The 72,089-nt window shown below is 36.0% G+C and overlaps 1 protein-coding gene across 1 annotated transcript; it reads left to right on the top strand.

Annotated features, from left to right (window-relative positions):
* Nucleotides 1–35,309: 35,309 nt before the first annotated feature.
* On the top strand, nucleotides 35,310–70,845 carry LOC124358521 (aldo-keto reductase family 1 member C1-like). The gene is made up of 8 exons (XM_046810818.1): nucleotides 35,310–35,330; nucleotides 38,042–38,300; nucleotides 41,339–41,538; nucleotides 50,746–50,973; nucleotides 66,461–66,664; nucleotides 67,879–68,117; nucleotides 69,977–70,133; nucleotides 70,682–70,845. The coding sequence occupies exons 1-8, from the start codon at nucleotides 35,310–35,312 to the stop codon at nucleotides 70,799–70,801; spliced, it is 1,428 nt and encodes a 475-aa protein (XP_046666774.1). The 3' UTR covers nucleotides 70,802–70,845.
* The last annotated feature ends 1,244 nt before the right edge of the window (nucleotides 70,846–72,089 follow it).

Below are 72,089 nucleotides of genomic sequence, written 5' to 3'. Positions count from 1 at the left end.
CTAGGTTTAGGTTTTGATAAGCTGTAAAAACATTTTTGGTGATGACATCTCTTACGGTTGTGGAAATATCCGACATATGAGTTGATCAGTTCGTAAATGAGTCTTGTCCACTTTCCAAAACTTTTGGTAAACGAAAAAAAACCGTTTAACACATTCACTGCTGAAAAAAATATAATTGACAATAGAAATGGCTAAAAATTAAAGTGAGCGATAACTTACCCATATGACTCCTTTGGATCATCAATGATGTTAAAACTGGTTTCCGGTCAGAAATAGCTCCGTATAGTGACGTCACAGTTGGCGGCACGGTTCCGTGCCGCGCGCCAGGAGCACAACACTAGTTCACACCACTGTCACAGTAGTTACGCTCTTGCTCATTCTAATGTTAGTTTGCAGTTTACATAACCTCTAAATAATTTATTCTAATGTATAATAAATTTATATGCAGCACTAATTATAATATATTTACAACCCTCCCAAAAACTGATGATTTCTTAGTTCTTGTGAAATTCGTCAAAGCAACGAATTGGGCAAAATGCAGGCTGCCCTGGGCACCCACTGCAGAGATAGGAGGTGCGCTTATTCAATCCCTCTTTTGCACATACTCTGCACCTTTTTCGTTTCCTGTCTCCCTTCAGGTCACGTTCTTCGTTTTGAACGAGGCGGTGCAGAGGGTTCCTCGGAAGAGTTCGGGGAGGTTGTGCTGGCTTTGGGGGCAAAAGAGAATCTACTAATTTATCTCTGAATTCCAAAAATGGCATCTTTCTTGCACCGGAATTCATGTTCACAAAGAACATGCAATTTACCATAGCCATTTGAAGGAAGTGAACAAATATTTTTTTATACCATCTAATGGTCTTCCGTTCTATTGGGTAGTACGACATTAGTTGGTCTGCTCTGTCCACCCCCTTCATATGAGCATTGTAGTGGACTACAGGTTTAGGCTTCTGTTTTTCGATGCCTCTTCTATTTTCCATGGTCACCATTTCATTTTCAAATTGGGTTGAGATGTATAGAACATCTCGTTCATCCCTCCATTTCCCCACAAGAATGCCATTTCCGTATTGGCAGGTGGTTTCGCCTTTTTTCAATTTTGCTGCTACGACAGTTCGTGGGTTGAACTTCCGATCAACTCGAAGGGTACCCGTGCAATATGTTTTGTTGGCAAGGAGTTTGCTTGCTAGTGTCACGCTGTTATAAAAGTTGTCCATGTAAAGTGCATGGCCTTTGTTCAAAAAGTCTCTCATCAAGTGTAGAACAACATTTCCTGCATGTCCTTCCCTCCCAAATCGTCCATCTTACCCGAGTACACCATAAATCTAACAATTAAACCCTCAGGTTCACAAAGGGAGTAGGGTAAGGTAAGGCAATTTCGCAATAAAACCTAAAAAGTTGGCTTTTATACAAGAAATATTTATTTAAAAACTACAAAACGTATGTAATACAAAAAAACACATATTAGTTTAAAATTTCCTTTAGTTTTAAATTTATTGCATTATATATGTATATATAAAAGCTGTTTTTCTTAAGTCTTTCAAGGTAAGGTAACTTTGCATTAGTACAGGTAATTCCGCAATAGTGGGTAGGTAATTTCGCAACATTGTACAAATAGGCATACCTGATGTTAATCCGAGTCCTCACTTCCATAAAACGGCTCACAAGCGTCACACATATAAATTAGCTCCTTTGTAGGATTTTTCTGGCACTTTTCGTGATAGGGGAACTTACAAAATGAACACTGTAACCACTGAGCACCATTCTTCTTCTTCACGTCCTCCGAGAACAGCATACACCACACTTCCAATCATCATCAGGCTTGGCAGGCCTATCTTTAGGAGTGCCGGGTTTTGGTTGATCCATTTTATCTCTTTCAGGTGGGTTTAGACACTTCGCAGAAGAGTCTCGTGGCTCTTTTTGGGGGGTTTTCTTTCTTTTTATGGCGCCCTTCGTAGCCATATCTCCAACTTCAGATGTTGTTTGTTTTGGCGCGTGAGGAACTTCAAGCAGATCTTCTACACCATGCAGTTGTTCTTCAGAGGGGTCCTTTGGAGAAAGGGTAGACAGTGTTTGTTCAAGATCACAAGGTAGGCCTGACTTCCTAACACGAGTAGCAGGTGAAGATGGACCATAGCGATCAGTGAGCCTGCTTGGTGCCAATGCTTCTGCAGGAAGAACGTTGGGGTTATAAGGACAAGCCCAAGCTTTCTTGAATGAGTGTATGATATTCAGAGGAGTGAAACTTTCCAGAAATGCAGGAGTAAAGAGCTCGTGGAAATGGGAACGACTGGGCATGTTGTTTGGGTTCAGTAACATGTGATTGTTCAACAATTTAGCCCAGACACTTTTCAGAGACTTGTAAACTCCTACATCAAGGGGTTGAAATAAATGACTCGTGTGTGCTGGGAATGTCATAAGGTAGATTTCATTTTGCTTTGCAAGTTCTATGACTTCAGGCCCAACATGCGAGCCATGAGAGTCCATCAGTAAGACAACAGGTCTTGCTGGACAGATAGCACCAATGAAGAATTTAAACCATTCTAGGTAAAGTTCTGAATTTATCCAACCTTTTGGGGATAGCCTAATAAGTGAGTTAGGAAGACTGTTTTCTCTGAGTTGGTCACTCCATCTTATCCCTTTAAAAATCACCATTGGTGGGATGAAACTTCCATCAGCGCAAACACAACACAATACTGTTTGAAGCTGTCCCCACTCTGCGTATAAACATATTTTTTCCCAACTCGACACACTATTTTATTCGGTTTTTACAACATATGTGCGTCCTGTTTCATCTACATTCCAGATCCTATTTGGCTGGTTTTTTATTCCCAGTTGAGACAAAAGTTTTGTCTAATTTTTGAAAATAATCTTGCACCATCACTGGATTTGCCATGCTTGCTCTGTACCTTGATAAGTTTTCGGGTGTCCGAAGACACAGATTATAGCGTTCTTTAAATTTTGACCACCACCATTTGCTGGCCGTCTTTTTCTCTGTGTTAAAAAAGTGTGATCTGCCTATTTTGTCTGAAAGGTCATAAGCCAGTTTTCTAATTTGAAGCACTGTAAGGCCAAAACCCAATTCCTGCATTTCAACAATAAAGTTAAAAACACGCAACTCAATATCTGAGGGCAAGGCGAATGGTCTGCCCATTTTGAGAACATGAGCATGATCTAAATCGTCATTTCTGACTAAAAAGTCTTTTAATGTATTATAAGGAACCCCAGAGTCCTTGCTTGCTTTGTACAGGGTTACTTCACCTGCCTTCACTTTCTTCGCCGCACTTACTATATCAGATATTTCATAATTTCTATAAGTCTTACGTTTGCTTAGCTCTTTGTCTTTAGGTTTAACCATTTTTAATCAAGAGTAAACTGAAATAATATGAATAATGATGTTCACGAAACACAGTATTAATCAGGTTAGGTAATTTCGCAGTGAAAAATAAAGAGTAAGATAAAGGTAAGGTAATTTCGCAATAGCCTACATTTGATTTTTTAAATATGCATAATAATATAACATTACTTATGCGTCTGTATATCGATTTTATCAGGCAAAATAGCAACAAACTTTCTTAGGAAAAAATAAATTACCTATACAGTAACAGGAACGTGTAAAATTATAGTGATTTTGCTAACAAAAACATCCTAGGTTCTAAGGTTATAGCTTATTTATTTTTAAGGTTAGAATTATCAAACTACTATTAAATGAAACTGTGTTTCATGAACAACATGTACCACACCAGAACTTCTACCACACACACGTATTATATAAACTAAATCCACCAAACAACTATATACTCGTAAAACAGCACAACACTCTAAAGGAATTGTCAGACATAACCTTTAACTTTGTTTACAACACGAACTAGAAAGCAGAACCGGCGAAACATGTGTTTCTTCAAAAGTAGACATCTTTCGCTACCTAGAGGCAAATGTATGAACTAATAACTTTACAGGCAAGTCTGTAATAAGAGGAACATAAAATAATGCGAAGTTACCTATACTGCGAATTTACCTTACCTTACCCTACAATTTGACTCCATACTTATGTCTCTTGCCTTTCACGTATTGCCTGAACTGCAGTCGTCCCCTCCACAAAATCATGGCTTCGTCAAGGGACATTTCTTTAGACGGATAATAAATAGACCTCATTTTATCATTGAACAACTGAATGATGGACCGAATTTTGTAAAGCCGATCAGCAGGAGCCTCAGCATCTGGATGTACGCGACGGAAACACAAACATCTCAAAATTAATTGAAATCTATCCCTACTCATGTATTCACGGAAGAATTGGAGATTGTATTTTCTGTCGGTCTTCCAGTAGTCCTGGATCCTGTTTATCCGAATCGTTCCCATGTGAATTAGTATGCCAATGAAAATCCTCAATTGGATGGTCTGATACCAAAGTGAACCAACTCCATATTTTTAATTTTTCAGTACGAACAATAATAGATTTTCAATGTTTGATGCTAAATAGCACTTTGAAATTGAAAAACATATTGTTGTTTTGTGATAATCTGAAAAGTTACACTAATTGTATCTTCATAATTACTGAAAAAAATTAATATAAAACTCAGCAAGGGATGAAAATATTTTTTCAAAATTTTTTTGTACTGACATGGTTCAGTCTGGTTCATGAAACTTACCATTGCACCCTGGGTGCTTCAGTGAACCAATATTTATATGTAAAATAAGTTACTTAAAATATTTTTCTTTCATCTTTAAAATTACTGAATTGTATCTAAAATGTTCTAAGGTGGATTTTACTTCTAAATTAGGGAGGAATAATAAGTTCATTACTGATTTTTCATTCTGATTTTATTATTTAAAAAGTGAGAAGACCAAACAAACACAGTATTACAAAATTAAAAACAGGTCAAATTTAATAAAACTTATAGATTATCAACCAATTCTTCATCGTTGATTTCACTGGTAGTTATTTCCTGTTTCTGGAACAAGTCTTCATAAAATCCATGGTGAATCGGTGGCACAAGTTCTAACATTGATTTTAAGTCAGCCTTTTTTTTCAGAAGAAAGAGGTTTGCCGTTAGGATTCTTTGTGACTAAAGGAAGATGGTGAAGAGGAACTTGAGTCTTACTGGGTTCAGACCTCTTGGTTTCAAGGGTTTTTGATTTCTTTTTTTGGAGCCGTTTACTGAGACTGATTGAGTGGTACTCAACATCACTATTGTGTGTGTACTTATAATACATGACATAAGGATGACTTTGTCTTACACATAAACTTCTGATCTTTAACCATTCAACTTTCTCTCCGTCACACTCTTTTCTGTTTGTAAGAGCTGCGCAAACTTGATCAGTAGTTATCAAATCTGTTTCCTTTATAGTAATGACTTCAAATGCTTGCTTCTTTGACCTACATCCCTTTATTATTTCAGCAAGCTGTTGTGGGACATAAATGTATTCGTGTCTTCTCATGCTTTTTTCTATGTGACCAAAATCCGTGTCGTTTGGCAAAAAACTGTGGCCTGGTATGGGAAATTTTTGCTCAATTTCTTTAATGTTGTTTAAAGGGTTTTGCACTAGTCGCATGAGTAGGGATACCATTTTGAAATTCCTATTCTGGCCACCACATGAGTCGCACCACAACACAATCTTTTCTTTTGTAGGATGGTCAGAAATGTATTTCAAAAGGCAGGATCCAATTTCATCTGGTCCCCTTCCTCCTTGACATTCATTCCAAAGGTGCATTGTTCCTTTTGACGAGGCACAGTCATGAACGCCTAAATTATAAACGGACAATTGCCTCTTATAATATGCTATTCCTGTAGGAACCTTTGGCAATGAGAATGTCTTCTGTAAATCAAAAGTTAAAACGGTGCATTCGCCGTTTTTAGCAAATTGCATGTCCCGCTTCATTTCATCTCTTGCTGCATTTACTTTTCTATGGTGAAGCTCAGTATTGGCCAACACTTGATTGAGTTTCAATTTTTTTTCTGCAGAGTCTAGTTCACTCTCAATCGCTTTCTTCTGGACATTATATGAATCGCACACTTTACAGGTGTCCTTATGAGGTGTCTTAAAACCTAAATTGAAGTCTTTGTAAAAGATTTTTTCATACATTGACTGAGACACAGTCTGATCTTTAACATTATCAGCTTCCATTTTTTGGGCATATAACCTATACATTAGACTTAAATTTAATTCAGCCCCTAAATACTTTTTGTTTGGATTATCTTTGCGACTGTAATGGCTAGTGTAGGCAGGAAAAGATGATATATGATTTTTAACAGAGTTAATTCGTTCATCTGATAGTTTGTTATGAGGCGTATGTTTACCTCTTTTGTCTACAACCTCACCACGACTAACTTTCATCAGTGAGCGATGAATCTTCGCGCTATCTATTTTAAGTGTTTTTATAAACATACTTTTACAAATCCTGACATCAATATTTTGACATGGCAAATAATAGTAACGAGAGAATTCTCTCTTTGAATCATCAGAACCCTTTTTTTCAAAAGCATTTCGAACTTTAACAGACCTACCAATAATAGCAGTCTGTGTATCAAATGACCCTGAATTCCAAAAGAGATCAAAAAACTTTTTCCTTTCATCAATATTAACTTTTTCAGCGCATTTCATTCTACATTTACAGTCAAACGGTTCAAATATTTTACTTGCAACAGGATTACCACTAGTACTCTCATAAGCTTTTCCTGAGTTTCGATTTATCTTTCTAATATTTTTTTTCCACTTAGCTGGATCTCCGTAGTTTCTCTTTCTTCTCTTCTTCTCGGGTGGGTTTTCTTCTGTTGCTACGAGTGTTTCCTGTCTCATTTCTGATCCATCTGCCCCAACATCTTTTCCATCCTTCTTCTTCTTCTTCTTCTTCCTTTTTTGCTTAGAACCACATGGGACATCATCTGCAACATTAATGCCAATATAAAGCATGTACAAAGCCAACAATATAAAATAGTCCTATTTTATTAAAGTATGGTGGTAAAAGGATTACTGTAGTAATAATGTACCAATATATACACACACAAAAAACAAAATAAGGTTTGTTTTATTAAAAAAATGAATTAATTAATCTATTATCATTGTCTATAAGCTTTATAAAAATCCAGGGGCAAACAAACAATCAGCATTTTTACAATCTCGTCTGCCAGAATGAACTAACATCATTTAAATATCTGAACACTGTATGCCAGAGTGAACTAACTCCAAAATCCCAGTTATGACAACAGATAGTATATCGTGCATTGCAGATATCTGTTAACAACACTATTGAAAGGCTACAACATTAATATGTTACAAAAAACACAACCACAACAGCTGATATTATGGAGGGAATAGTTAGTTCACTTTGGCATAAGATGAAATGCTAATGTACACTAACCTATTGCATATAATTGAAATGACCTTAGATAATTAGTAAATGTGAAATATTACCTTCACTACTATCTTCAGCATGTTGAGGTGGGATGCACTCGTCGCCAGAATCTTCAAATAAGTCGGATAAACTGGAGTTTAACTCACTATTTATTAAAGAAGAGGATGCACCATGAACCAACTCTAATGCGTCAGCCATGTTTTTCAGGAGTTAGTTCAGTCTGCCACACAAACAAAATCAAAATTCCCCGTATGGTAAAACAGAAAAATAAAATTTCCCTCACAAACTCAGCTGTTTAATATGGTTCTCTCTGGCATGTGAATGTATTGTATTTTATAAAGTAAGAAATGACAATACCGGAAAAAACATTGAAATTGGAGTTGGTTCAGTTTGGCATCAGACCATCCAATTCTGGAACTGTCAGCGGTTTCCACCTGTGGATGCGAGATCCTGGCATGATTGTAGGGCCAAAGAAAACTTCTAAAGCGTAGTCATTGGTGAATCTGCAGATATTTTCCAAGAAAACAAGATCAATGAAAAAATTGAACCAATCAATCGGTTCGTTATTGCCTGGAACAGGTATCAATAGTTTTGTTATCCCCTGTATAAGGAATATCCCTCATTCCAGCTGCAGATACATTACTCCAAGCAGCAGGATCAAAATCAAAGTCATCTTCGGCATCAGAAGAGTCAATGTCGGTATTATCAGTTGAATCGTCATCACTGAGTGGATCGTCACTATTGTACTCATCATTCGCGTTAGCCATTTTTTAAATAAACTAAAAGAACACAACAGTAAACACACACCACAATGTCACGCATGCGAGGCGCCGACGTATATTCAACACGCTGCTTGCAATAAGTACCGTACCGAAACCGTGCCACGCGCCAGGAACAAACCAACGCACTAGTGAGGTTATGTGTGATACTACAACAGAGCGCAAAACAATCCTACCACTTACGACGCAAGCTAGGCTTGCACTGAAGTGATTTGTTCTGGGCCGCATGGCGGCACGGTTCCGCGCCAAGCGCCCCTGGCGTGGAACGGGCGCGGCACGGATCCGTGCCGCCCGCACTGAATGTGTTAATACGTTAGCTACCACGCCGACCCGATCGGGTCGGCACAGTTTGTCGCGGCTGGTAAATCGATCTGTGACGTTTATCAGTGGTCGTTAGCGACTATGTTAAGAGTCATACTATAAGAAAACAATAGTATAAATGTTATAGAATATTAGTTTTGTAAATAAAAAATTTGTATTCTACATAAATACTGTCGGATAATAGACGATATTTTGCCGAACGATTGTCGGCACATATAATTTTTTTTAGTTTGTACCCTCAAATTTGAACCCAATTGTAATATTTTTTGCGGAACGTAATAAATATAAAACTGTATATGTGTCAGAATATTTTTTAATGTTACATGTTATACGTTAAAAACTAATTTCACAAAGATCCTTCCTATTTATGTAAGTTCTTAAAACACTCTTTACAAAGAAATGGTTTTGCAGGACATTTTTCACAAAATGTAGTAATCTTCTTGAGATTCTTGGTTGCTTTTTGGTCTCCAGTTCGTGAAGCTCTGGCATAACAAATTTTGCAGTTTTTCCGGGCTCTCCTCTTGTTCTTCCCCTCGCCTACAAATATTGCCGTTTCGGACAAGTGGTGATGTCCAACTTTTTTGACTGGCTCGAGTTGTCCATTTTGCAACCCACAAAAAAAAACAACCAACCACCAGTGTGGTTGTTTGTGCATACACAATTTTCTCCCTGAAGGTCGTAATGGAGTAGAGATGTTTGTTTTTACTTTGAGAGTTGACCCCCGCAGCATCCTTGTAGGCGAGCCAGGCATTGACGACCGCTGTACCCAGCAGGAACTCTTCTGCGACTTTATGATACCATCGCATAGATTTTCAGATGGCTGTGCTATACGATGACATCTGGTCAAACATCAATTCCCATCTTCGCCTTGTTGTATTCGACGACCACAAGAGGTTAGAGAATGGGTTCACCCTGTCTGGTTTTTTTCCTAGTGTCAACATAATCAGCAGAATGTTTGGTTGACATCATTTTCACTTCTCTTTTATCAAACTATTTGGTGTAAACAATACCACTTGGGCGTTCAAGACAGCTCATTTGACCCTTCTTCATATACAACTGGTCATTGTAATTACCAGGAATGGTTTTTTTTTGTGAGGGAACCAGGACCTGTTGCTGATTACACTTCCGACGAGGTGAGTGTTCCTTGCTAAAAGCATGTGGGCAAGATCGACAGAGGTGTAAAAATTATCGACATACAGGGTATGCCCTTTATCTAGATAATCTCTCATGAGATCCATGACCACTGATGCCGCTAATGTCAGGTTATCTTCAGTTTCTGTCCCGGCGCCCATGTAAACTTTCATCTTGAATGTGTAGCCAGTAGTGTCACATATTTTGAATACCTTAATCCCGTACTTGTGGGTTTTATTGGGTAGGTCAATCACTACATCTTCACCGGGAGTTTTCTTCATCTTGAAAGAGTCGTTTAGACGATCGATAAGTGGAGATATTTTACCTAGACGGTCATCTTGTCTTACGATCAAGTTATCATTAAAATGACAGAATCTTAAAAGCAATTGAAAGCGGTTTCTGCTCATTACTTTACCAGCAACAGAATTATTATACAGCAAGTTTTTCGACCAGTAGTCAGTCAGCCGTGGCATTGGCACTAGCCCCATCCATAATAAAAGGGCGAGAGATTTTTTCATTTCATTTGGATTAGTAGGCCGCCACTTGCGGAGTCTGCTACTACGATTCAATCTCAGTGTACCCTGTATTATATGGGAACCCTGTCGTCCTTATACCGTACATGTTAAAAGTATTAACTTTAGGTACAATTTAAAAGAAAACTATCTCATTTACAGCATTGAAACTTTGTATGCCTTTTTTTAATGCTTTTTAAAGTATAGTTAACCTATTTTAAACTTAATTACAAAAAAAAAATATTAGTAATGATTTTTTTTTAATATACCAAAAAACACACAATTTTTTTACAAAAAATATTTTTTTAAAGGACTTAAAAGCAAATTATCTTAAATAAAATAGGTTAAGTCTTTTGATAATGACTTAAATAAAATACACAAAAAAATCATGCAGATAGCTTAAAAGGTTTAGTAGAAAAGTGTACCTTCGTGTCAGAATGTGTGATTTTTCAGGAGAGCTCAAGAACTGTACGGTACTCCTTGCAGCCACGCTAAAACATTCCAGGATCATACTTTTTACTTTCTTCTTCCTCCTTGTCTTCTCTTTTTCTCTTTAGGTTTCTTTTCTGCTTTCTTTTCTTCTTAGTAACATCCAAAGCTGCTTTGTTGGCATCTAAAACTCGGTTCTTGTCGATTTGCTTCAGGCCTACAACGCAGTTGCTTCCGGCATCACCACACAGCTTTTGCAACACTTCCACTTTGCCAAGAGCACCACTGTTGAATGTTATAATTGAACCCAACACTCCAATTTTTAAGGTATTGAGCCCAACAAAAGCATTTTTTGGAATTCTGGTCCAGATTACGTTGTTGAAGGACTCGTTAGGGTTCTGTGTTCGGCCGTGCAGGCATTTTCTGAGTAGGTTAGTGTCCGACAGGTCTTGGTAAATAGTAGTAGTAAATTGTAGGTTCTAGGACAGAATGTTATCTCTCTGCGGGGGTCCTTATCAGTGATAACCTCTGACCTTTTCCGCATTCCTATGATAAACACGCGCTAGATAACCCCGACACAATTAAAAATCAATTAGATAAGGCTTATCAAAGATAACCTTCGACTTTTTCCGGTTTGGCACGCGCCAGATAACCTTGAGCTCAATTAAAAAGCATTTTGATACGTCTTTATCGGAGATTAGCACGCGCCACTATTGTTTACGTTTCGTATCGCGGTCTACTGACCTCAGGTTTCACGGACGTTACTGACGTCAGTGATGTTATTGTTTACACTTGTCAACAAGAAGAACATTTTGTGTGACATGCTAGGGTACGATTATTTAATGTTATAATAGAAAAACTGGAGAAATTCGACCTGTTCAGAGTGGATTCGTATCGTCTACCAAGTGGACTGTCGGAGATTCTAAATGGTACAAGGCTTAAACATTTCAAACCACTTCACGTAATAGCAGTGAACCGACTCAGAACTCTCAAGTTTCATCTAGTGAGGAAAATACTCGCGTTGTGATTCAATATCATTATTATTATTATGAACGCGTGGGTAACGATCCGTTTGTATAAAAAACAAAGAGTTTGTGGATACTCGATTCATGAACATTGATGATATCACTTTTAATGAACTGAGATATTGTCAGTACCCAAATTTAATATACTAGACATTGAGTTTGAAGTGAAAGCAACGACAGTTAACGATCATGTGCCTCCTAATCCTCTAGATGAGGGGTATAAAAATGTGTGCGTAAAAACTTTAAATATGAATGTACCAAATAGCAATTACAAGCGTGAACGGTATCTCGTTAAAGATTTTTCAGAATTTACTGTTTTTGTTGTGCAATTCGATTGTGTTCGTAGTTAGGCTATGACTCATTGTCGATAATAATGTGCTTATTAATCATATTTAGTTGTTATAAATGGAAAACTTCACAATGGTATTTATTATTATAATTTGCTCCATCATGGTGATATTAAGTGCAACATACGCACTCTTCCTTCATGTTGTTTGTGTTGTTTATAGTCAACATAATTTTACATCTCAACATTGGATTAATGGGAGCACACATATAGCTCACGCAATACCAAACAAAACAAAAATAAATTTATACTATTCGCCACAATCATCTGATCAACCGTTTTCTAAGCTTGAATTATTTAAATATTACACATGAGAAAAGTGGTGAATTTCATAAAGATGAACCCACTGGAGCAACACTTTCGTTTGAAGATGACAGTGAATACGATTTAAATGATTTATATGGTGGAGAAGGAATGAACTCCTCTGAAGAGATCCTAACATCAGAAGACAATTACACTTATTACAATTCGAATTCGGAAAATAATTGTTGTCAACAATTTGATGAATGTTTAGAAATTAATGAATCTTTTAAAAAAGACATTGAAGACTATATTACGAGGATACAACAGTTAAATGGTGTAATTATAAGGTTGAACGCGACGATACATGTATTAGAGCATGATGCTCAAGTAAGGAATATAGATTTGTATGAATTAAAATCCGGAAGATCAAGATGTAAATACTATCGAAAGAGAAATATGAATAGATATCATCGCAATGGTTGAACATGAAACTATGCATTATATCTTATTAGAAACCTTTGAACCACATATTATGACGTAATTTTAAAATATAGATATTTATATCGTGTTTTGTATTTCTTGCATATCATTCTGTGACCTGGCTCTGAATTGAACGGATAAAAATGGAGTTTATTATAGATTTTCAAGGTTTTAAAAATGTTTCCAACGAGTTTATAGTGAAAGAACTAGCTCTTATATCTACAGATGCACAAGTATATGAACTTCATCTGTTTCAACCGCCATGTGATTTTGATGAACTTCCTCATAAACTTCAAAAACAAGTAATTTGGTTAGAAAGAAAATATCATGGACTGTTTTGGGGATCAGGTTGTAGAGAATACAATGAACTGAAGGATATATTTAAAAATTTGAATTTAAATGGTAACGTTTACGTGAAAGGAAATGAAAAACAGAAGTTTATCACTAATTTACTATCAGATTTTGATGTAAATGTTGTGAATTTAGAAGATCTCGGTTGTCCGTGTTTAGCAACTTTAAGATCTTATTTCTTACAGCCATCCTTGATGAAAGAATGTAATTTCAATCATACCTTTCACAACTGTGCTTATGTTAATGTTCATGTTTTGTTAAATTGGTTGAAAAACCAAAAATTGGTGGAGGAAAGAGTTGAAAAAGTAAATTTGGCTATTAAAGAGTGTTACTATAAAGGATACAAGAACATGAAAGTGGAAACTAGTCAAGTGTCTTCCAAAAGAGTTTATTGTAAACCACTCTGAGGACGTGGAAAACGTGTATGATAAGCTTCCGGATAAAATGAAATATGATGTGGATATTTTATTAAGTATGAAGTGTACGGAACATTATCCAGATAATACAAATACTCCGAAGAGAAGGCATTGCAATTATTGTCTAACCAAGAAGGTTTGCATCATCATCCGTACAAAGTTCATAGATAAATGAACTCTATTGTGAAATAATTGACAGTATTGGCTTGTCGGTCTTATTGTAAACAATGATGACAGAAAACGGCTACGATGAGTGCTGCAGAATGTTCAATTTCAGTAAAAAGGATTTAATAACGTCAGGATTTTACCGATCAAAATGTTTTGAATATATTGTTTGCTGTGGATGCGGGTGGCAGTCAGATAACTCAAGTCTCACCATAAGACATGTAAATTTTATACATAAAATCAACAATCCTGACTGTGAAATGAGCAAGTTTATAAAAGAAGATTATAGTAATTATGATAAATATAAGAAATCTGTTTTGGAAACAGAAGAAATGATGAGAGAAACTTTCATGTGTTGGCCTAAATCTTACCCTTCTGTGGAGAAAAATGGTACAAACAGGATTATTCTACACTGGAGATGGTGATGCAACTACGTGTATCAGCTGTGGCGTTACACTGGATCACTGGTCACCTCAAGATGATCCGCAAGAAGAACACAAGAAAGGTTCACCATTTTGTAAACTTGTTAAATAAGTGTAAAATAAATAGTATTTATGTGTAATATATTTCGTTATTATTTTCACTTTTGTTATACACCTCATGATGAATACATTAAGCGTAAGAGCAGGTATAGCAAGAGAATTGCATAAACAAGCACGTAGGAATTTTCATACTCGTCATGTTGAACTTAAGGGTATTAATGATCTGTATCAAGCTGATTTGGTGGAAATGATTCCATTTCAAAAACAAAATAAGGGTTTTAAATATATAATGACAATCATTAATTGTTTCAGTAAATTTGCGATTGCTATACCGTTGAAGTCTAAAATGGGAATTGAAATTGAGAAAGCTCTAAAACCAATATTATTAAAATATCCTATGCAACATTTTCAGACTGACCAAGGAACTGAATGGTTCAATTCTAGAGTTAAATCATTGTTAAATAAGTATAACATAAATCATTATCATACATTCTCAGATAAAAAAGCTGTAATCGTTGAAAGGTTTAACCGCACACTGAAAAGTAAAAATGTGGAGAGCGTTTAGTGAACAAGGTAGTTACCGCTGGCTCGGTTTATTACCAAAGCTTGTAAACGTATATAACAATACTGTTCACAGAACTATAGGAGTCAAACCTGTTGATGTAACAAATCTAAATGAGAGAGATATTTTATTAAGGATTGTTAAAACCCGTTAAAACCCCTCAGTTAAAACAAAGATTCAAAGTTGGTGATCCAGTTAGAGTAAGCAAAAAATCTAAAGTGTTTACTAAAGGTTATTTTCCTCAATGGAGCAATGAAATATATACTGTATATAAAGTACAGTTAACGAAACCTATTACATATAATATTAAGAGATGATAAAGGAAATGTCATTAAAGGAGGATTCTATCAAGAGGAACTAAGCAAAACCAATTACAAAGACACGTATTTAGTAGAAAAGATTGTTAGGAAAAAAAGGTGATAAAGTTTTAGTGCGTTGGTTAGGATTTGATAAATCACATGACAGTTGGATTGATAAAGTAGATCTTCTATAATGAAGTTTGAAAAACAAAAAAATAATTTTTCTGTTATAAATTTAGATATGATAATAAAGGAGAAGAATTCAGAATACAAAAAACATCATGGTAAATTATTACCTAATTCTATAAGATGTATAATTTGCGGTCCTTCCAACTGCGGAAAAACGAACTTAATGTTAAATTTATTATTTTCTCCGCAAGGTCTGTTTTTGAGAATATTTATATATTCTCGAAATCATTGTATCAATCAAAGTATGAGTTTTTGGAATGTGTGTTAAAAAAACTTCCTGAGATTGGATACTTTTCGTTTTCAGACAACGATGAAGTCCCACACCCAAGTGAAGTGAAACCGAATTCCGTAATGATTTTTGATGATGTAGCTTGTGGTAAACAAACTAATATAAAAAATTACTTCTCCATGGGAAGACATAATGATGTTGATACGTTTTATGTTTGTCAACCCCCATCATCCCCCATAAAAAATGTCAGCTCTTTAGGTTTAGTCGTTCTCTTGGAATAACCCATTTTGTACCTGAAAACAAGGAAAAATCAAATTTGCCGTAAATCGCTCGTAAAGTTGAGCTCAACATTATGTTGTAAGTATTATGTTATAACTAGATGATATCTGCTTCTTAAGTTTTTTATATGTTTGTAGGCCTATATATAAACAAGTTTTACATGTGTCTAAGTATATGTACATATCATACATATATATATATATATATATATATATATATATATATATATATATATATATATATATGCTTATCAAATTCAATGCTTTATGAGCCAAAAGACCGTTTCGTGATATTCTAAAATGTAGGCCTACCTTTTAAAATTCTCCAGCTCCATAAGATACACCTTCTTTTTCTAATACTCTTTCTTCAGCCTGCATCATTGCAATCCTTTTCTTTTTTCTTATAATCTTGATATTTTTTCTCTTTTCTAATTTTTGAAAGACTTAATCTCTTTGCATCAAAACTCTTCGCAATTTTTGCTGGGTTACTTCCAGGGCTAGAATTAAGTCTCATTGTTTTATGGATTTCTTGCAACGATTTCAAATATCCAGTGTTGTAATTACAAATCCCTTCACTGATTCTCATTTCTAAATTACTTTTACTAACAAAGGTTGTCTTAGGACATTTTGACCAGAGTAGGCCGTGCAACGCCTCATTGGCGTTTTGAGTTTTGCCATCGACACATCTTGCCAATAAGGTATCAGAAGCGAACCTGTTATATATACATTTTATTTGAGCAACCGCATCTTGTCTTAGAGGTGTTGATATAGCTTCAGCATGGGGTTCAGGGAGGACGTTCTTTGACACAGATCTTTGATAAAAACACCAGGAATCTTCTCCCACAGGACATAAATCATGATTTGGATTGGTATCTGTGGACTGGCAATGCTCAAGAGTTGCGTAAATTGCTCTCTTCATGTTTTCCACACTTCCAATATTATTGTGGATAGCATTTCGATAATAGCCAGTGAGTTTATTGATTGTGCTGTCTTTTAGGCTACCAAACTTCTTACCGCCTAGTGGATTGCCAGATTTTGTGCTATTTTTCACAGCATTTCTAAGGGCAGTCCCTAGCCTCTTAGCCCTAGAAGTGGCGCGCAAACGTACTGTAGTGGCACAGTGTTTTAGGGTAACCGGTAAGGTATTTTTCTAAAGCTTGGTTTTACTGCAACGAATGGTCCAAATGTAACATATTATACATCATTTTTCTCACAAAAGAACAGAGAAACATCTTTTGGTAATTTTATTTTATTTAACATTATTTTTTTTTTTTTTTTTCAAAAAGTATGTGAAGTTTTTGGTTTTTTAAAATTTTTTTACTCCAAATTCCGTTTTGTACCTAATTTTGAGTTTATAAAACAAAGATTTCAAAATACCCATTTGACTCGAAATTTTATGCTGATTTCAGAAATATATAGTTTATATGGCTTAAACGTGATATATTTACATATTTTTACGAAAATTCATAAAATTGTACAAATTCAGTTTTTTGTGTCCAGAGAAAGTGGCAAAAAAATAATAAATCTGTATGTATTCAAGACCATGAAACTACATCTAATAATTTCTAAAGTCTAGAAATTAACTTCAGAAACAAAATAAAAAATATTTATTACAACTTACCAGTATTTACAATATTTACAAGTGTAGTCCAACAGTTTTATTCTGAATCGCTGTTGGTTGCCTTCCTCTTCTTACCAACTACTGTTGGTCTATAGAAGTGTTCTAGAAGGTGGTAACAATTCTGATGGACCCCGCAGTTGCAGCCTGGACAAAAATAGCTGGTCCTTTTCTTTATTTTGTGTTTTTCATTACACACAGCACACAACCGATTATTTTTGTTGGGGAGTAAAGTGAGTTCGTGCACTGGACCGACTACATCACCACCCGCTCCTGGGATTGGTAACTGTCCTTGAGTTTCATTAGGAGCTGCACTCAATTCCTCTATTATGCTGACTATAAAATCTCTTCGAGACATGGGCTGATCACTATTACTTTTGTACAGTATATATGCATTATGCAAAGACATATCAAGGAAGTTTGAGAAAATATTCTTCCAATACCTTCTAGTTGGTCTACTGCAGGTGGCATGGTAGATACTTTTATCCTTTACGTCAACACCTCCCATAAAGGAATTGTATTTGGCAATTAGAACAGGTTTCTCCACTTCAGTACCTCTTTTACTCCTCACAACTGCATTCTCTGCATGTACAGCGGTAGACAAACAATAGACTGGCTTACTAGATTTTTTTCTCTCTAAAGCCTACAAGTAGGCAAACATTTTTCCTAAAATAAACAATTTCTTTTGGTTGTAAATTTTTGTTGATTAAAGATTTTGACAGTCCTTTAGAATTTTTCCTAATCGTTCCTGTGAGGTATGTGTTTCTTTCAAAGAGTTTTTCTGCTAGGGGAATTTTAGTGTACCAGTTATCCGTAAATAAGTGGTATCCTTTGTCCAGTAGATCAGATTGTTCTAAAAGGTAGATAACTACCCTCTGTGCCAATGGATCAGTGCCGTCTGATAAAAATTCATGCCCACAATACAATTCAGAATGAATCATGTAGCTAGTCCTGCTATCACATACCTCAAATTTTTTCAAACCAAATCTGCAGTGCCTTTTGTTTGGCATATATTGTAAATAAACCATTCTGTTTTTTCATGCCTATTAGACTTTCGTCTATACAAATGTTTTGGGAAGGTACAAAGTACTTTTTGAAAATTATGGTTAAGTTCGTCAATGTAAGGTCTGACTTTGTGCCATGGGTCATGACCGGGTTGTCCTTTTTGAGGATTTTCTGTAGAATTGAGATGAAGCATTGCATTTATCATTTGAAATCGTCTGAGAGACATTACTTTTTGGAAAAATGGTAAATGTTGGCTTGAGTTGGTATCCCAGTAATGAACAATATTGTTACGGAATGATAACCCCATATTGATCACTACAGAAATGTATTTTTTTATTTCACTCACAGTTACAGGTACCCATTTATTTACCCTACTATGCGTTTTCAATTTGCCTTCATTCCTAGCCTTATCAATAGAATTTTGAGCATAAATATTTGTTTCTCGAGATATCAGTCTCCAGATTGTTTGCTTGAAGAATAGATACAGGTACATTATTGGTGGTGAGTTTCTTGCAGGACAATTTCTAGGTCCAGTATTAGATTCCCTAACCAAAAAGGGTATTTCTTTTACAGGTTCAGGGGGGAAGACAGACACCCATACAGAGTCAAAAGGATCAGTAACTTGGGGATCAGGTCTGGAACTAGGCCCAGAAATGTCAAACAGGTTGGGAGATTCAGGCCTAGGCCTAGAGTTGAGGTTAGGCCTACATGGAGCTTGCGGCACATTTTCCAAATGTTGTTCAAGGTTCCACTCATCAATTTCATCAGCATTGGGCACATAATCATCGTCTGATGAGCTATCAGATAAGCTATCACTAAAGTTACCTTCCCTTGTAATGTCGAAATCAGAATCCTGTCCTTCATCATCACTTGACATAGGCTCACCCACTAACTCCCTCAAATCACTTGAACGATCTTTATAGTTTGTGGAAGACATATTTTTCACTAATACGGAAAAAAAAGGTTACTAAATACACTGAAATAATATAATATTATCACTACTGAACCTAAATAACACAAGTAAACAAACGCTACGTGACTGCACAAAGACACGACACGACGTCAACATAGCAACCAGCCACCAGCTGTCTTCATTCCAGCTGTCAGTATTTCACAACACATAGAGGAAAATAAAAGTGCAATACAACTTAAAAACTCGATATTAGAGAAGTTTGGTTCTTCCTCTGTGCAACCATATAAGTTTTATCACGATCGGATAATATTTACGACTTCAAACGTTACGTAATATGAAAGCATGTTAATGCGCCGTATATACGGCATTGGCGTCTGACGACGGCCTAATGCGCCACTTCTAGGGTTAACAACATGGTTGATACACTCTACCTTCTCAATTTCTTTATCTTCATACAGATTCAAGGAATTGAGGTGACATTATTGAGTTCTTGTTTTGTCCCCCTGCTCCGTCAGCAACCACACGTACTGTACTAATACCGGTGAAGTCTGTTTGGGTAAGCCGATGGTTAACTGCTGACGCTATCTCATTGAACCTTTGCTGCATTCGTCCTCCGTCCAAGAGTAAACAAAGGTGTTGTGGCTATTTTGCTTTGCTTTTGAAGTCCCCATACATTTTGTAAAATTATAAATGTAAAATTGTCTACTATAATAAGCGGATTGATCCGGTACCTTTGGAAGGGGCATATTTTTTTTGGCAGTCAAAGGTGTATGTGATTTCACCTTCCTTTTCATTCCTTAGAATATCATAAAAATGCATTGGATCTCAGTTTGTGGATACGCAGCTCAGTAATTTTTTGTTGCTTGTTAATATGGTTTGTACAGACCTTAATTTCTTCCTTTAACTGTAAGCACTTCGAGCATGCATCAGTGGCAGGAGTGCCAAAGCTTACATTGTAATCATTACAAAATATATTACGAAAATAATTGTATTTGACCTGTAATGAGAGAGGCTGTTGTGAGTTATAGAGTCTCCATAACTTTTTGATTGACAAGTCGATTCTTAGGTACTGCCTTTTTGATTTCTCCCTACAATAATGGGATTCAACTGTCACAAGTTTTTCTATAAACTTCTTTACCTCGGCCTTTTTACCAGTAAAGGCTTTTGAGCGAGTATCCCCACCTCGTTTTTCTGCTGGTTGTAGGCCAGTTTCAAAATGCAATTTACATATTCTCTGTACTTTTGTTTTAGAGACATCCAAAATACCTATGAAAAGTTTTTGGCAAACACGTACTATCTGCCTGCCGGTTTTCTTGCCTAAAACTCGGCATAAAATATTTAATATGCACGTTTTTTGGTGGACCATCTTTTCTTGGCCGGTTTGCGCTTTGGCTTATCAACCTCAGTATGCTTTAGTCAAAATGCATCCTGAACAAGCTTTTGTCTCGAAGAATAGAAGTTCATATGGAATCTTCTAACATCTTGCATGTTTATTTTGTAGCAGTTTAAAACCATGCTTACCTCTCTTGGAGTACCCGCATTCTGGACTTTGGTGGAGCTGAAAGAGTGTATCTGAAACCAAACAAACCTCTTAGTAAACTTTCTAGTGGTATATTTTATTTTCATTGTATGTTTTTAAATTGAATATCGAAATAATTTAAACAGTGAACGGAAGTTATAGTATTATTTAACACAATATTTCATGTAACAAAAAGTTAGGTTATACAGTTGTACTCATATTATGGAGTGAGTGAGATTACTACAACTTATCTCCTTTCTTTCAGTTGGTTTTTCCTCCAAGTTGCTGATTGTCGTTGTCGTTTTCTGCCTCTTCCCTCTTCGGCTGGTAATAAATGAAGTAATAAATGAATCACTAATTATTGCCACTTGTTCCATCTCATAAATAGATGATGTTAATCAGCGTAGACTTATTCGCAAAGTAAACAAGAAGAGCCAAAAATGGGAGGTTTTCAGCATCAGATTTTTTAATACTCAAGCAGCAAGCTAGCCAACGCGTGAAAAATAATTCTTACTAAGAATTAAACACGTTATGTACCGTAATAAAGTCAAACAACCGGTCTTATTCAGTGCAATCAGGAAAAATATTAAAGTCACAACTGTGTCCATGGGACAAGACTTCGTTTGAAACGTCTATGTGGATAAAATGGACATGACTTACTTTGAAAAAAGTTGTTCATGGACAAGACTCATCTTGGAAATAACCACAAAATTATACCCTTATTATTACTGGGACAGGATTTTATTTGGAAAAAATCTGTTAACCAATCAAAGAAGCTTAAAATTCTGAATCCAAAGCCATTAAAATGTCATTTTCGATTTTTTGTGGACAAGACTCATTTTGGAACTGGCCAACTCATATTAGTTAAAAAAACTTAGTTTACGGGAAACGGCCAAAAACTAACAGAAAGCGTAATAAGAGTATTAACTTACATTTTAATATTTCCAGCACTGTAGGAAGGGTTGTCTTGGTCTTCCCCCTGCTGAAATAAGTCCTCAATCTTCCTTTTAATCAAAGTTCTTGATTGCCTCATTCAAACCCCCAAAGAGCTTTATCAGCCTTGCGGATGCGCTCTTCATCAAGGCGTTTCATGGCTTTCGCCAGGATTACCCCAGGACTAATACCTAACTCTTTCATAATTTTCAGTTTGGAGAAGTAACCATCATTATAAGAGAGGACAGCTTCATAAACCCCGAATTTCAATGTATCAATAGCTACAAATGTTCTCTTTGGTAGACGGGCCCATATGACGTTGTTTAGCGACTCGGGGTTTTGGGGCTTCCGGTTCAAGCACTGTTTTAGCAACTCAGGATCTGACAGGGCTTGGAAAATAGGCTTAATTTCTAGCATAATGGCTTCTGGAAGATGAAAGTGCTGTGAGTGGTCATATGGACCACTCGCATAGGGGGTTCGGCTCGTCCTATCCTTTCCATGTTAAAAAGCACAAACTTAGGAACACACAACTCCAAAACCATTAGAGGTAATAAGCTAATTTTTTTAAAATTTTGATCCTTATCCTTATACCTAACATTTAAGTGATGGGTTTTTGAATTAAATGAAAATAACACATTTTTTAATTTAAAACAAAAAAATGTTGAAAAAAACATTCAAATTAAAATTTATTTTTAATAAAAAAATATATTCTAGTATAAATAATGAATATCCCATCATTCATATTGTTCATTGTAGTGTAAATAACAAAACAAAAACCAAAATCAATGCAATAACTCAAGTAGTTCAGGAGAAAATTGTTCCTAAGTGTAAAAAATCTGTTTTTTTTATTTATTTTTTTTTTAAATCGCTAGTAAACATCATTTAACCACAGTGACATAAGTAATCCTACCTTAGTGCATGCCTGGTCCATATGAAGGGTTGTCTGGATCTTCCTGCTCTTCATACATGTCCTCTAGTCTTTTCTTAGCAATCTCTCGATGTTTCTGGCACTTTTTCTCGATTTCCAACATATCTTTCTCAGAGTTTTTAATCCGGGTCAAGTCAAAGTTCTTCATTGTGTTTATGCACATTGGGCCATGGGAAATACCAAATTTACTCAGGATTTTACACTTTGTGATATTGCCATCATTGAAGGTAGCAATGGCTTCATAAATTCCCAAGTCAAGTGTGTTCTTCATCACAAAGGTCGATTTCGGTAACCGGTTCCAAATTATGCTGTTCAGGCTCTCGCAAGGATTTTGTGTTCCACCATGGAGGCACTTCCGCAACAAATGTTCTTGAGATAAATCTCTAAAATTGGGCTTTATCTCTGCCATAACTGTAGGAGGAAGGTGAGTGTGGTCACTATGTTTGTAGTCAGTACCCAAAGATTCACATTTTTTAAATTTACACCATGTGTCAGTGTCTTTTTGGGCACAAACCATGTGCTGGTTCTTGGTCAGTGCTTGCAAGATGAAAATAGGTAGCCCAAATAGCTCTTTTCATATTTACTAAACTATCTGTGTTTCTTAGAATGGCCAGACCATAGTAAGTCTGAATCTCATCAATAATAACTGTAGTCAAACGACCACGACCGCCAATTCTTTTACCGTCTGAAAGTTTGGTGTTTCCTTGTTTTTCTTTTAACTTCCTAAGACGAGTGCCCATTCTTTTTCTAACATGCCCTATGCACTCCAATTTTTCTACTGGGCACTCTAGGCCATATGGATTTTCAATGGTTGGAAAAGCCGCACTGTCCCCGTCTCCAAGGTAGTACCGATACTTGACGCCCCTTGTGGCCTGTGACTGCCGAAACATGTCAACTACTACTCCTGCTACTTACATCCCACCACTTGTACCTGTGTAGTTTGCTTGACAGCTAGGCTCATGCTGTTCCCGAAGTCTATTTTTTACATCTACAAAATTTGCTAAAAATTCTAACATCAATAACCTTGCCCGTGTTTGCTGCGAGAGCCGTAACTGCGCCATTTAGGGAACTGTGTCCGCGTCGCTGCCATGTACCGTCAAAAATCCCTGTTATCTGGTCATCACCATCATTTTTATGACTGCCACAGCTGCTGCCTGTGTCATAGACTCCTCACAAACATCTTTTGCTGCTTCAGATAACAGTTTATTGTACCTCCTAAAAGTGGGAGGTTTGTGTAAGTTCATAACTGAAAACACAGTATTGGCGGCTCGTTCTGCTTTACCGATGCACCGAAATGCATACACTGTCCGTAAATTAATTTCTGATAATGTTTTAGGCCTATTACCTAATGTGTCACTATTTCTGTTTGAAACAGAAAACCCACAATTACTACATATAACAGTTATTTGCACACTTACGCCTATACGGTTACTTGTGTTGATAGCTAGCCTACCTTTGCATTTCACACAGATAGCTATGTTTGAAAGTAGTATTTCTATTTGTTGCAGGTTAACTATGTCATTGTATGATTTATTTACATCATTACTATATTGTTCATATTTATCTAAACTAGGCCCCACTTTGTCAAGAGATGAGCTTTGTTTGTGTACAATAATATTAGGACTAAGTCTAGGTGTAGGTGTTCTACTATTTCTGTTGGCTAGGCACTCATTTACCTCAGAAGTTGGTTTTGATTTCTTCCAATTAGGAATACCACAAAATACGTTCTTTCCGTTTTTTAGTTGAAAAACGAGGCATGATTTTACTCTAATAACTAAACAAATTCTTGGTAACAATTCCTTTTACACAAAACTCACTTTACAACACTTCAAAACAACAAATAAAGTATCAACCAATAACCAATACAACAACAAAACAGACAGCAGAATAAAACAGGCGAAACTGGACTGAAGGTAACCAGTGTTGCCAACAGCAACAACAAACAATATAACCTAAAATAGTAGGTGTGTATTATATAAAGTGTGTTCAAGAGCACAATCAAGGTTGCTAACCAACGGTACCAGTAAAAAATGCATGTGCTTCCACAAACTAAAATATCAATAAAACCACTAATACTCATCCTATTTAAATGAAATTTGTGTTAAATTAAAGGTAAAGAGTTGTAGAAAACAATTCACAAATAAATTTCTTTTAATTTTTTTGCTAAATTTGAGCCGAACCCCCTTTTAAGTTTCATTACTAAGTACACATTTGTTGTACTTAAACCTTGTATCTTCGGTTTTAGGGCACAACTGGTGAGTAGGCTTTTCATTCGAGGACTGAATGTGGAAGTACGAAGCTCACACTGCTTGTTTCATACCATCCAGATTGTGAGGATTTCTCCTGATAGCCGATCCGTAAAAAATTTCTATTTTTTGAATAGCTGCTGCTGTTAGCCTATTTTTACCAGACAAAAATTTGCCATCCGCTAATTTGACTTTCTTTTTTTCCGCTGTAAGTTTCCGCAGTCTCGTACCCATTCTCTTTTGTACGTGGCCAACGCATTCTAGCTTGCTAATTACCACATCTTGGCCATAAGGATCAGAGTCACATACAGATTTGTAGGCATTTGTATCACCGTCACCTAAATACTCAGTGTAGCGAACGTTGTACTGAGGAAGCGATCTTTCGAATAGCTTTATTGCCCCTTCTACCTCCATCCCACCACTTGTTCCTTGGTAGTTAGCCTTACATTCTACAGTGTGCTCATTCTTATGTTTATTAGGGCACTGGCAGTACTTGGACATGGAGTATTTATCAACCACCTTGCCTGTATCAACCGATGTCATTGAAACCAAGCCATTCATCTCTTTTGCCAAGAGCCATCTATAGCGACACACAGATCCCTAACGTTTTCATTTATTTCAACGGCATCTTCAACTGCAGTTCTCATTGATGTCTTACATAGTTCTTCAGCTTTTTTGTGATAGCAACTGCTCATGTTTCTTTATTTTTGTTGGCGGAGCAGGTAAGTTCATAATACCGCAAAGCGACTGGGCCGCGGTATACCCTTTACCAATCACTCTGAGACCATATACTAACCTCAAATTTAGGTCAAAGTACGTTTGAGCTTTGCCATCATCACTAGTAGTAGTAATTATGTCACAATTAGGAAAGGTCTTATTTACATCACATTGTTCACATGCAAAAACAAATTCAGAAGCTAGGTCGTCTTCCGCAGTCTTCTTAATAAAGCTAAGCGTTCCATGACAAGATTTACAGACTGCAACCTCATCTAGAGCACTTTTTAGTTGAGCTATGTCAACTATTTCATATTCTAGGATATCATTTGTGCTGTATTTACCTAAGTTGGGCTGTAGCTTGGATTTAGAGGCCTTTGATTCTGTGGTGACTGGATCAGTTACTTCAGTAGGCGTAGGCGTAGGCCTAGGCTTAGTCTTACCAACATTCTTCCTGACTTTGAAATCCGAATAGCGGGAACCACTTTTCTTTTGGTTACCCATAACTAATACAAAATAAAACAGTAATATTCACTAAACCAATTCACAAATAAACAATGTGCACTAACACAAAATATAAAATAACTCAAACTAGGTAACTCAGATTACTGTATTATTCACTTTCAACACAACTGACAACAAGCAGAAGCATAACCACAAAAGTAAACACAAGTTAGTAAACAGGCAGTGTTGCCAGCTGTATAAAGCATAAACATATTCTGCAGAGACTTTGTTATTATAAGAAGTTCCTGTGACAAAAAGTCGTAAGAGTTGGCAAAATCCACGCTGAGATATCGTGCAGTACTTGTTTAAAAAAATTTTAAGTTGGGTTATAAATTTATTAGTACCATGTGTTATAGATCATTGGATTTAGAAACTCAAAAAATAATAATCAACAAAAAAAACAAAAATCGAAAAAAAATAAATTCGAGTTAGACTGCCCTTAAGTCCAATTACACAATGAAAAACACTTAGCCTAGTCCTATATATAGTTTTTAGAAAACTAGCTTGAAAAAAAATTAACACTTGTGAAATGATAAACAATATGGGTGAAGTCCCTTCTTACATGTTTTACAAGAAAAGTAGCCTTCTTCCTTTTTCCTCCTGCCTGGGTACATTTTTGCTACATACAGAGCAATTAAGTTCTTTTTTATTTGGCAGTTTATCTAAAAACATTGTCCAATCGCCATCACCACCACCGTTACTAGCTTAAGGGGTGATGTACGCCCATAAGCCCGTAATGTTAAACATATGCTTATATATAACCCATTATCTCAGAAAGTATCAGAGTTATAAAATTGAAATTTTTACCATAAAATAAACATAGTACAGTGCTTACAAAAAGTTTAGGGACAGGGTTGAAAAAGCGAAACTTTTACTATAACATTGTTTGTATTGTTACAAAAATTATGAAATTACATTGGTTATGTAAAAAAACTAATACAATTAGACTTAATAGTCAATTGGGAGTCCTTTAGCCTTGTAGCAAGCATTAACACGACTTGGCATAGAGTTAATCAATTTCCGGCAATCTTCTTTAGTGAACTGGCGCCAGATGCTGTTAATCATAAACTCGAGCTCGTCCTTGTTAGATGGCTTTTGTTTTGCCAGGCGGTTAGCCATCACATTTCATAGGTTCTCTATGGGGTTTAAGTCGGGGCTACGGGCAGGATATGGCAGGACTTCAATATCGTGTTGATGAAACCAGTTCATTGTGAAGCGGGACTTGTGGCACGGGGCATTGTCCTGTTGGAATAAGAAATTTTTCCCCAACAATCTGTTAGCAGACGGAAGCATTACTTCTTCCAAAATGGAGCAGTATTTCTGGCTATTAATACTGCCATCCACCATCAAAAGTTCACCTGGGCCTTCAGACGTGATGCAGCCCCACACCATTACAGAATCGCCACCCTGTTGCACAGCAGGAGCAACGCATGAAGGCAAACATTTTTCTGTTTTTGAACGCCTGACACGAATTTTTCGCCCTGGAAACAGTTCGAATCTGCTTTCATCAGAGAAAATAACCCTCTGCCAAGCTTCTTTTAGCCAACCTCGGCGTTCTTTGCACCAAATCTTGCGTCGTTTTTTGTGCCAAAGGGTTGAGCAAAGGCTTGCGAATAGCAAAACAATGATTGCCTACCCTTTTAACCCAGTCGATTTGAGACAGATGCAGTGCCTATGTCGTATGAAAGGTCTTCTTTCTTCATTAGACTTAATAAATCACTAACACTCACTCATCTGTTGTTGCGTGATATTTTTACGAGCTTACGGTCTTGGGGTTCCGTAGTTTTTCCGAGGGCGTCCACTCCTAGGAGCTTGAAGAACGGTACCACTTTCATTAAAACGTTTCACTGTGTTCTCAACACACGTTTTTAGAGACGCTTAATGCACTTCCTATTGCTCGGTAGGTCATTTCGGTCTTGTGCATACCAATTCTTTGCAATTTCTTATTAACATCAACACTTGATCGCCCCATGAATCACTAAAAGAAGTTCAAAAATTTTGAGGAAAAAAGTAAGATTATGAACAAGAGTTAAGCAAACACCAAAACAATGACAGCTGTGCGGTATTGGCTGTTTTCTCTCAGCCAGGAAACGAGAAATATAGCGGTAACCAACCGCTACGCTCTAACCCCCTCCGTTTAGAAGTTGCACTGTATCAAATATAGCGAATTTTCGGTTTGAAATTTTAAAAAACAAAAGTAAGTTTCACCGGTTGTCAAATGAGTACAGAATTTTTGTAAATAATTCGAAATGAATTTTTAAAATATATGATGTTATACGGAATTTGTAAATTAACTATGAACGTAATCGGACATTAGTATTTCTTATCATAAATATTTTTGTCTTAAAAAACAGGGGTTTCCTAAAAATGTTTTGGAGGGCTAATTTGTTTATATTCCAGTCAATTTTCCAGTAAGTTTAGGGACAAGAACATAAAGATTGTTTTTGAGGGGTATCTTTAAACTTTTTGTAAGCACTGTATTCTAAAGACACCCTACTAATTTCATTGAATTCCATTAACCCTCCGAGCGTCCATCATATTTCCCTAAACGTCCACCTTTTTTATAGGTTTTTGCAGTCTTTTTTTGCATAATTCATAAAAAATCTTAAGAATGGTTTAAATATAGAGTATTATACATCATTTTTCTCGTAAAGACTTACAGAATATGATTATATAAAAATTAAAATTAAAAAAAAATTTTTTTTTGCAACAGCCTATGAAAGGGAAAAAATATTTTAGAAAATATTTTTATAATATAATAAAAGTATCCACATGTTATTGTTATATTACCTCTAGAAACAATTTCATAATAGGCAAATTATACCAAATTTAGTCATGAACACATAAATATACAGGGTTATAGGGTTTCTGTGAATATATTCATAATGTTATACAAACTTACATGGATATGCACAAATTTGAATTTTTGCCTATTTGGTGTTGCTAAGTAGCACAACAATAAAAATTATTTTCATGCAGTTAAATGCTTTTGTTATTTACCTTTTTTGAAGTTGAACGAGTTTTTTACAACACAAAACTATAACACACACACACACACACACACACACGAAAAAAAAACACTTATTATTTACATTATATACAAAAAAACTGTTCACAGTTTTATTCATTGTCGTCTTGTCCATCTGGGTGCTGCCTTTTTATCCCTGTAAGGGAAACTTCTGAAGTGCTTCATTTTGCTGAAGCACTTGGGATGAACCCCACAATTGCATGCTTCACACCACCAATAGCTGCGTTTTTTACAAACAGGACATACCCTTTGATTGTTCCCTGGTAGGTGTGCCAGTGCATGTTCTACTGATGTTGGAGCAGGCTGAGGGGCTACTTCTTCTGGTGCTGTTCTTGTGAGTTCATCAATTAGAACCATCACAAATTTTCTTCTGGGCATAGGCTTGTCTGTATTTTTTGAATATAAGATGAAGGAGTCGAAAATTGCCATGTCAAGGAGATTATAAAAAATTTTTTCCAATAGCGAGTGGTGGTCCGCGAGCATGATATGTGATAGATGGATTTATCTTTCATGTCCACTCCACCCATGTATAAATTATATTGCTGTATCATGTATGGCTTTACAGCCTCATGGTGACTTTTTTTGCTTTGAACTCGTAGATCTTGGGCATGACAAGCTGTTGACAAAAGGTATACTGGTTTTCGGGTTATTTTTTGTTTGTACCCTACTGCTAACACAGGCCCTCTTCTAAAATAAACACTCTGTTGTTCACCTAATTTAGTTGACAAGACACTCTTTGACAAATCTTTGGTCCTCTTATTCACAGTTCCAGTAAGGTAAGTGTCCTTCTCAAACAAGGATTCAGCGAGTGGAAGCTTTGTATATAAAAAATTGTCTGTGAAGAGGTGGTAAAATTTGTTTAGAAGCCTTGTTTGTGTCATTAATTCCATTATAACTTTCTGAGTAAATGGATCATTGCCGTCTTGGAGAAAGTCTTTACCACTATATAATGCCATGTGCAAGATATATCCAGTCTCACTGTCACATATTTCAAATTTTTTAATCCCAAATCTGGCGTGTCTTTTATTTGGCATGTACTGTATGAATACCGATCGATTTTTCATACCTATCATACTTTCATCTATCGATAGGTTTTTGATAGGGAACAAAATATGTTTTGAAGGCATGATTAATTGAGTCCATGAACTCTCGAACCTTGACCCAGGGGTCGTACCCTGGTTCTCCCTTTTTTAGAGTGTTTGCCGAAGTCAGATGGAGAAATGACGAAATGAGACAAAAACGATTGTAAGACATTGTCTGTCCAAACCAGGGAATGTATTGGTTGCTAAGGGTTGCCCAATAATCTTTTACATTTTTGTTTCCGGATCATTCCCATATTAATAACTATGGCAATGAACCGCTTCATCTCAGCTATTGAAACATCAACCCATCGCTTGCATCTAGATGTTGGTTTTCATTTTACCTCCAGTTCTTTTTTCATCCAATTTTTTTGAAGCATACAAATTAGTTTCATTACATAGCAAAAACCAGATTGCTTGGGTAAAAAATAAAGAGAAGTATGCCAAAGGTGAACTATTTCTTGGAGGACAGTTTTTGATCCCCGGATTCCTCACACGAAATTTTGATGGCAGATCGACTGGGTTTTCAGAACCTGGGTATACTCGAACCCACACTGGCCCAGGAGGTGCAGGATGAACTGGGATCTCAGGACGATAATCATTGTCGGATTCGTTCCCAGCTGGGCTAGAGCCGGACCTAGGCCTTTCGCTTTCCTCATTACTAGAATCCAAATCTGATGCATTTGGCTCATAATCGTCATCTGAGCCAGATGAATAGTCACATAGGTCATTATCTATATCTGAATTACCTTCCGATACATCTCCTAGGGATATTTGATCATCGTCTAGGTTATTTTCGTCTATGGATGTAGTAGGGACTGCCTCAACTTCAGAATTATCAAATTCACTTACATCGGTCAATGATAAGATTTCTCTAATGTCACTTGATCTGCACGGGTCACCCATTGTTTACAGTTAGTACACTAAACTCACACAAATAAAGAGAAAACTATTCACAACACAAAATACTATTCGCAAAATGCTCAATCACTCATCGGTGTGCAAAACAACAACACACTGAAGAATCACGCGAGCCGCGTCCCGCCCGAAATAACAGCTGGTATAACCACGTACACTAGCATCTGGTACAGACCAAGAGGTATACAAAGACCACTAAATGTAAAAAACAACTCACGGGCTTTCGTTATATGTAAATTTAGAACAATATTACGCCAATAATAGCGCGGGGTGCAATTAATTTGATCGGCAAGTGCCCGTCGACTTAAAATAAGACGGCGACGTTTAGAGAAAGGTGCCGTCGACTTAAAACAAGTCGGCCGACGCTCGGAGGGTTAACTTTTTGGCATTATTTTTATTTTTTTTAATATTTGTAAAAATTAAAACAGACGAGAAGACGTTTGGATAATGAATCTGAACATGCGTCACGTAACAGAGCATCTACTGACGGTGCCAGTCAATCTCGTTGGAAATAGAAACACGTTTTGGTCACTTACGAGGAAACAATCAATTCCATGACCGGAGAGATTATCGGAAGAACTCTCTCCCAAAAGCCAGTTAGACAGCGCCTTGTCTTCCATATAGACAAGACCATTCTACAACAGTATGCCGAGCGCCAGTTAGAGGTCTTGGAATACAACATTAACGAACGTTTTACTAAAGATATTCAAATTTTTGAGAAGATAAAGAACTTGAAAGATCGTACTTTAACTATAGTTTACAAAACCTCTTTACAGAACGCCGATATGAAACGTATCGGAAACGAAGTAAAGAAAAGTAACAAATTAAAGTACGTAAAGAGCATTTTCTCTGGAGCTTTCTAATCGCTATGAAGACTTTAACTGTATTTCATGTTACTTCTCCTCATCCCTTGAAGATAAAGAAGAGTTTTGTGACCTTCTTACTATTTTCTAAGCTTTGGAAACCGTTATTAAAGAGCCTTTAGATGTTAAAGACGTCAATTCTATTGCCCACAAAGCAATAAATTCGCAGCTTCGTCTAGACATTTCCATGGGTCTTTACAAAAAGATTGTAATAGGCCTCGAAAGTTCTAAAACCTTTTTCACTGTTTCTTTGAACAAACACGATTATGAATTCAGAGAATGGATGGAGATGTGTTACAACACTGTAAATCCTTTGACGAAGACTTTCGTGGTACAAAGATTCAAAAGTGCTCTTTCCTTTGCGATATCTGTGAAAAGAAAAGCTTCCATACTCAAGAAAAATCTGAAGAAAAGAGGAAAAACTGTGTCCTTTGCCAGCCGAGAGGGGTTTCCCACTTGGTCTTTTACAGAAAACGGAAGTTTGGTCAAAATTTAATTGTACAACATTAGGCGATTATTCAGATTTATATTTACGCACAGATGTACTTTTACTAGCAGATGTTTTTGAAAAGTTTAGAACCATATGTTGCAATAATTACGATTTAGATCCCGCTAAAAATGTAATAACCTTATCATGTTATGTTTTTATTAAATAAATTATTTCTATGTAACCATTTACTATTGTTTTTTTATTTGTATTTCCTATTTGTAATCCCAGGATAAAATAACAACATCAATATTTATTAAAAAATTTCATTTATTTTTACATAATCTTTTTTACAATTCCTGATAATGGTGGTATACTGTTTATTAATTATTTTTATTTTATATTTTAGAAAATGGATCCTCAAACAATTTATCTAACTCAGCGATTTGAAGACAAACCGCCATCAGTCGCTGCTTCTAAGTAACTACATAAACTGCTAACTTCTACTTTTACTGTACCGAACACACACCATCAACAACAAGGACATCAGACTCCCACTACTTCAAATCCTGGTACGTCAACATCGATTGTAGGGTTTTTAACTTTAACTCAAATCATTGAAAATCTTTGGATGATAGGGTTCAGAAATTTAGCTACATGGCAACAATTAGTAACTGAGCTTCAAAGATCACAAGAAATATATATAATATGAATCCTATTGCTGTACAATTACTTTACATTTTTTCAAAACTTATGTGATGTACTTTCTAAGCATTAGAAAGATGTCTGGTGATCTTTCTCAAGACAAACAAATGTACTAAATGTTACAAGAACAGCCTTGTTATGAATTTTTTCTGAAGTTGTTGAAAAAAAAATATGACCGTTTATCTCAGGACACCGGTACTATATGTTACAACAACAGCCTTGTTATGAACTGTTATTAATTTTTTCTGAAGTGTAATTGTCCATATCAATGTTTTGGTTCAATAAATATGCATTCAATACTCAAGCACTTATGGTTTGCCCATTATTTGCTATCCTGACGTATTAAAGTACACCCCAGCCGTGCTTAACCATTCTGAAGAACTTTGAAACGTCAGCGCACCACCTGACTCGAGATGCACGACGGATTTGTAATCATGGACAGGTCTACGTTCTCAGTAAAAACACATATTCAACAACGTGGCTTCGGAGTACTTGACCGCTTTCAAGACGAAAGTCCTCAACGATATACTCGATAAAATCCCTTCGATGATTTCGTCGAAAGAAAGCGATGATGTTTTGACCGTTTATCTCAGGACACCGGTAGAAGAATGTCACTGCAGGTTAAACAGACGCAGTCGCAAAGAAATAATAGGAATCGACTTGGGATATCTTACAAAGATTCACGAGCTACACGAACAACACATCTACGATAAAGCGTACGGCAGGTTGTTGGTAGTCGACAGTTTTGATATACACGATTTCAAGCAAACATTGACCGAGTTTGTGGATTCGAGTGGCCGTAAAACGTCAACGCAACCTGGTGAATCTCATTTACGACATCTGTAGGAGTGGTACCACTCACGTCATGGACGTAAGGTCAAACGATGACTGAGAATAATGATCTACTGGCTGTGTAACTGTGAAACTATATGTTTTTCAACGTTCAGGCCGAACAAGAGTTTTTTATTACTTCTTTAACACTATATTGCTGAGTTGGTGTAAATTTGTACACTGTCTCCGACAGTCCTCATTACAGACCGATTTCATCTCGGTAATCACCTCAAGCGCGAGTCCTCGACAGTTTCAGGTCCGACTTCTGTACGATCACCTTTACCGGAAAACATAGAATCCAGAAAACGGCGGTTGCACCGGTCGTGTTAGACCACGTGTATATATACCTGGTGAAATCTCATTTACGACATCTGTAGGAGTGGGTACCACTCACGTCATGGGACGTAAGGTCAAACGATGACTGAGATTAATGATCGACTGGTTGTGTAACTGTGAAAACTATATATATTTCAACGTTCAGAGCGAACAAGAGTTTTTTTTTAGTTCTTTAACACTATATTGAGTTGGGTGAATTTGTACACTATCTCCGACAGTCCTCAATACAGTCCGATTTCATCTCGGTAATCACCTCAAGCGCGAGTCCTCGACAGTTCAGGTCCGACTTCTGTACGATCACCTTTACCGGAAAACATAGAATCCAGAAAACGGCGGTTGCACCGGTCGCGTAGACCACGTGTATATATATATATATATATATATATTATATATATATATATTTGCTGACAAGTCGTTAGATGATAAGGAAGACGATGGAAGACCACAGACGAGGAAGACGTTTGGATAATGAATCTGAACATGCGTCACGTAACAGAGCATCTACTGACGGTGCCAGTCAATCTCGTTGGAAATAGAATCACGTTTTGGTCACTTACGAGGAAACAATCAATTCCATGACCGGAGAGATTATCGGAAGAACTCTCTCCCAAAAGCCAGTTAGACAGCGCCTTTGTCTTCCATATAGACAAGACCATTCTACAACAGTATGCCGAACGTAATATCCATCGCAGAGTACCAAGCGTGACTGACTTTGTTTAACAGTCGTACCTTATATAAAGCCAACGGTGGGGAGTTTAAAACAAGCGGGGGGAATGGATCGGGATCCCGTTTACTCTTACTTTCTACGGCCTCGAGGAATACTAAACGAGGGCATGAGTTACGAATAGGAATCGGGTATCCGAAGGTAACCCCTACCCCACTACTTTCATAGTATAATTATTGTATTTCCCGACTGGTTGGTTTCCCCACTATACGCCACCAGGACTATATAAAGGGTGGGTCAACACGCCAACCGTCAGTTGTTGGTAGACAGAGTGAAGTGTAGACCTTTAAGCTTACCATGCCCCGTTGTAACTACCAAAGTTTTGCGAGGTCAGGTCGGGTTATTAGGGTTTCGTTGCCTCTCAGTAAGCTCGGTGGTTTCTTAGAGTGTGTGACGGAGAAAAACGTGATGGCACTTACAAGAAATCAACATGCGGGACATCTTCAACCAGGTATGTACCAATAAATATACTCATTTAAATACAACTTTCGTTACATATTGAATCTCTAAAAACATACTAGGATAGTATGTATTTTTTAATCCTGTGATTACACACGGATGAAAATTATAAAAAATACCTAGCCTTAATCTTATTCAATTTTATTACTACTAAATGAATAAAATAAAACTATTGAAAAAGTAAAACTCTGTACTTTACATTGAAAATAATGAAAATAATGATTTATTCCAATAATAGAATACACATGGTTAACACAACTTAAAAAACTCTGGAATGACTGACCACTTTTACAAGTAATGTTGATCAGTTAAAACAAAAATATAAAAACAAAGTTACTTCTTGAGTCCAGGTCTAATGTTCATGTTTGCTGCCAGTTAAGCCGCACTCTGTGGCGTCTGTCCAGACTTAGCTGACTCTAATTCCATAAGTTAAGACTTATACAAAAACTAACTAAAAACTACAGTATACAAATTATGCATTACTCATATTACAAAATATGAAGGGACAGCTAATTATACTAAAAACAAACAAGTTCTTAAAATATTATTTACATTAAAAAGAATAAAAATAAATAGTTAAGCATTTAGGCTAACATCTGTTTTCAAAAACGTAATATCGTGATGACTAAACAACCAAAATTTTACTTTCAGACTAAAATACTTTTATATTATTAGTTTCTTTAATATGGTGAGGTAATCTATTAAAAATGATGATCCACTATATATAAAAGAATGTTTAAAAAATGATGTATTTACTTTATCATTCTGAAATTTCTTCTATTTAATACTTCTAGTTGCATATAAAAGATCAGTCGTTCCGGTATTCCCCACTCCGTAAATAAAATAACCTTAGAACCTTAAATACGTAAAGATGTTGAATAGGCAGTATTTTTAAATCTACATACAATGGAAAAGAACTGTCTCTCTTTTTCTTACCTAGTATTATTCGTAGAAAGTGATTTTGAACAACCTTTAATTTGTATATTAAATACTTAATATGTCCCTCCCCAACAAACTAATCCATATTGCATTCTAGAATCAATTAAAGCAAAATATAAAGATCTTAATAGGTCTGTGGAGCAAAAATCTTTCAAAAAGGTAGAATTTCCTAATCGATGATTTTAATTTTGACAAAATTTCTTTAATATGTGACTCCCAATTTAGTTTTTCGTCTAATGTTACTCCTAGATATTTGAAAGTCGGCACTTTAGTGATGTCATCGCAACAACAATTTACAATTAAACCAATCCTTATCGTGATATTTTAAATCTGTTACCAAATCAAATCCCTTACAGGCGAAATTGACATATTTTGTCTTATTAACATTAATGAACATTTTATTTATTGAACACCATTTTCTAAGTGACCTCAAATCGTCAGTCATGCCATTAGATAAAGGTTTTCGATATTTTTACTTGAATAGAAAAGAGGCGTGCCCCTTGAATGGCTTAGCTCATTCCTAAGCCACAGATCCCAAGTTGTCCAAATTTCAAATCAACTGTCCAGGCCAATAAAACTGAAATATGATGTCCCACAGGGATCCATACTCAGTCCTGTGCTTTTCCTGCTTTATGTCAACGACATAGGATCAATCACTTCGGCATGGAAAACTAGTGCAGTATGCTGATGATACGACTCTCTGTTTCAGTGGGAAATCCAGCGAAGTTTTGGAACAACAGGCTTTTGTTGACATCAACAACTGTGTCCAACACTTCAACAGCCTCAATCTCACAGCAAACTCATCAAAATCAAATGTTTTGAATTTTTCTTTGCGTGTGGTGGAAAACCTTAGTGGAACCCGCAGTTTTCTTGGGGGACTCCACACTAGACGAAGTCTGCTCTTCAAAATTCCTGGGAATACACTTTGATAGAGGGTTCACCTAGAATGATCATATTGGACCACGTTTGTGCGCGAAAATTTCCTCAGGAATTTTCGTTCTGAGGTCTTTAGCAAAATACTGCCCGAGTCAGGTACTGATAACGGCGTATTACGGCTTGATTTATCCCCATCTGTCCTACGGTCTGGTTCTGTGGGGAGCGTGTGCAAACACTCACTTCATGAGAGTTTTCAGACTTCAAAAAAAAATCGATTCGAATCATCGCAAAAATCAATTACAGAGAGTCGTGCAGGCCGGTTTTCAAGAAATTTGCAGCTGTTTGACGTTGCCGTGTCTCTACATTTTAGAAAACAACCATGTTTTGTATGTACAAAATGTGCCTTAAACCAGAGGCCGGGACATACACATGTATGAGAGACACGAGGCAGAGAAAACTACCGTACGGGAAGACACAGAACGGTAGTTTGTGAAATACTTGCCTTCGCAAGCAGGTGTTAATTTCCTCAATAGATTGCCCAACTCTATAAAAACTACCCCAACGCCCAAGGCGTTCAAAGCTCGTCTTAAACGCCTTTTGGTGTCGCATGCATTTTAAAATGCAGATGAGTTTTTTTAATTCGACTGGGAGACCACACAATTGGAATGACTGACTCCAATGTTTGAAGTGGGTTTCATTGGCCAGGAATGAAAGATGCGTGATTGTAAAACTGTATGTTTGAATGAGGTAATGTGGTATGAATGTTTAAAATTTTTGAATATACTCGTACAATATTGACGTTTGCTATGCAAACTCATACATGTTGTCCTTACAATAAAAGAATTTGATTTGATTTGATTTGAACACCAGCTTCTGTTCCACGTATAGGTCCCGCAGTGCCGCCTGAACGTACGCGAACCCGCCGACCTTCTGTTGTCCACCTTCGCCGTAGTACGCGCCGGCTCCGGCGGTCACTCGAGTTACCCAGTTCGTCCGACAAGTTCATGTGATAACGAGCGAGTTCGGCCTCGACCACTTGAGCAGCGATTGACTCCTCGGATAACGGGTCGGGGTGGCGATCTGACAACCGTCTCGAGACGTCGCGCAAACGCGCTGTCCAACGAACCATCAGACGAGTTGAACAACGGTAGGAAAGATCGCCGAGTCCGGTCCTTGTTCAACGCGTCCATGTGTTGTAACATCGAGTTTTTTATCGCAACGATGTGCTCCTGATCGCAGAAGTGCGCGGCGAAATTAGGATTTCTCGATGTCGGGAAACCAGAATACGCGTAGTTTGCCATCGCCACCGCGAACCGACCATCCAATCCACCATGGCGTCGAAATTATGCTCGCTTTCGCCCTTGTACTTGCTGAATATACGTCCGTAGTTTCACTTTTACGCGTCTATATTGCCGCCTAGTTTTTTTCGCAGGAAAGCGATTAGCGCTCTCACATAACGTAGACGCGAACATACGGTCCTTGTCGGACCGGCGCGGTCGCCACCAAGAACACGGCGTCGTAAAAGTCACAGTGTCAGTGTGTCTTCAAATACCTGTCTCCCGTCATCGGAATATTCCATTATCCGAGACGTTTCTCTTCACAGTTCTCAAGGTCTAACACACCTCTCTCCTGATCCGATTCGTCCGCGCATTCTTCGTTCCGTGAGCGAATGACCGACGCCCTTTTGCTCGTATTTTCCTTCTTGGGTTTTTTCGAAAAAAAGGCTATTTTACAGGAATTTTTTAGCTCTTTTAACTCCTTTCCAACAAAAAGGCCTCTGTAAAATGAAAGCTTCTCGGTCAACAACTTGTTCTCTCCGTTCTTTATTATCTCTCCAAAGCTAAAAAAGTCTTCTATCTTCCCCAAAATCAGAGAAAGAGTAGTCCAAAAGATACTTTAAGAACATCTCGTTTTTTTCTTCCTTCCTAATAAACTCTTTCATTCTTTTGTAGCTTTTCTCTTGGTTTTGAGACATTCTACAAGAGACGAAAGGGGTATTTAAGAGGGGAGTCCCTTGATAGATTAGAGAAGGAAGGTCCTTCTCTGATTGCTCAAAAAAAGAAATCTTTTTATAGAATCCACTTTTGGCTATCTCTATTCCTTGTTTACTCAAGTATCTCTCAAAGACTTTTGTACCGTCTTTAATAATCAACCGTTTTTTCTTCAATCTCTTGTCTAGTAAGAATCTCAAAAAAGCTCTTTCAACGTTGTTACCGTATTGTTTATTGGAAATTTATTGGTAATTTAAAAGGAAATAAGGCTTCTTGGAATTTTCGGAAAAGTATTTCTCGATTTCCATTACTCGTTTCCCACTCTTATTTCCAAAGAGATTGTGAGCTTCGTCTACCAAAACAACACTATTTTCTAACACTTTAGGATCCTCTATTACTTCAAAAAACTGGTTCTTTGAAAGAAAGCGGATATTGAAGCCCTTGTAGTCATCGTACACTATCAAAAGTCTTTAGGAAGGTCATTTGATTCTCCCAGGCTATTTTGATATTTACTACTTGGAAGGACTATAAAAACTTTTAACCCTTCTTTACACGCGAAAAGTGAGAAAAGGAGGCCTATAATCGTCTTTCCTGACCCCATTTTGTGGAATAGAAGAACATTTTGACCGTTTTCTATAATCTCTCCATAAAAGAAAGGTCTAAAGAAGCTAATTGGTGAGGCAAGAGACGGTTCTCTTGCTTCTCTGAATAGATCTCAGAAAAGACGTTGTAAACTAGTTTGTTCATTATTAAAGTGAAAAGAAGAAAGGGTCTCTTCTAAAAACCTTTCTTTAAATCACAAAATTTTAAAATAAAAAATACTGAAATAAAACTTTTTATCTGTTAAAAATTGTGAAACAAGAAAAAAGAAATTTTTCCTAAAGATAATAAAAAACTGTGATGAAAACAAAGATGGTAGAACAGGGGAATAATACTCTAAGATATCCTAGGTGAAAACACACGACGCCAGGACCGTCTTAGATAAAAGTATTGATTTCGACCATGTGCGCTGGAAGTAGAGGCAAGGCCTGGCACATTTTGTATACTCTTCTGGCAGCAGGGTTTTGGCGTAGCAGCTGTACGTGAACCAGAGTCCGCGCTTTCTTGTTCATGCTCTGTAAGAACAAGCACAATGCCGTACTACTTTTTCATCTGCATCTCGATATCTAATTTATATTTGAATTTATTTCCCCTTATAATACTAAGGTATTAGTAGAGAATACGTCTCGTCCAGTCATTTATCCTGGCGCGTGGAGAGTTTGTGTTTGACTTTCTGTTGTTAGCCAAACAAGTTAGTTTCATCAAGTATGTAATTCAAAATATCATAATTGAAAAAGAGGTTCAAGTATTCAATGGGCAAGCTTTCTACGGCATGAATACAGCTAGGTAAAAACAGTTACTGGGCTTCAACTGATAAATAGGAATAGTTTCTGGGCCTGCATCATTACGTGTAAACATCAACCCATAAAAGGTCACTAGCGGTCACGATTTCGTACATTTCCAGTCCCACGAACACAAGTAGGCCTAGGCCTAGGTTCACTAGGTTGAAGTTCGTTTTCACTTTCGTCACTAGATGATGAAGAACCAACGTTGTTGTAGCAAGTCCATCGTCTTCGTCAGAACTGGAAGAAAGAATATGTGCTGCACTAGAACACGATGCGTTTCATCCACATCGGTAATAAAGTCTTCGAAGTCCGAATCGTCTGGATTAGCCATAACTCTTGTATTGGCTCACAATAATACATAAAATATAACCGGTACACAACAACAGTTCGATTTACACGTACAAACAACGAACTGAGAGAGGTTAGACAACACAAAACACAAGTCAGCAGGACAGCTGTTTTGCGCGGCGAGAATCGCCGTCTGTGGCGCCAATCGATCCACTCGAGACAGACCGCGGGAGAAACAAAGCCGACTGGAGTCGGCCGAGCTCGCAAAAAATCTCCAGCGATCATGTATACGAATACCAAACATTGCAGTCAAGCCATACACGCGATATGACTCATTTCTGAACAACCGCTACATAAATATAATTAAAAACTACGCGATCGCGGCTTTCCCCGTTACGGCGTTTGGAGCAAAGTTAACGATCGCGCGATATGCCGTCTACGGCGTGGGAAGGGTTTAAAATTACAGGACATCTTAACTGAGTCGTTTGTTAATACGATAATTTTCATGTTTAACTTACCAGTAATCCGCACACGACACGTGCACCCACATAGTGAGGAACACCGAGAGATTTTGGAGGACGCCCGCGTGCTGGGCGTAGTTCACAATATGGGTTATACCCTGCCTCGACCATGTGCGCTGGAAGTAGAGGCAAGGACCCCTGGCACATTTTGTATACTCTTCTGGCAACAGGGTTTTGGTTGTTCCCTCGCCGTAGCAACTGTACGTGACCCAGAGTCCGCGCTTTCTTGTTCATGCTCTGGAAGAACAAGCACAATGCCGTACTACTTTTTCATCTGCATCTGGATATTTCATCTATATTTGAATTTATTTCCCTTATAATACTATAGGTATTAGTAGATCCACACGTCTCGTTTTCAATTTTGTTTTTTCAGTTTATGACATTGATGCCATACATATTATATGATAATATTAAGTTTCGATAATTTCAATTGTATAGTTGTTATTTTTTAGAACAATAATGATTTTAGTATTAAGAATGTAGATTAACTTGCAGTTCTATGGCTATTGTGGCTAAGATCTTTTAAAACACATATACACATATAAAATACCGTAAATTTTAAATATCCTGTACGAGTCACTTCCTCTGAGATTTGTAGATGTACTACCTTAATTTTTTTACTTCGAATAGTAGTTAGATAGTACTTAGCCTGAACCAAGCTTGGGTTCGGGCGCTTGAATCTATGGAGATTGACAGCCCTTCCATTTCAGGGCGATTGAATGCCTCTCCCATCATATAACATATCGGGGCCCTCTCCCAAAGTTATCATTTTAACAGCTAAAAAATAAGTGCCCGGCTTTGCAGATTCGCTTAAAGCACTCTTCCTTTATTTGTAACTTCGGCTAGTCCCAATGGTATCTCTCACTGAGTCGGAGAAGTAAGGCTCTCCAGCCGTTCCAGGCACCGCCACGCAAATCGAATTCGTCTTCTTCTTCTTGTGTCAAATATCCACTCTCGGATTCTGATTCTGAGTCCGGAATCTAAAACTTCCCAACCGCTACTAACACTACCCCAGGAGACTGTTGAAGAGGTGGATGAGGACGATCTCGAAAGGGGACACGTTGGTGGTGATGGAGTCGACAACAGGTCAATAACACGTAAATACAAAGAATAAGCAGCAATAATTACTGATATCATCTTAACCGAGTCGGCGCGAACACAGTACTGAGTGAGAAGACCCCACAATTATGACCACCAGCAACTGCATGTGGTCACCACATGTGGCGGTGCATCTCCTGAATAGATGCACTATCTAACTATAGACTCCAGAGCCGGGGTGACGAGGAGGTTGGTCTAAACACTGTGGAAACAAACTTTTTCCTTCGGTCTCTATGAGATTTGACCATGTAAGGTGGAAAGGACTCACGCATGTAGATGTGTGAAACCTTCACTGGACGGGTATTTCGAGGGACCACCACCCCTTAAAAGTGCTCCGGTAGATCTAGATGTGGGGAATTATTATTATTATTGTACATGTGTTTGAACGTCAGTAATGTTCCAAAAGCATTGTTTCAGCCCGCAGTCGTATCTCGACTCGCAGTCTCCAGAATATGCAAAGAGTTTTGTCCATGGACACGTATTTAAGACCCTGTTGAATCCACACCTTCCCCAAGCTCTGCGGTGTAAAAACTGCATCCTAATCGTCCTCAGCTACTACTTCCACGAGGGAAATAAAGTAATTCAAACCGTTGAGCTTTTAAAAATTCTAATATCATCTCCTGTAACGCTATCCAGTACTTCACTATCGGTCATGTTCCGTACCTGAATTGAAGGTGTACATGTGATGAAGGGTATTTCAGCGTTGGATGGGGTTGTATGGGTATTTCCGTTCGACTTGTTTACAGTCTATATGCTGAATTGTGAACAACCGAATCGGCAATAGTAGGGGGATAAATCGGAGGCATGAACTAGCGTCTTTTGGAGCATGCCACAGTTTACTCACAACGGTGGAGGGGCTGTAGAATTTAGGAGGTTAAATATAAAAGTCCTGCCGCATTCTTCTCATTTTCAAAATGGAGAGACGTCAAGCAATAGCTAACGAGCTACATAGGCCAGTTCGCCGTAATTTCAGGAGACGAAGTGTCACTCTGAAAGGTAAGGACGATCTTTACCAGGCGGAATCTCGTGGAGATGATACCGTACGCCGGTGAAAACAAGGGGATGAAGTATATACTGACAATGATAAAACTGTCTGACAAAATTCGCAATAGTTTGTACCGTTATGTTGGGATAAATAATTAAAATTTTTTGTTTCCTTGGAAAATTGCTTTATTCATTTTATTTGCTTTATCTATGAAATGTTAATAAAAACGTCACACCAAGGACGATCTTTACCAGGCGGATCTCGTGGGGATGATACCGTACGCCGGTGAAACAAGGGGGTGAAGTATATACTGACAATTGATAAACTGTCTGACAAAAATTCGCAATATTTGTACCGTTATGTTGGGATAAATAATTAAAATTGTTGTTTCCTTGGAAAAATTGCTATTATTCATTTTATTTGCTTTATCTATGAAATGTAATTAAAACGTCACACCAAGAGCCTTGATGCATTTTAAAGTATAAGTACATGTAAATGTTATCTTACTATAAAAAGTATCTGAAAGAAGGGCAGGTAGTCCCTATCGTATATCTCTGACCCTTTGAGTGGACATGTAAAGTTCCATAATGATTTTTATGATAATCATCAGTATAATTGTTTTATTATATACACAAATCATTGATAGTTTTTATAAAGACGCGTTTTAATCACAATTTTATCACGTGTATATACGTAAGTAAAAAGCTTCATGTGAAGCGTGCTGTATGGAGCTCCATATTGTAAGTACGCGCTAGTTCTCAACTCTTACTGTGTATGCTGGCCAGATCCTGTGTTATCTTCGGGGAGCAATAAATAACCCTGCGGACGGGATGTGCTCACCCTTACTCATGATTTATCTTCATATATTGTGTAAACGATGGTACCCTTCAGTTGTTCGCAAGGTGGTCGCAGCACTTGGAAGAATAAATTGCTTGGCCATAGTGGCTCCCTGGCTCATTGAAGAGACGCCATTCCTTTCTGTTTACAAAGGAGTACAAAATATGTTTTGACATTTTTTTGCAGAAAAAAAAAGAAAACACTTGGGGTTGTCATGAGTGACTGGAATAAAGAAAATAACAACCTAGTGTCGTTTTTTTTTGTACAGTATAGATATTTTTTAATAATAGACCTGCACTGAATGGGGGGTGGGGGGGGGGGGGGGTGGGGGGGGGGGGGGGTGGGGGGGGGGGGGGGTGGGGGGGGGGGGGGGTGGGGGGGGGGGGGGGTGGGGGGGGGGGGGTTCATGGAAAAGAATAAGTAAATTTAATTGTGTTTTTGCCTTAGCACTGCTCGCTCATAGAATCAGGTGTATTTTATAGTTTATTAAGTTGCACACTACAATCAGTGAAATTTCATAACATTTTTCGGAATGCAAAAAGTATTTTATAGTTTCTTACGTTACACACTACAATCAGTGAAATATCATCACATTTCATGGAAAAGAATAAGTAAATTTAATTGTGTTTTTGCCTTAGCACTGCTCGCTCATAGAATCAGGTGTATTTTATAGTTTATTAAGTTGCACACTACAATCAGTGAAATTTCATAACATTTTTCGGAATGCAAAAAGTATTTTATAGTTTCTTACGTTACACACTACAATCAGTGAAATATCATCACATTTCATGGAAAAGAATAAGTAAATTTAATTGTGTTTTTGCCTTAGCACTGCTCGCTCATAGAATCAGGTGTATTTTATAGTTTATTAAGTTGCACACTACAATCAGTGAAATTTCATAACATATTTCGGAATGCAAAAAGTATTTTATAGTTTCTTACGTTACACACTACAATCAGTGAAATATCATCACATTTCATGGAAAAGAATAAGTAAATTTAATTGTGTTTTTGCCTTAGCACTGCTCGCTCATAGAATCAGGTGTATTTTATAGTTTATTAAGTTGCACACTACAATCAGTGAAATTTCATAACATTTTTCGGAATGCAAAAAGTATTTTATAGTTTCTTACGTTACACACTACAATCAGTGAAATATCATCACATTTCATGGAAAAGAATAAGTAAATTTAATTGTGTTTTTGCCTTAGCACTGCTCGCTCATAGAATCAGGTGTATTTTATAGTTTATTTAAGTTGCACACTACAATCAGTGAAATTTCATAACATTTCTTGGTATGTAAAAAATAAGTAAATTTAATTGTGTTTTTGTTTTAGCACTGCTCGCTCATAGCATCATTTGTATTTTATAGTTTCCTAAGATATACACTACAATCAGTGAAATATCATAACATTTCTTGGAATGTAAAAAATAAGTAAATTTAATTGCGTTTTTTCTTTTGAAAGAAGATTTTAAGCTTTATTCAATTTTAAGTTTATTATTATATTATGCCATTTGTTTAAAATTTGTTTTACGTATTACCCGGAAGGAGTTCAGTCTATCTCTCTTGTACTTGATAACATTTGAAGACCTCAGGGGAAGAACTTGGTAAGTCACATCTCGGTAATTTTTCAGGAGAGCATTTTTTAACTTTAAAAGTCATAAAACATTAAAAATATTGATATATTTAATTTTTGAACTATTTATTTAACAGCTTTATGTAGTTGTATGTTCTTATTTCACCTATAACTGTAATTTGTTATTGATATATCCTAATTATTTAACTTTTACCAAATCACGTCCTGGACTTATCAAGTTTTTCCCCTTTAACTTAGATTTTCACTTTAGTATAGGTATGTAAATAAGTAAAGCCATTGTGTTTTTTAATTATTTTTAATTTAAATGAGGATTAAACTAATATCATTGAAATGTATGTATTAGAATATTAAACTGTAGGCTACAATTAATATTATCTTCAAGTTTTGTGAGGTAGGCTGTCAAAGTACGCTTTAGCTTCCGGCCCACAAAACTGCTTCAGTGCTTTTATGTCGTTGAACTTCTCTTCAGATATTGGTAAAAGCCCTAAAAACACATTCATAAATAACACGGTTATCTGAGGATAAACGCTTGTGTGTATCTATAAAATTGTTGTTATCCTAATGGTTAGTCTAGATCGAGTATGGATTCAAAAAATCATACAAATGCAGAACAACAAGATATTTGCTGGATAATACGTCATAATCATTGTCACGTAACTATCTTAAAATATTATTAATATCTCTTACCTTCATACGATATTTCTGGAAGAGGAAACTCTCCATTAGTAAGGTTGTTAATGAGTCGAGCCATTCGTTTCCTTTTCTCCTCTAGATCAAAGATTTCAGCTTGTTTTTTTGTTAAAGGAAACTGAAGTTTCGCTTTCCTTTTCTTTTGAACGGGGGGTTTCAATGGAACTTCTTCCCAAGCCCCATTGAAATTATTACGAATTTTGATCAGAACTGTGTGAGTTTCATCAATCAATAGTTCTCTCATCGGCCTAGTTGCAAAGGAAAGAGATTTTTCATAGATTAAATCCAAATGATTCGTCCAACCTTTGATTATGTCTGGTATTTTCTCAACATTTATCACTTCAAATGGATATGGTTTTTACTCTTGCACATTCCAGTTCATGGCACCAGTCTGCTGGAATTTCACACCTCACTCTTTTGTTTATTAGAGCAGTATTCTTATCGCATTCTAGATAAGAACGTCCCCGTATTGGGTGAGTAAACTTAATAGAAGTCAATCTCTTCACAGTATGAACTAGATAGTGACAAAGCCTGATTACAACATTGTTTTTATTTTGCCCACCACATGAGTCGCAAAATATGTCCAATTCTCTAACTGATGGGTGGAGAAAATTTAAGACAAAATGAGAAAGGAATGAACAAACTTCATCTGCTCCTTTGTTACCCACTGTTTCTGGATAAACGTAAAAATAGCTGGCCCTATTTGACAGAACATGTATATTGAACATGTACACAGAAAGTTGTCTCTTATAATAAACATCATTTGTTTCAATATTCGGGCAAGGAAAGTTTCGGGCGAAGTCCATACTAATAGCTTCTTTTGTCTCATATTGCATTGCGGTATCCTTAGTTTTTTTCTTCCGGACATAAAAAGTCTCTTGCTTTCTTAAATGCACCTCGTGGCTAACATCTAGGGCACGCTTTTCTTTCAAAAGCTTCTCTCTCACACCTTGATCTGTTTCATTTGACCCCAGTTTCAAATCTAAAGCCCGAGTCTCTGCTGTGTATTTGTCACAAGATGAGCATGTGTCGGTTCTGGGGTATCCAAAGCTTATATTAAAGTCATTATTAAATATCGTTCTATAGCTTTCATAAGATACTGCATGCTCTGGATACTTTTGTTTGTACAGGTCAAACATTTTTTGAATGTTTAGGCTCTCATCTAAATAAACCCTGTCTGATTTTTTAAACTATAATGGCTGTTCCTACTTTTGAATGAACTAATGTGCTCCTTAACTACCGCAATAGTTTCATCTTTCAATTTCTTAGGTCTGTTTTGGTGAGTCCCTCTTAAATCTCTAGGCGACACTCCATTTTTTTTTTAATTTTTGAAACCAGAATCTCTACCTTTCCCCTGGTAATACCGTGTAAGGAAATAAAGGCCTGTTTACAAACTTGAATTTCCTCCACAACGCCTTCTTGCTTAATTCTTACACGATAACAAACTGAGCAGTCACGGAAGCTTGCTTCATTTTCATTTTTCCTCGGCCTCCGTCGTTGAATTGGGACTAATGAAATTAGGCCAGCCAAGTACATATTTACTTCATCATTACTTTTCATATTGTTCATGTTGACAATAATGTCTTTTTTGCAATTTTCTGGTAGGGAGTCAAAACATGCTTTAGTACAAGAACAAGGTTCACCTGTTTCATGACTTTGTAACTTCATCTTCTTCTGTACATCTTTCACTCTCCCAAAACTCTTCCTTTTCTTACTACTTTTCATATCCATAACAGGATTATCCGAATCCTCACAATCACTGGTCATTATGTTTAATACACTTAAATCACAATCGAATAGTACACCACTATAATTGAGAGTGCGTGTGAAATAAGGCCTACAAAATAACCTATAAACAGCACATGTGTAAATCAGAGCTTAAAACATAACCTATAAACCAGAAGACAACACCGTTTTACATTTCACAGATGGAGTAAATCAGGCTGGCCATCACTACAAAGAATAATTTCTGTGGACTAGCCAAGTTCTTCCCCTGTATCACATGGACTTACCAAGTTTTTCCCCTGTACACTATATTTTCAAATGCTTGTTGTTGTGGACATATCAACTTATTCCCCAATATGATTTTTCCCCAATAAAGTACTTAGTTGCTTCTATTGGGGAAGTTGCTTCTGCATGGCAACAAAATAAAAAAACGAAAAAATGGACTTACCAAGTTTTTCCCCTGTGGTCTTCATTTTAAAGCACACTTTATGAAAGCATTATATGTGTTTTGTTATTAACTAATGCTATAATGAAGATAAGTAGGTGTAAGAAAGTAATATTAAGCTACCCCACGTCATTACTTTGTTTACAGTGTCCCAATAATTATTCTAAGTAGTCAAGATACTCTTTTACTCTTAGTCAAGGTCTCTATCTAAATTATATTTTAAATTTTTATATGCCACTGGTTAATTAAAGATTTGATTGTAGCTCAAAATTTAAAATTTTTTACATCTACGAAGAAGAGGGTAATTCTCATGTTATTTTTAATACTACAAGTATGACTAAGATGGTATATTTTATTTATTGGCTGGGCGGTAGCGAAGCCTATAACTAGAGGGACTGTCTATATTTATGACTGTTGCACGATATCTCGTAAACAAACTGACATATAAACTTGAAATATTTCACGAAACTTAATTTCTATATAAGCAGCAACGAGTTCCGATGATGATGCATGTCACTCCTTAGGATTTGGCTGAGCGTTAGCGAATATGATTACATTGGTCTTATAAGTAAAATATTATGGTAATCATGCTGTATTAAAATCTATATATATAAAAATGAAACTGTTCGTGTGTAACAGCATCACTCACAAACGGCTGGACGGATTCGCCTAATTTTTTTTAAATTTGTTCGTCTTGATCTGTAGAAGGTTATAGGATACTTTTTATCCCTTTCCCGATTCAGGATTCCGCCCCACTGGTTACAGAAATACCCGTAAGAAATGCATTGCAGCAAACATATGTTATTAAGTGAAAGAGTCTTTTCAAATTTTTAATCAGCTGTTCTTTGTAAACATATATAATGCGACAAAAAATATATTTATATATAAATTTCTTTACACTTATAGTTTTAAAGCATAGAGTAAGCTTAAGAGAAACGACAAATTTTGTTTAAACTGTTTCTGCAATCATAATATATAAAAATGAATGTTTGTGTGTTTGTCCTTTATAGACTCAGAAACTATTGGACCGATCACTATGAAAATTTGTATTTTTCTATGTAGAAGGTTTATACGCAATGCCCATTGATGTAACTAACCACCAGGCTGTACTGCAAGATATAAAAGTTATCAAAGCGCCTGCACATTATAAACTGCAATTACAACACAGTAGTTACGTATATTAAAATATCCAAACACTATTTGAAGGCAAAGAAATATACGGGCAAAGCTTAAGAGACGCGTGCGAAGCCGCGGGAAACAGCTAGTAGTTAAATAAATATACTCAAATATAATCAAACTCAGTACAATGATATGAGATTGTAACGTGCGCCATTTTTATACATACAGTCAAAAAAAGTAATAGAATTGGAAGTAAACGATTTTAGTACACTCTTACGTTTGCAATAACATCACTAGCTAACTGAACTATTATATTTCCAACACTGCTCTACAATTGATAAACAAAAGCGTGAATGTGTTACATGGCAAGATATAACGAAAATACTTTAAATTTCGCATAAAAACAAGAGTAGAAAGGATTTGTATGTTCCGTGGCAACTAAGACCACATGACGTATCTGAAGAGTGTTCAGAAAAATAGTGATGAATCTGTTGTTTTAATGCAAAAAAGTGACAATTGTATAGAATGTATTCCTCATAGCTGTCAATACTTTGGAAAGGATTTCATATGGAATATTACTCTAGATGATATGGTTTACTGTAAAGATATTGTTAGAACATTTTTGTAAAATACTTGATTCAACTGGATGTGTTTTAATCACACAGACAAGTATTTTACTGAAACAAGTGTTGATAAAATATTCTACTTGTGCAAATACAGTTGAAAGTGTTTTATTTAAAGAAATCATAGAAAACTAGTATTTTTTGTTATGCAAGAGTGTAAATGTAAGCTAGCTACGCAGAATCAGCTAGCAGTTACGTCAGTCATCCTTGAGAAAATCTGTGTACTCAGCGAAGCTTGTTAGCGTACACTTGGTGTAGCGTACTCATACCAAGTTAATGAATAATAGCTTTGTCATCGTTACCTGTTCCGGCCCATTGTCAGTACTAAAATTCAGGTTTTGTGCCAGAGTTTGGACGATGACCTGGAGAAGGCTCTGAACGCTGCTCTCGAAGCCGGGTACCGCCTCATAGACACAGCCGCCCTCTACAACAACGAAGCTGTGATCGGCAAGGTGCTCACCCAGTGGATGTCGACAGGAAAACTTGAGCGACAGGATATCTTCGTTACCACCAAGGTATCGTTGGAAACGTAACTGAGGTATAGTAGTAAGGTTCTGAAATTATATCAGCATAAGATTTTCTTTCGTGCTCGAGGTAGACGGACGTCATCCAACAAAGTTTTGAATGCATGGAATAATGTTTCAATTGTTTTTCAATCCTGATAAGAGTTTGTTTCGTGCTTGAAGCAGAGGAACGTCATCCAACGAAGTTTTTAATGCATGAAATAATGTTTCAATTGAGGCGGTCGACGTGAGAAGGGCACATAAGCTCATGTGCCCTTTTTAAGCAGAACAGATTTTTAGATCCGTCATGTTTTCCCCTTTACAACGGTATAACTTTCATTGTGTTTATCTTTAAAACTGAAGTTGGTAGAACTGTTTAAATTGTTAAACAATTGTTTAAATGTGTGCAGGCTATTTTTTTTCAACCATGTGATTGTCAGATTAGATGGTTACTGCAGGTTTACTGTATTTTGAGGTTAAAGTACCAGTATTGTTATTGTCCTATGTTTTGTGAGTTGTATTCCTTTAAAAACAATGATAAGTAGTGACGAATCTAGTGATTTTGAGAATGTTCAGCAAGTTAATAGTTCTGGTGGGAAGAGGAAAAGGAAAGTGATCCATAAACAGAAAAATAAGGTACAGGAAACCAATAAATTAACGCGTGTACAAGGTGTAGAGTATGTTTCTCTTTCAGGAAAGAAGGTTAGTTCCAAAACATTTAATTTAGTTACTGACTGCTGCCAAAAGGAATGTTACGATAATCTGCCTCTTGATTTTCAAGTAGAACTTTTTGATTGCTTCTACAACTGCCAGAACAAAAAATTCCAAGACAGCCAGTTGTCCAACTGTATGGACTTGGCTAAAGATCCCAAAAGTAGAAAGAAATCAGTTAACCCAAAAAACTTATAGATCACACTTGGGCCTATCGTCTGTCTGTAAGAGGAAACGCTGTTTCAGTGTGTTACAAGTTGATTTTGGACTTGTTCAAAATTTCAATAAAACGCTTGCGTATTATCCAACAAAAGATCTTATTGGGCGAGTCATTTGAAGAAAAAAGAGGGAACATTCTAATAGGCCCAGAAACATCTCAGATGACGTTGTTGAGTTAATGGGGGAGCACTTGGCGAGTATTCCCCATGATGAAAGTCATTACTGCAAAAGCAAGAGTAATTTGCTTTATTTTGATAACACTTTGTTAAATATAAAATCATTGTATGAGTTGTTCAAGGACTTTTTCAAAGAAAAAAAGAATGAAACTCTTAAGATGTCCTACATAACATATTATAAGTATTTTGAAACTAAGTTTTCTTATTCTGTTTGCAAACCTAAAACAGATGTATGCGACTATTGCCAAGAACGTAAGAACAAACTAAATGTCAATGATAATGACCTATGTAAGACTTTTTTTTAGAATGTCACAAAAGGAAAGCAAATAAAAGAAAAAAACTGCGTGATACGTATATTGCTAAATCCATAGAAGAAAATCCTACACACTTAGTCTTGGAGTTCGACTATTCACAAAACTTTCCAATACCAAAGTTAAATGTCAATACCCAATTTTACAAAAGAATGTTATGGTTGTACTGCTTGCTTGAACATTCACGTGTTTAACGACAACTCTAGTTATTGTTATGCATTTACTGAATGTGATGGAAAGAAGAATCCTAACTCTGTGGTATCTTTTTTATATGATTGTATGAAAATACAAATGAGTAAATTTTCTGCCATTACAACTATTGTGTTGTTATCAGACGCCGCAGGAGGGCAGAACAGAAATTTAACTGTCACAAGGTTTTTATCGTGGTTCGCAAGAGTATTCCAAGTAACTGCCATACAACTGTTTCCGGTTAGAGGCCACAGCTTCTCCCAATATGATAGAAACTTTGGCATTATCAACAAGGCTATTAACAAAGCTGAACTAATAGGAAGTCCTAAACCATACCTTAACGCTATGGTAACGTGCAGAACCAATCCTGCGCCCTTTGAAGTAAAAATGGACAGTGACCTTCTTCAAAACTGGGACTCTTTCCTTAAACCTTTTTACTTTCCTAAACCTGTGTCCAAAAACAAAGTGCCCTTCAAAATCATAAAGTACGTTATTATAAAGTATGATCGCAGCGATGGTGTTTCGTGTTCCCGAAGTTATACTAAAAACTTTGAACTGTAAAGATTTTGGAAACAAGGAGTTCAACACTTTCAGACTGTCACTACAGCTAAATGTCCCAGACCAGAAATCAACCAGAAGAAAGTTGAAGATGTTACAAGCCTTTTTAGATTCCTAAATGAAGATGATGTGAACTTCATTAAATATAATATGTTCAATGAATAGTGTAATAATTTCATTTAAATGAGTTAAGTCTGTTGCGATGTTATTTTCGGGGCAAGCGAAAATATTCGCAACTTGCCAGATTGCCAGTCGAGCTGGGTTAGAAATTTCCAGGGTTCGAGAATTTCATACAACTATTATTTATTGTTAGGAGTCGAATCAGAGGGCCCTGCGGAAGAAATTGGTTCTTCCAAAACAATTTTGGGCTTACTTCATCACGTCAACTCCAATAAAATTTTGAAGAAGTAAAATTAATAAAAAATATAATCTTGGTCAAAAAATAAAAATTTCTTGGCTTAGGAAAGTTATTGTTCAAGCGAGTTCGATTTCGAAAACAAACTGTAATCCTAGTATTTTAAAAATTACACCAGTATACTGTATTGTTTATTAATACGTCAGTCAGTGAGGAATTACGAGTAAGCTGAGTAGTCTCCACTGATAACTATGGTCGGGGAGTCGTATACCGTAATTATTGTAAGAGCCCGGATTAGGAATGATTAATCGGTTAAGTAATGATGGTTAGTAGAAGGAAAATACAAAATTAAAGCAAAATATAAATAGCAATGGCAAACAAAAGCAATATTCAAATAACACCAATAGCAAATATACAATATTATAAATTAAAGATTAGCCATGCACCAATATCACAGTGCAACTACTATATACATAAAGCAAGCACTAACCATTAACAAAAAGTATTTCTAAGGGATGCAAAAGCTAGATGAATTTATAATATAAAAATAGACGAAACTGTATTTAGTCTGTAGGCAATTTACAGTTCCAAAAATAAAATATCAAGTTTACTTTCTCAGGCATATAATTTTGGAAAAGAAAAATAAAATAATCATTTATAACACACCATGCAGGATTAACCTACCAAATGCAAACTAAGATAAAGGTAAATGATTTGAACCATGCAATAAGGCTACTAAGCTAAATTACTATGGATATCAGGGCTCTATGAATATCAAAGAAAAATTCAATACTTACCCTATCTGCACAGTTTACCAGAAAAATAAGCTAAAATATCGTAAAATAAATATTTTGAAGGAGGTTATCGGGGTGAGGGTGTCAGGACGTTCGCAAAATAAAAAGAAAGGGTTGCGATTCCCGAAAGATAATATAAAGGAGAAAATAAAGATAATCACTTACAAAAATATAAATAATTAATTAAATGAAAATTAGATTGAATTTCAATAAGAAAGAAAAATATTTCTGAGTAGATTAGAGGTTCGCCAAGAAATGTAAATAGTCAGACCACAGAATGGTAGTCGAGAAAACTTTATACCTAACATAAAAATTTACATCGATTGAACATAAGATTTAGTTTATGAGGACGGGGTCGGTGGGAAGAAAGTATTTATAAAAGGAAGTCGTGGGTATAGGATGTCAGTACAATCGCCGGAAAGAAGGCAGTGGTAAGGCGAGTCCCGACTGTTATATTTTTTTTCGGGTAGGAGATAATTGGTAGGAAAGTTCGTAAAGGAAACTCAGGATGAGGTGTCAGATCAATCGCCAGGAAAAGAAATGCGAGACCTGAAAGAAATTTAGAAAGGAAAATTTTAACACAGTATCTCAAATTTAGTCGAAATGACAAAAAATAATCTGAGTAATTGGAATTCAAAATATAAGTTAAATTGAAGAAAAAAAATAACTTGAGTAATTAAAGTTTGACTAAATTGAGAAAGTCAAATATATTCTATTTAAATTTATTGATACTCTTAAATAGCAAATAAATTACTAAGAGTATATTTTAAATCAAATAATTATCTTATCAAAATAAATCTATAGCCATAAATCAGTAATAATATATTTCAGATCAAATAATTTTCTTAACTAACAAATAAAATATTAAAGTCTGTTTCACATTAAAAAAATGGAAGAATTGTTGATGGCGGAGATAATCACTTTAGTAAGGAAGAGGGTCGTCGTCCCTTACCTGGTGCTGGATACCGGCGGTGTCGATTCGCGTTGTAGTTCAGCGAGCGGAGTCGGGGAAAGGGATCGAGCAGTCGTCGGTGTACGCAGCGATCGGCGGCGGGGTCGCGGTTACTGTCTATCTCTCTGTGTGTCGACTCTTCAATCGGCCGTCGTTATATAGGTTCGCGCGATCGCGAGGGTGGGGGAAGCCTTCTCCTCTCGCCGTGATCACAGGGGAAGCGGCGATATCCGTGCGGGCACGGACCTGCCAGATAGTGTCTGACTCATCGTCAGTAAAATGATTATTTCGCTCCTTCTAATGACAATTATAAAACTCAAGTCGTTATTCTTAATGTTAAAAAATTGTCTGTTCTAATTTTACAATTTTACTAATGTCTATTTTAAATTTAAATTCAATTTTGTATGTTAAAAAAAGTAACATGTTACACCCCATCCGTACTTCGGGAAACAAAAAATGAATAAAGATAAATGTGGTATTTGTATATAAATAAAAAAAGGTTATAGTAGACTATCTTGTCTGCTTTATATATGTAATCATCCAGTTCATCGTTGGTCATGTGAAGAGGAGGGGCCCACAATAATTCTTCCATAACAACATTGTCACGATTTTCAAGATTCACATCATTATTGCAATATAACATATCATTCACAACATTAGCCTGATATTTAACTCCTGTTCGAGATTCTTGTCTCTCAGAGCATTTTGTATCAGATTCTTCATTCTTCTTACGATCAGTGGCAGAAATATCAGAAGTTTCTTCAATAGAGACCTTTGAAGGAGAGCTGATCACGTTTTCAACCACTTTACTAGTAGATGGATCATTCCATGTTATGGTTACCTCACCATCTCCCTTCTTAATACTTTCACCATAACGTGCAGCTTCTATTGCTCCCAAAAGTTGATTAATTATATCCTCTTTCGTAGGCTTTTTAGTGAGATACAGGTCTTGCGAAGAATCCATTAATAGATTTTCGTCATCTGTTAGAACTTTCTGTTTATCATCTGTTAGAACTTTCTGTTCGTCATCTGTTAGAACTTTCTGTTCGTAATCTGTTAGAACTTTCTGCTCGTCATCTGTTAGAACTTTCTGCTCGTTATCTGTTGGAACTGTCTGCTTGTCATCATCATCAGACAGGTTGAAATCCTCACGCAAAACAGAATTATTTTTTTCTATATTAATATAAAATTATTACACCTTGTGCTGGATATCGGCGTCGAGTCGCGATGTAGTCAGCGAGCGGGGTCGGGGGAAGGGGTCGAAGTAGTCGTGGTGAGGAGCGGTCGTCGGCGGGGTCGCGGTTACTGTCTATCTCTCTGTGTGTCGACTCTCCAATCGGCCGTCGTTATATAGGTTCGCGCGATCGCGAGGGTGGGGGAAGCCTTCTCCTCTCGCCGTGATCGGAGGGGAAGCGGCGATATCCGTTCGGGCACGGACCTGCCAGATAGTGTCTGACTCATCGTCAGTAAAATGATTATTTCGCTCCTTCTAATGACAATTATAAAACTCAAGTCGTTATTCTTAATGTTAAAAAATTGCCTGTTCTAATTTTACAATTTTACTAATGTCTATTTTAAATTTAAATTCAATTTTGTATGTTAAAAAAAAGTAACATGTTACACCCCATCCGTACTTCGGGAAACAAAAAATGAATAAAGATAAATGTGGTATTTGTATATAAATAAAAAAAGTTTATAGTAGACTATCTTGTCTGCTTTATATATGTAATCATCCAGTTCATCGTTGGTCATGTGAAGAGGAGGGGCCCACAACAATTCTTCCATAACAACATTGTCACGATTTTCAAGATTCACATCATTATTGCAATATAACATATCATTCACAACATTAGCCTGATATTTAACTCCTGTTCGAGATTCTTGTCTCTCAGAGCATTTTGTATCAGATTCTTCATTCTTCTTACGATCAGTGGCAGAAATATCAGAAGTTTCTTCAATAGAGACCTTTGAAGGAGAGCTGATCACGTTTTCAACCACTTTACTAGTAGATGGATCATTCCATGTTATGGTTACCTCACCATCTCCCTTCTTAATACTTTCACCATAACGTGCAGCTTCTATTGCTCCCAAAAGTTGATTAATTATATCCTCTTTCGTAGGCTTTTTAGTGAGATACAGGTCTTGCGAAGAATCCATTAATAGATTTTCGTCATCTGTTAGAACTTTCTGTTTATCATCTGTTAGAACTTTCTGTTCGTCATCTGTTAGAACTTTCTGTTCGTAATCTGTTAGAACTTTCTGCTCGTCATCTGTTAGAACTTTCTGCTCGTTATCTGTTGGAACTGTCTGCTTGTCATCATCATCAGACAGGTTGAAATCCTCACGGAAAACAGAATTATTTTTTTCTATATTAATATAAAATTATTACACCTGGTGCTGGATATCGGCGTCGAGTCGCGATGTAGTCAGCGAGCGGGGTCGGGGGAAGGGGTCGAAGTAGTCGTGGTGAGGAGCGGTCGTCGGCGGGGTCGCGGTTACTGTCTATCTCTCTGTGTGTCGACTCTCCAATCGGCCGTCGTTATATAGGTTCGCGCGATCGCGAGGGTGGGGGAAGCCTTCTCCTCTCGCCGTGATCGGAGGGGAAGCGGCGATATCCGTGCGGGCACGGACCTGCCAGATAGTGTCTGACTCATCGTCAGTAAAATGATTATTTCGCTCCTTCTAATGACAATTATAAAACTCAAGTCGTTATTCTTAATGTTAAAAAAAATTGCCTGTTCTAATTTTACAATTTTACTAATGTCTATTTTAAATTTAAATTTAATTTTGTATGTTAAAAAAAGTAACATGTTACACCCCATCTGTACTTCGGGAAACAAAAAATGAAAAAAGCTAAATGTGGTATTTGTATATAAATAAAAAAAAGGTTATAGTAGACTATCTTGTCTGCTTTATATATGTAATCATCCAGTTCATCGTTGGTCATGTGAAGAGGAGGGGCCCACAACAATTCTTCCATAACAACATTGTCACGATTTTCAAGATTCACATCATTATTGCAATATAACATATCATTCACAACATTAGCCTGATATTTAACTCCTGTTCGAGATTCTTGTCTCTCAGAGCATTTTGTATCAGATTCTTTATTCTTCTTACGATCAGTGGCAGAAATATCAGAAGTTTCTTCAATAGAGACCTTTGAAGGAGAGCTGATCACGTTTTCAACCACTTTACTAGTAGATGGATCATTCCATTTTATGGTTACCTCAATAAGTTTTCGGGTGTCCGAAGACACAGGTTATAGCGTTCATTAAATTTTGACTACCATCGTTTACTGGCCACCTTTTTCTTAGTGTTATAAAAATGTGATCTGCCTATTTTGTCTGAAAGGTCACAAGCCAGCTTTCTAATTTGAAGCACTGTAAGGCCAAAACCAAATTCCTGCATTTCATCAATAAAGGTAAAAACACGCAATTTAATATTTGAGGACAAGATGAATGGTCTGCCCATTTTGAAGACATGAGCATGATCAAAGTCGTCATTTTTGGCTAAAAAGTCTTTTAATGTAGACTATTATAAGGAACCCCCAGAGTCCTGGCTTGCGTTATACAGAGTTACTTCACCTGCATTTACTTTCTTCGCCGCATTACTAGATCAGATATTTCATCATTTCTATGTCTTGCGTTTGTTTAACTCTTTGTCTTTAGGGTTAACCATTTTGAATTTTGAATAAAAAGTAAACTGAAATAATAAGAATAATGATGTTCACGAAAAACATTATAATCAGAATAGGTAATTTTGCAGTGAAAAATAAAGTGTAAGAAAAGGTAAGGTAATTTCCCAATAGCCTAGATTTGATTATTAAAATATGGGGTCATTTTTAGAAAGGACCGCAATTTCAAAATATATTTTCTACAGAAACAGGACAGTTATTTTTGGTCTAACCTAACATAACACAACATAACCTAACCTTTTATATATATATATATATATATATATATATTATATATATATATATATATATATATATATATATAGATTTTATCAGAAGAAAGATCAACAAACTTGCTTAGGAAAAAAATAAATTAGCTATACGGTAACGGAAACATGAAAAATTATAGTGATTTTGCTAACAAAAACATCTTGGTTTCTAAAGTTATGGCTTGTTTATTTTTTAGGATAGAACTATATCAAACTAATATTAAATGGACCTGTGTTTCATGATCTACATGTACCACACTAGAACTTCTACCACACACGCGTATTATATAAACTAAATCCACCAAACAACTATACACTCGTAAAACAGCACAACATTCTAAAATAATTGTCAGACATTTATTTATTTATTTATTTCAACGGTAAACCAATTTGTACAACATAACTTATAACAAAGGTGGCAGCTATCCATAACCAAGCATTTTACTTAATATTAATCAAAACACAATCAGAGAAAAATAACAATAATAACATAAAGGATTATGGTGAGTTAAAATAAGGTTTATAATGAGTGTAACATGGAATCTGCTAACAGTAGTGTAACATGGATAATAAGGTTTATCCATGGAATCTGAACAACAATAATTATTGCAAGTTAACAACCATAATAATACGTAAAGAGTCTGGGCGAGATAATAATAAAAGTAGCAGCTAAATAACAAAAATTATATAACAATAATACACGTATAGAATCTGAACACAATAATAATAACAACGCAAACAGCTAACAACAAAAGTTATATAATAATAATGGCGAGTTACATTATGGTCTATAGTGAGATGATATTTATATAATCTGAACAACACAGTAATAACACGTATAAATCTGAACACAATAATAATAACAACAGAAACAGCTCAACAACAAAAATTATATAATAAAAATAATAATGGTGGGTTACTTTAGGGTCAATAGTGTTATGATATATATATATATATATATAGGAATCTGGACAACAATAATAACACGTATATAATATGAACACAATAATAATAACAGTAAACAGCTAAACAACAACAAATTAAGAACTAACACAGTTGCCCGTCATAGTAGCTTCCCCAAGCACGATCGAAATGACTGATAAGAGGATCCAAAAAATTCCACACCACCTGAAACCTCATTACCTTCTCTCATAAGTCTGGGAATACAGCTGTGGTAGCTGTAAAGAGAAGGAAGTGCCCTCTTGAAAAAGATGTCCCCGGAACGAGTGGATGTCGGAATTCGAAACTCGAGAAGAGAGAGAAGACGAGGGCAGTCTAGAGCACCGTTAACCATCTTATGAAGAATCAAGATGTTCGCCATCCTTCTTCTAGTCGCCAAATGTGGAAGGCCAAGGGAGATCCTCAAACAGTCAACAGGCGTCTCCAGGAACTGATATTCAAGACGCAGTCCGATGAGCCTCAAGAATCTGATCTGCACCCGCTCAAGAGTATCAATGTGCCCTGTCAGGTAGGGACACCAAACAACAGATGAAAATTCTAGGATCGGACGCACTAAGGTTTTGAACAGTCTTGTCAATGTAGTTGGGGATTGAATGTCTTTCGATGTTCTGCATAGGAATCCCATTAGTGAATTGGCCTTGCTGCATATCATGAGTCATGACGACCCCCAAGGTCCTTAAAACTGCAGACTTTATTTAGTGAGGAGCCGAAGAGAGTGTAGTTGAATACAGTGGGTGAGTCCAGCCGGGAGTACGTGAGTACAGCACTTTTATCAGCATTCAGGTCCATCCCATTACGCTGACACCAGGCTACGATATGATCTAAAGTATCCTGTAGTCGCTGACAGTCCTCAGAAGAGTTCACTTCGACAAATATCTTGATGTCATCAGCGAACATGAGACAACCCGTAGAGATAACTTCGCAAATATCATTAATGAAAAGACTGAAAAGGAGAGGAGCCAAATGCGAGCCTTGCGGAACACCAGACGGGGCTGGAAACATTTCAGAGTAAGAGCCGGCAAACTTCACAATCATTCCCCGATTAGTCAGGTAACTTGACAGCCACTCCAGTAGAGATCCCGTTACACCATAGCCTCTCAGTTTAGAAATGAGAAGATTGTGGTTGACTCTATCAAACGCCTTTGAGAAGTCGAGCAGTATGCAATCGACCTGCCTCCGCCTGGAAAATGCAGATGTGACATAGTTATGTAGCACCAGGAGATTGGTAGAGGTCGATCGACCACTCCTAAAGCCATGTTGTTCCTCAGCGATTACATGCTTGAGATCAAATACAAGTTTATCCACCACAAGGCTCTCAAAAACCTTTGCAAGCACCGACTGAATGGCTTGTTTACAAAGCACCGACATAACCTTTAACTTTGTTTACAATACGAACTAGAAAGCAGACCCGGCGAAACATGTGCTTCTTCAAAAAATAGACATCTTCCGCAGCCTAGTGGCATATGCTTGAACTAATAACTTTGCAGGCAATTCTGTAATAGAACAAACAGAAATTACTGCAAAGTTACCCACACTACGAAATAACCATACCTTACCCTATTTTTTAAATATTATATTTATTATTATTAAAATAAGCAAACTTACCAACCACATTTAAGAAATATTATTTAAATTTAAAAGCGTATTATAAATTAAAATGGATATGCCATCTCTGCTGTTGGTTGCTTATTACAAAAGTATACCTACATTAATAACTTGAATGAATATCACATACTGGTGGTTTTATCCGAGAATTTTAATTGAAATGAGGCTGTCAGTTCCAAAGTGACCTAAGCGACATTTTTTGTATTTTTGCTTTCATGTGTCTAGTGGGGTCTTTGAAGGGTAAGCTACAATGCCAAAGTGACTTATGAAACATAAAACGGCAGTAGAGTATTTTTTCCCCACTAGATTTGTTTTGGCAGCACTGCTCCCCCACCCAGGATTCATATGCCAAAGTGAACTATCTTCCAAACACGTGTTGTTCTGCCATAAGGAAAAACGTGATTTCGTAGTGCCTTTAAAACGCTATTACTTTAATGTTTTAAGTGTAATCATGTTTAGTAAACGTACAAAACTTATCATGCAGATGATGAAAAATGCTCCTGATACAGTGACAAAAACAGGTAAGTTTAATTATATGATATATTTTGTTTGTAAACACTGTGATCCTTGAATTAGGTTATGAGCAGTGCTCTCTTAGATTGTAATTTTCATGGATGAATTACTTGAATATCCATATTAAAACAAACTAGGTTTATAGAAAAATGATTTTGTTTCACATAATTACAGTGCCATAAAGATAATATTGTAATTAATGTTACAATAAAAACAATAAAAAGGCTAGTCTAATCGTAATAATGTCTAGCTATTTTCTTTGCTAGGCTAAATAATCAAGTGAGGAAATGTTTAACTCACAGTTATACCAATAGAGTGCAATGGAAAACACTCATTTTTCTGGTTAAAGGTGAAAAAATTAATAATACAGAATAGTATAACAAGATTAAAGTTGTCTTGGCGCATAGGCTACTTTGGCATTTTCGGTTTGCAGTGAAATGGGCACATAGGTTCATTTTGGCGGTTAGGCTACTTTGGCATAAACATTATTCGTCTTTGAATTTACTTTTACAACTTTATTATTATTTCCAGATTTGAATGAACGCCCAAACCAAAAGGTAAATAATGAAAAAGACAAAGAAGGAAATCACTGCAATCTTGATGCACATGACGACTCTGATGTAAATTACAATGTTCCTGGTATTATTGAAAGTGAAATTACTACCACAATCGTAAAATATACTCAAGAGGAAACAACAAAAGGAAACTGTGTGAATGACCCCAATCAAGGCGAAATTTTAAATAACAACGATAGTTTTGACGATTTATTGTTAACTGCCCTAAACAACTCTTCACAAAGCTTAATTTTAGAAGCTGCAAACAATGCCTTAATATTTTTTGACGATCTCCAAAATGTAAATAATATAACCCACAGTATTAGTGTAGAATCAACTAGTGAAGAGGTATTGATTATGGACAGTGTTCAAGAAGCAATTCCTGTAGATGTAACATTGGATCTCAATAATGATTTAGAAACGGAAAGTGATCATTTCAAAACTACTATAATGTTGGACCCCGAACAACGTCAGTTGAATAATGAAAGTACAGTAAATGATGATCGTATACTGTCAGAAAATGTTAACAATGATAATTTACCAGTTATTATCCAGGAAGATAGTTTAGCTCATAGAGGAAGAAAGAGAAAGAAAGAAGAAGCAAACTGGAAAAAAACATGCGCAAGCGATTGAGGAATTCTGGACAACAATACACATTAGTAAAAGGAACTAGAGTCGAAGAAAAGGAATTCAGGTTTTTTGAATGCAAGTGTAACTTCAGATGTTTGGTAAACTTTCCTTGTGAAGAACGTGAAAATATTCATAAACATTTCTATGGGCTAAAAGAGTGGAACCTCCAAACTATGTTTATTCAGTCTAATGTAAGCATATGTGAAGTTAACAGGAAAAGAAGATGTAAGTAGGAGGCACTTTTCTCGCCACTACTATATTACTGATTCAAGTGGGAACAAGAAGGAGGTTTGCAAAAATGTGTTTAAACACACTTTAAGGATTTCAGATCAACGAATTGCACGTGCTATTACAAAAAAATCACCCAATGATTTACGTGGAAAACATGAACCCCACAACAAAACAAAGATTATTGTTCGTGAGCAAGTGAAGGAGTTCATAAAAAAGTTTCCAGTCTATGAATCACACTATACCAGGAAAAAGAATCAAAGAAAGTATTTGTCTCCATCATTAAACATGAATATTATGTATAATTTATATCTGCAGTATTGCAAAGAGCAAACACCAGAATTGATGACCTGCAGTTTGTTTAAATTTCGAGAAATTTTCAATTATGACTTCAACTACCACTTTCACCCTCCTTTAAAGGATACCTGTAAAACATGCAACTACTTAAAAATAAGCTTGATTGCACATCTAGTGAAAATGAAAAATGTAAAATTAAAGAGGAAATAGACAACCATCACATACTTGCCGAAAAAGCCAGGGAAATGATGAAATATGATTCTAACTTAAGCAGCGAACCCAGCAGTGATACTTATGTGATTAGTTTTGATCTCATGAAGACTTTACCAACTCCAGATCTGGATGTAGGCATATGTTACTAAAAACGTCAGTTATGGACTTATTTATTTGGTTTTCACAACTTAACAACAAATGATGTGTTCGTCTACTTATGGCATGAGGCACAAGCCTCTAGGGGACCAGATGAGATAGCATCATGCCTTCTTCATTGTTTTGAAAACCATGTCAATGACAGATCTAAGATTATTATGTACAGTGACCAGTGCGGTGGCCAAAATAAAAATATAAAAGTTGTTGCAATGTCAGATTATGTAGTAAATAGCTCCAAATTTAAAGTAAAACAAGTAGATCATAAGTTTTTAGTCTCAGGCCACTCGTACCTGCCATGCGACCAGGATTTTGGTCTCATAGAAAAGGAAAAGAAGTTTCACAAACTTATTTACTTACCTTCTGACTGGTCAAAGGTAGCAGCAGCTGCATGTAAGAAGAAACCATTTATTGTCCATGAAATGTCCCATGACAAGTTTTTATCGTCTGGAGTGTTATTAAAACGAGTGACAAACAGGAAGAAAATGCAAAATGGTGAAAAAGTGAAATGGAGAGATATTATGCATGTACAAATAAAGAAAGGCACCGATCTTGAAATGTTATTCAAGTACAATTTTGAGGAAAATTATGGTTTTAACACAATCTGCCTTAAGAAAAGAAATGCCACAGCAACACTTCCTACAGAACTACCGTTGTTGTATCCTCAAGGGCGGACAGTAGTTTCTAAGAAGCTAAAAGACCTTGATGACTTAATGCCCATTTATCAAAGGTTTTATAAAAGCCTTATGCATGGAGACAACGTTGATGAAGCAATGTACACCTCAAGCAGTGATAAGGATGAGTAATTCTTAGTTTTTATCTATTTTATTAATGATATAATTATGTAGTTTTTTAAATTCCCTAAATAAATAATATTAAATAATTAAATTTTCGTGTTGCTATTGTTTATTATTGCACATTTTTGTTAGCCATACACTTAGCTTAAGTTGGCCAATGACGAGTGATTAATTTTACAGTGTGTTGTATTTTCTTATGTAAGTTTTATTATTTTAAGCTGTAATACTCCCTCTTAGGGATTAATGAATAAGAATACATTAAAATAATTTGATAAAAATAGAAATAATTTACTATTCTAAGACTGAACTTGTTTTGTTTTATTGCTTTTATTGTTACACATTACATTATTCTCAGCATATAAAACTTACTTTAAAATCTTATGTTCCAATTTTTTCCCAACATACTGTACTAATAAAATGCCAAAAGAACCTAAGTGCCACTTGTAGCTTTTTTACGTAAAATGTATAGTAATAATAATGTTTTCAAGGTAATGTTTTACCTAGAGGAAGCACATGAACACTGTTGTGGGTACAAATAATAAAAAACTTGTTATCTTCATAAAAGGAAATGTTTTAATTTTATTTATAATAAAGCCAAAGTGTCTCATCCACCACAAAAATGAGACTTAAGCACCATTCAGCTATATGACTGTAAAAGTCAAAGTATGCTTTGTGCCATTTATTTAGTAATCTAAGATATGTTTAATATTATGTGTAGAATAATATTAAATTGTTGGTATTCATTAATTAATGATTTCCTATTCAGACATATATACAGAAAATTTAATTCAAACCAGCTTTACAAAAAATTGCCAAAACTTTGGAAGCCATTTTCTCCAATTCCACTTTATGGTAGATAGGTCACTTTGGAACTGACAGCCTCAAATTGAATTGCTATAAAATGATTAACGTATCTATAACAATATCCGTATAAACGGATGGAACACATGTTGTATGTTAACACGACATATTTGTGGTAGTTCACATACAAAAGTTATTTCGTTTCCAAATTCATAAAAAAATGTTTTTATTTGTTCCTAAATTTTAACTTGACGGTTATTAATTATATTCTGCATTATTGATAACTCTTTGCTCGATGGTCTTTATCTTTGTTAATCACCACTTAAAATCCGATTGTTTGCCAATTTTTAAATTGTAGTTATCATCTTACCTTTTGATTACAGATTGCAAATCTAGTTTTGATATTTAAACACCGATTTATATCACCAAACAATTTATGTTTTTATCAAAATAAAAACACGTTTCTAAATATCACCCTATTGCATTTTTTGAATGAAAGGTAATAAACGTATGCTTGTTTTCTTCTCCACTATTCTAGTTGTCAATGCAATCAAATAAGCCATCGCTTGTAAAGGAAAGCCTCCAGAAACAACTGAAAGCACTTCAGCTGGATTACGTGGACTTATACTTGGTACACACTCCCATTGGGCTAGACCCTGACCAAGAGCTTACCGCCAGTGAGAGTACTGTCGAGAAGGGACCGAAGCTGGATCTGACCACAGATCATGTTGCATTGTGGAAGGTAAATATTCCCAAATATATGTTGTTAATACGACTATTTTAATATTATTGATCCCTCTGTGTGGGATGTTTAAATTTAATTCAAAACAAGACTTATTGAAATTGCAGTTGGAGTACAAATTCCAAATTGAAAAAAGTTTTTTTGCACTATTTAGAGTAGTTTTCTTTAAAATTTAGTAGAATATTCTAAATTGTGTATGGTTTGTAGCGCAAGATGAAATTATAGAGTAACAATTTTTAATGTTTTAAAAGTTTGCATCATGTGATGTAAAATGTAATTCCTAATAAAATTTTATTTAGTTGTGGCTGATTTCCTTAAGGGGAGTCTGGACTTTTTATTAGGATCTAGCAACACGTTTTATTTCTTGTCCTTTTAAGAATCTAATTAAGAGAGAAATTTGTGGATTAAACCTTAAAGAGGTAAAAAGGTTTGAACCTTGTTTTGTTCGGTAAAGAGGTTCAAAGGCACAAATTTCCTTTAGAACGCTTGTATATGCATAGCTTTAACGCCAGTATGTTAAGTATATACCCGTTATTTGGGTTTCAAAATTTAATTTAAATTTCATTTTGTAATAACACTATTTATAAAAATGGTATAATAGGGAGAATGGGTTAAAAATACAAGAAATTAGCTTAGAATATTAAAAAGAATACCAGATTACTGGTGACCCACGAAACAATTTCACCTCCTTATCTTTTTTGGTTCTCTATATGTATCAAATTTTCTTCCTACTAAGATGGAAGATTTGTTTAGCAGATAATAGCAATCAATGCTCAGCAATAGGTCAACATGGATTATGTCACGTTGCTAACCATTGTAAAATATATACATATATTGGATTAGCTTATTGTTCTATCTAGAACTGATATGTGAGAAAGCCTGAAAGGTACCTCAAGCATTTTTTTAAATGATTTATTATTATTACTATCCGGTACCCACTATAGTCAGGTATAAAATCGTGAAATCAAAGCCTGCAGCACTTTATAAACTAGCAAATATGATGCCACAGTATGATTGCAAACTGCTTTATCTACATTATTTTTCTTCAGAACTAAATAGAGAGTGATAACATAGAAAAATAACAGGAAAATTTTTGACTGCTTCAAGTGAGGGTTTCCCTGAATAGTTTATTATCTTAACTAAATTATTACGTTACATTAATATCTACGGATTAAATTTAATTATAAGGTAATAGTGGCTTGTTATGCCTGCAGGAAATGGAGAAGCAGGTTGATGCTGGTTTGACCAAAGCTATTGGTATTTCGAACTTCAACATCAAGCAGATTGAACGTATCTTAAAGATAGCTCGCATACCCCCGGCTAATCTGCAGATAGAACTGTACCTGTACCTGCAGAGCAAAGCGGAGCAGGAACTCTGCAGAAAGAAAGGGATTACGCTCACATCTTACGGGTCGCTGGGCTCGCCAGGGGCACCCACTTGGCTCATTAATGGGTAAGTACAGTTTATCCAGGATGAAAATTAAATTTCCCCTTATATGCTGCGTGAATATTAGTGGGTAAGTACAGTTTATCTCGGGTGAAAATTAAAATTCCCCTTACATGCTGCATGAATATAGTGGGTAAGTACAGTTTGTCCAGGGTGAAAATTTCCCTTGTATGTTGCATGTATATTAGTGAGTAAGTACAGTTTATCTCGGATGAAAATTCCTCTTACATGCTGCATGAATATTAGTGGGTAAGTACAGTTTATCTCGGATGAAAATTAAATTTCCTCTTATATGCTGCATGAATATCAGTGGGAAGTACAGTTTATCTCAGATGAAAATTAAAATTCCTCTTATATGCTGCATGTATATTAGTGGGGAAGTACAGTTTATCTCGGGTGAAAAGTAAATTTCCTCTTATATGATGCATGAATATTAGTGGTTAAGTGCAGTTTATCCAGGGAAAAATGTCCCTTATATGCTGCATGTATATTAGTGGGGAAGTACAGTTTATCCAGGGTGAAAATGTCCCTTATATGCTGCATGAATATTAGTGGGTAAGTGCAGTTTATCCAGGGTGAAAATATCCCTTATATGCTGCATGAATATTAGTGGGTAAGTGCAGTTTATCCAGGGTGAAAATATCCCTTATATGCTGCATGAATATTAGTGGGTAAGTGCAGTTTATCCAGGGTGAAATTGTCCCTTATATGCTGCATGTATATTAGTGGAGAAGTACAGTTTATCTCGGGTGAAAAGTAAATTTCCTCTTATATGCTGCATGAATATTAGTGGGAAGTACAGTTTATCTCGGGTGAAAATTAAATTTCCTCTTACATGCTGAATGAATATTAGTGGGTAGGTACAGTTTATCTCGGGGATGTTATATTATATTATAATAATTATAATATATGGAGTTTATGCAGGTGGGAACATGGCAACTTTAGCGGCCATTCTGAAATCCACCATCTAAGATTTGGGTAGAAATTTACAAATGTGAAGGGGGTCATGTGACATATCACACCGCTCCATTCTCAGAAATACATATGTCAAAAATGTTATTAAATATATTTATTTGATCAACTATAAAGTCTAACCAACAGGATAAGGGAAAAGTCGGGATACTCCCGTATAAATGTAGAACAGTGAGAGCAATAATCATAGAGTGTGGTATGTGTTGTCTTTAGGTATATACGCAACTTTAAGAAGCAATGGCTTCAGTTGCGACCATCTTGTAATCCGCTATATTTGAGTTTTCAAATGAAAGGGTACATAATTTTGAACTGTCACGTTCTCAGGCCAATAAATATGAACTCTGTTTTTTGACACACTTTGTAAATATGACACCTCTATTTTTGTTGGAGTTATAGCACTTAAAGGCTGCTGGTTATACTTTAAATGGTATATTTTTTGTTTAAACGGTATGGACTCTCTTAGAGGAATTCTCCCCCACACAACGATGACTTGTTGTTTGGGACAGAACAATCCTCTAATAATGAGTAATGTGTAAATCTTATTCACATGCATTATTAAAAAATAGTATTTCTGCATTTTTTGTCTTTGACACGAAGTGTTATTTTTAATTCGTAATTAAAAATTGTGTATGTCACAATGCTTTAGTTCCGCATAATTTTTATCCTATTGTTACGAACCAACCTAATGTTTTAGTACTGAAAAATAAGAGTTACGATTCTTTTACATATATGGTTTACGATATTGCGTTTTTTCATCTAGTTAATTGAAGCAATCAATAAGTTATGTAAAAACAAAATAAAATGTAATATTGAAACTCAATTTTGTTTTCATTGGCAGACTTTGTGTTTATATTCCTGTAATATGTCACTTATACACACATTTTTAATCTCAGAGCGAACTTTAATCCTCTGCAAGATCCTGTGGTGGTTCGAATTGCCAAGGCCCACAACAAAACACCGAGTCAAGTGCTTCTACGTCATCTCCTACAGCTGGGAATCGCTGTCATACCCAAGAGCTCGAACCCTGACAGAATCCGTGAAAACATACAGGTGATGATCAACCGAAATCTTTTAGTAATAACATTTCTTTTACAAATGTGTGTTTTCTTAGTAATGAATTAATCATGTATAGTATGTTGTGTTATTTCAAAAGTTTTTATTTCTAGCATTCTTTGGTAACATTTTATAAATGCTATTACTTACTTGTTCTAACCATTTCCAAAACTGATTACAAAATCTACTAGCTTTATAAATATCGTTTGTAACCAAGTAAACATCTGAAATTGAATGAAATAGTTGCATATGATTGGAAGCAATAATTTCTTTCGGTGTGCTCAACTTTTACAACAATGTCGTTTTAATAGAACGCTTAACTGTAGCATATTTATGTATTTTTACTTCACACTAAAAATAATCTCTTTGATAGCAAAAAAATCTCTTTGGTAGTTTTACATAGAAGATATGCGAGTGATTATTTATTTTGAATCATATTAAAAATTCACAACCTAAGTACACTTCTTGTCGATAAAAATACATTTAAAAAGGTTTGTTATTAATTTCTTGATTTTTAAATTAAGATACCGAGAATTGTTTTTCAGGTTTTTGACTTTGAGTTGACCCCGGCTGAGATGAAGGAACTGAGCAGTCTGGACAAAGGCGAGGAAGGACGTCGGTTTGTTTTTGACTATTTCAAGTCTCATCCTGAATATCCGTATTAGATATATGTAAGATGTAATATAAATAAAAATACCAAATAATAGCATTATTGACTTTTCAACCCACTAATGAAACTACGTCATTCTTTTGGTGATTTTTGGAACCAAAATTTCAATGGGAAGCGAGTGTTTTACTTAATCGCTTCCTCTTAATTCATATCACTTTCTTTTCCTGAACGAAATTTCCACTCTCACCGACGATAAACAAATATACGTTATTTTATATAGCTCTTACAAATCTTTTGATCATGCACATTTGTTGGTCATCAAATAATCATTATTTTTATTTTCTGAAGTGGCAGAACCTACACGTTTTTGTCTCTTTTGGGCATAGTTTTAGCATACCTTCTGCACATTTGAAATGCTAGTTTAATTTGGTTAAAGAGGAAAACTTTGCTTGTCCTATACAGTTTTCTAATTAGAATAGTATAGTCCAAGTTCTCCCTTATTAAAGATCTGGATTCTGCTGATGCTCATGTAAACCTTACTCTCTGACCGGAAGATTTATCTTTATAAACAACTGCACTGAAGCCTGCAGCTTTATTTTCAATGTTAAATTTCTTTTAAATTTTACAGCAAGCAATGCATATTAATATGTACTAGTATGCACAGACTTCTTTACAGAATATAGTTTCGCTGTGCCTTGCAGAAATGCAGATGCAAGAACAATAGGGCTAAAATTATTATAGATGGGTAATTTATTTGGTTATCAAACATTAATAAATCGTGACAGAGTAACTCATTTCATGAACGAAGTCAAGACATAATTAACAAAAGCTTTTAGCTATGTCTACACTGGTGCGTTTTTCAATTAAATAATCCTTTCATCATTGCATGTCTTTATTGAAAGAGTTTATTGTCTACATTTATTCATCAGCTTCGTACAACAAACGCAATGGCTTCGACTAACTTGAGTGAAGTGGTTTATTTAGCGATATAAAGTTTATAAAAGAAGATGACAACATCATGGGTGAAGGAGTATTTGAAAAAAAGAAACTATCAAATTGTTGATGAAATACGTTTGGATAAAGGCCTTTGTCACAACTTTACCAGAGTGTGAAAAACTAACTTTTGTACAATCAATGGGAGTGCCGATGGCCGAGCGGTCTAAGTCGTTGGACTTTGGGTCTGAGTTAGAGATAACGCAGGTTCAAATCCTGTCTGTGACCTTTGCAAGTTTTATCAGTACTGTATCGACTCTCCCCCTTCTTCTGTCTGATAAGATCTTCGCACAGGCCAGTGGTCCATGAGGACGGACAGAATAAGGCTTAAAAAGGGGGTCGGTCTCTCC

This window comes from Homalodisca vitripennis, chromosome 3, assembly GCF_021130785.1.
Source record: "Homalodisca vitripennis isolate AUS2020 chromosome 3, UT_GWSS_2.1, whole genome shotgun sequence".
NCBI lineage: Eukaryota > Metazoa > Arthropoda > Insecta > Hemiptera > Cicadellidae > Homalodisca > Homalodisca vitripennis.
Note: the sequence above shows the minus strand (reverse complement) of the source record. Positions and strands in the feature narration are given on the sequence as shown.

Bases quoted from the DNA above. Each gene is read 5' to 3' on its own strand.
- LOC124358521 (XM_046810818.1), top strand. From the start codon at position 35,310: ATGCGGGACATCTTCAACCAG. The intron at 38,301-41,338 runs GTAGGAAAGATC...TTAACTTACCAG, and splicing joins ATCAGACGAGTTGAACAACG to TAATCCGCACACGACACGTG. The intron at 70,134-70,681 runs GTGATGATCAAC...ATTGTTTTTCAG, and splicing joins GAATCCGTGAAAACATACAG to GTTTTTGACTTTGAGTTGAC.